This window comes from Chaetodon auriga, unplaced genomic scaffold (genome assembly GCF_051107435.1).
Source record: "Chaetodon auriga isolate fChaAug3 unplaced genomic scaffold, fChaAug3.hap1 Scaffold_132, whole genome shotgun sequence".
In the NCBI taxonomy this organism is placed as follows: domain Eukaryota; kingdom Metazoa; phylum Chordata; class Actinopteri; order Chaetodontiformes; family Chaetodontidae; genus Chaetodon; species Chaetodon auriga.
The window spans coordinates 25,130-97,218 of record NW_027481928.1 but is presented as its reverse complement, the minus strand read 5'-3'; positions in this window follow the sequence as shown (position 1 = coordinate 97,218).

Here is a 72,089-nt window from a genome sequence, read left to right as displayed (position 1 = left end):
AAGCACAAAATGAGACGTGTTGCATTTTTCACAGTAACCAAGTCAAAATAAATCACGTTGTCCTTCAAAAACATGCACAATTGATGTTTCTAAAGTGGGATTGTCATTCTAAGACAGTTTGACACAGAAAAAGAAATGAATCTTAAATATTGACTTTCCTTTGATTTTCCTGGCAAAATGACGCTATATGAGCGAGACAAGCACAAAATGAGACAAGATGAACACTTGTTACATTTTTCACAGTAACTACATACGGTGGTCAAAATAAACAATGTTGTCTTTCACAAACATTCACAATTGACCAGAGCTGACCAGCAGTCCCGCCGTGGTTATCCAACAGTCCCCGAAGACTTTTGTAGCAGCGCCGCGCGGCCAGATGCGCACCGGCTGGTATGACGGAGGACGCCCGCGTGTGACCGCCGGCTCATCATCTAACCAGCGCCCGTACATCATCCGCAATAATGGCTGGAATAACTACCGACCGTGGCGGTATCAGCAGCCCATCCGTAAGTCAAACAACAATCCAAACACACCAGCGCAGAACAGAGTCCAATGCCAGGATCCGGACTTTACACACAAGGTCCGCTCTTTTCTATTCACAATTGATGTGGACAGCCTTTATACTAAGATTGATACACAAGACGACATCCAAGCAATTAAAAACTTGATTTATTTATTTATATTTGAGGAGGAGGAATTTGTAATGTTTTTGTACATCTTAACAGGCATAATCGCTGTATAAAATGTAAATCCATAAGTCATCACAATTTGGTTAATTTCTTGGACACAACCACATTCAACGGACCCATATTCACTCTAAACAAACAATTGGACACAAAAGTTTATTTCAAATGACAATTATCACGGTTCCACAGAATATACACACAGACAGAGGATTTTAAACAAGCCACCAAAGTGCTGTTCTTGGCTTTATCCAGCAGAGGGCACTCCAGGGCCATATTTGGAATTATTTCGAACGACAAGGATTGCTAGACGACTTGCGCGAATAAGAGGGGTTTAAAAGCGCCAGACAGGTGAATATTTCTTTCAAAAATGTGTGTATATGGTGATTTGTAAATAATGTGGCAAAAGATATGTGGGAGAAACAAGCCTGACAATACATGTACAGATTGCATGTCATAAATACAATATTGTAGAACAAAAGAATACTGACCGGCATGTTTTCCAGCATTTGTCTCCCCTGACTGGGATCCAGTACATGCCCTGACCCTGGAGTGTAAACCAAAATGGTCCACGGCCCTGGGGAGGGGAATTGTCATTCGAAGACAGTTTGACACATAACAACAGCTGAGTTTTAAATAGTGACATTCATCTGATTTCACTGTCAATCTCAAACTGTACGAGCGAGACAAGCACAAAATGAGACGTGTTGCATTTTTCACAGTAACTCAACACCAAGTCAAAATAAATCATGTTGTCCTTCAAAAACATGCACAATTGATGTTTCTAAAGTGGGATTGTCATTCTAAGACAGTTTGACACAGAAAAAGAAATGAATCTTAAATATTGACTTTCCTTTGATTTTCCTGGCAAAATGACGCTATATGAGCGAGACAAGCACAAAATGAGACAAGATGAACACTTGTTACATTTTTCACAGTAACTACATACGGTGGTCAAAATAAACAATGTTGTCTTTCACAAACATTCACAATTGACCAGAGCTGACCAGCAGTCCCGCCGTGGTTATCCAACAGTCCCCGAAAACTTTTGTAGCAACGCCGCGCGGCCAGATGCGCACCGGCTGGTATGACGGAGGACGCCCGCGCTTGACCGCCGGCTCATCATCTAATTAGCGCCCGTACATCATCCGCAATAACGGCTGGAATAACTACCGACCGTGGCGGTATCAGCAGCCCATCCGTAAGTCAAACAACAATCCAAACACACCAGCTCAGAACAGAGTCCAATGCCAGGATCCGGACTTTACACACAAGGTCCGCTCTTTTCTATTCACAATTGATGTGGACAGCCTTTATACTAAGATTGATACACAAGACGACATCCAAGCAATTAAAAACTTGATTTATTTATTTATATTTGAGGAGGAGGAATTTGTAATGTTTTTGTACATCTTAACAAGCATAATCGCTGTATAAAATGTAAATCCATAAGTCATCACAATTTGGTTAATTTCTTGGACACAACCACATTCAACGGACCCATATTCACTCTACACAACCAGTTGGACACAAAAGTTTATTTCAAATGACAATTATCACGGTTCCACAGAATATACACACAGACAGAGGATTTTAAACAAGCCACCAAAGTGCTGTTCTCGGCTTTATCCAGCAGAGGGCACTCCAGGGCCATTTTTGGAATTATTTCGAACGACAAGGATTGCTAGACGACTTGCGCGAATAAGAGGGGTTTAAAAGCGCCAGACAGGTGAATATTTCTTTCAAAAATGTGTGTATATGGTGATTTGTAAATAATGTGGCAAAAGATATGTGGGAGAAACAAGCCTGACAATACATGTACAGATTGCATGTCATAAATACAATATTGTAGAACAAAAGAATACTGACCGGCATGTTTTCCAGCATTTGTCTCCCCTGACTGGGATCCAGTACATGCCCTGACCCTGGAGTGTAAACCAAAATGGTCCACGGCCCAGAGAAGAAGAGCTGAGAGAGATTGGGTTAATTAATCAGGAACAGCATATCCACACAGCCTTAATGAAAGTGTCGAGGAGGAGAGCAGAGGGTGGGGAGGGGAATTGTCATTCGAAGACAGTTTGACACATAACAACAGCTGAGTTTTAAATAGTGACATTCATCTGATTTCACTGTCAATCTCAAACTGTACGAGCGAGACAAGCACAAAATGAGACGTGTTGCATTTTTCACAGTAACCAAGTCAAAATAAATCACGTTGTCCTTCAAAAACATGCACAATTGATGTTTCTAAAGTGGGATTGTCATTCTAAGACAGTTTGACACAGAAAAAGAAATGAATCTTAAATATTGACTTTCCTTTGATTTTCCTGGCAAAATGACGCTCTATGAGCGAGACAAGCACAAAATGAGACAAGATGAACACTTGTTACATTTTTCACAGTAACTACATACGGTGGTCAAAATAAACAATGTTGTCTTTCACAAACATTCACAATTGACCAGAGCTGACCAGCAGTCCCGCCGTGGTTATCCAACAGTCCCCGAAGACTTTTGTAGCAGCGCCGCGCGGCCAGATGCGCACCGGCTGGTATGACGGAGGACGCCCGCGTGTGACCGCCGGCTCATCATCTAACCAGCGCCCGTACATCATCCGCAATAATGGCTGGAATAACTACCGACCGTGGCGGTATCAGCAGCCCATCCGTAAGTCAAACAACAATCCAAACACACCAGCGCAGAACAGAGTCCAATGCCAGGATCCGGACTTTACACACAAGGTCCGCTCTTTTCTATTCACAATTGATGTGGACAGCCTTTATACTAAGATTGATACACAAGACGACATCCAAGCAATTAAAAACTTGATTTATTTATTTATATTTGAGGAGGAGGAATTTGTAATGTTTTTGTACATCTTAACAGGCATAATCGCTGTATAAAATGTAAATCCATAAGTCATCACAATTTGGTTAATTTCTTGGACACAACCACATTCAACGGACCCATATTCACTCTAAACAAACAATTGGACACAAAAGTTTATTTCAAATGACAATTATCACGGTTCCACAGAATATACACACAGACAGAGGATTTTAAACAAGCCACCAAAGTGCTGTTCTTGGCTTTATCCAGCAGAGGGCACTCCAGGGCCATATTTGGAATTATTTCGAACGACAAGGATTGCTAGACGACTTGCGCGAATAAGAGGGGTTTAAAAGCGCCAGACAGGGGAATATTTCTTTCAAAAATGTGTGTATATGGTGATTTGTAAATAATGTGGCAAAAAATATGTGGGAGAAACAAGCCTGACAATACATGTACAGATTGCATGTCATAAATACAATATTGTAGAACAAAAGAATACTGACCGGCATGTTTTCCAGCATTTGTCTCCCCTGACTGGGATCCAGTACATGCTCTGACCCTGGAGTGTAAACCAAAATGGTCCACGGCCCTGGGGAGGGGAATTGTCATTCGAAGACAGTTTGACACATAACAACAGCTGAGTTTTAAATAGTGACATTCATCTGATTTCACTGTCAATCTCAAACTGTACGAGCAAGACAAGCACAAAATGAGACGTGTTGCATTTTTCACAGTAACTCAATACCAAGTCAAAATAAATCATGTTGTCCTTCAAAAACATGCACAATTGATGTTTCTAAAGTGGGATTGTCATTCTAAGACAGTTTGACACAGAAAAAGAAATGAATCTTAAATATTGACTTTCCTTTGATTTTCCTGGCAAAATGACGCTATATGAGCGAGACAAGCACAAAATGAGACAAGATGAACACTTGTTACATTTTTCACAGTAACTACATACGGTGGTCAAAATAAACAATGTTGTCTTTCACAAACATTCACAATTGACCAGAGCTGACCAGCAGTCCCGCCGTGGTTATCCAACAGTCCCCGAAGACTTTTGTAGCAGCGCCGCGCGGCCAGATGCGCACCGGCTGGTATGACGGAGGACGCCCGCGTGTGACCGCCGGCTCATCATCTAACCAGCGCCCGTACATCATCCGCAATAATGGCTGGAATAACTACCGACCGTGGCGGTATCAGCAGCCCATCCGTAAGTCAAACAACAATCCAACCACACCAGCGCAGAACAGAGTCCAATGCCAGGATCCGGACTTTACACACAAGGTCCGCTCTTTTCTATTCACAATTGATGTGGACAGCCTTTATACTAAGATTGATACACAAGACGACATCCAAGCAATTAAAAACTTGATTTATTTATTTATATTTGAGGAGGAGGAATTTGTAATGTTTTTGTACATCTTAACAAGCAGAATCGCTGTATAAAATGTAAATCCATAAGTCATCACAATTTGGTTAATTTCTTGGACACAACCACATTCAACGGACCCATATTCACTCTACACAACCAATTGGACACAAAAGTTTATTTCAAATGACAATTATCACGGTTCCACAGAATATACACACAGACAGAGGATTTTAAACAAGCCACCAAAGTGCTGTTCTCGGCTTTATCCAGCAGAGGGCACTCCAGGGCCATATTTGGAATTATTTCGAACGACAAGGATTGCTAGACGACTTGCGCGAATAAGAGGGGTTTAAAAGCGCCAGACAGGGGAATATTTCTTTCAAAAATGTGTGTATATGGTGATTTGTAAATAATGTGGCAAAAGATATGTGGGAGAAACAAGCCTGACAATACATGTACAGATTGCATGTCATAAATACAATATTGTAGAACAAAAGAATACTGACCGGCATGTTTTCCAGCATTTGTCTCCCCTGACTGGGATCCAGTACATGCCCTGACCCTGGAGTGTAAACCAAAATGGTCCACGGCCCTGGGGAGGGGAATTGTCATTCGAAGACAGTTTGACACATAACAACAGCTGAGTTTTAAATAGTGACATTCATCTGATTTCACTGTCAATCTCAAACTGTACGAGCGAGACAAGCACAAAATGAGACGTGTTGCATTTTTCACAGTAACTCAACACCAAGTCAAAATAAATCATGTTGTCCTTCAAAAACATGCACAATTGATGTTTCTAAAGTGGGATTGTCATTCTAAGACAGTTTGACACAGAAAAAGAAATGAATCTTAAATATTGACTTTCCTTTGATTTTCCTGGCAAAATGACGCTATATGAGCGAGACAAGCACAAAATGAGACAAGATGAACACTTGTTACATTTTTCACAGTAACTACATACGGTGGTCAAAATAAACAATGTTGTCTTTCACAAACATTCACAATTGACCAGAGCTGACCAGCAGTCCCGCCGTGGTTATCCAACAGTCCCCGAAGACTTTTGTAGCAGCGCCGCGCGGCCAGATGCGCACCGGCTGGTATGACGGAGGACGCCCGCGTGTGACCGCCGGCTCATCATCTAACCAGCGCCCGTACATCATCCGCAATAAAGGCTGGAATAACTACCGACCGTGGCGGTATCAGCAGCCCATCCGTAAGTCAAACAACAATCCAAACACACCAGCGCAGAACAGAGTCCAATGCCGGGATCCGGACTTTACACACAAGGTCCGCTCTTTTCTATTCACAATTGATGTGGACAGCCTTTATACTAAGATTGATACACAAGACGACATCCAAGCAATTAAAAACTTGATTTATTTATTTATATTTGAGGAGGAGGAATTTGTAATGTTTTTGTACATCTTAACAAGCATAATCGCTGTATAAAATGTAAATCCATAAGTCATCACAATTTGGTTAATTTCTTGGACACAACCACATTCAACGGACCCATATTCACTCTACACAACCAGTTGGACACAAAAGTTTATTTCAAATGACAATTATCACGGTTCCACAGAATATACACACAGACAGAGGATTTTAAACAAGCCACCAAAGTGCTGTTCTCGGCTTTATCCAGCAGAGGGCACTCCAGGGCCATTTTTGGAATTATTTCGAACGACAAGGATTGCTAGACGACTTGCGCGAATAAGAGGGGTTTAAAAGCGCCAGACAGGGGAATATTTCTTTCAAAAATGTGTGTATATGGTGATTTGTAAATAATGTGGCAAAAAATATGTGGGAGAAACAAGCCTGACAATACATGTACAGATTGCATGTCATAAATACAATATTGTAGAACAAAAGAATACTGACCGGCATGTTTTCCAGCATTTGTCTCCCCTGACTGGGATCCAGTACATGCTCTGACCCTGGAGTGTAAACCAAAATGGTCCACGGCCCTGGGGAGGGGAATTGTCATTCGAAGACAGTTTGACACATAACAACAGCTGAGTTTTAAATAGTGACATTCATCTGATTTCACTGTCAATCTCAAACTGTACGAGCAAGACAAGCACAAAATGAGACGTGTTGCATTTTTCACAGTAACTCAATACCAAGTCAAAATAAATCATGTTGTCCTTCAAAAACATGCACAATTGATGTTTCTAAAGTGGGATTGTCATTCTAAGACAGTTTGACACAGAAAAAGAAATGAATCTTAAATATTGACTTTCCTTTGATTTTCCTGGCAAAATGACGCTATATGAGCGAGACAAGCACAAAATGAGACAAGATGAACACTTGTTACATTTTTCACAGTAACTACATACGGTGGTCAAAATAAACAATGTTGTCTTTCACAAACATTCACAATTGACCAGAGCTGACCAGCAGTCCCGCCGTGGTTATCCAACAGTCCCCGAAGACTTTTGTAGCAGCGCCGCGCGGCCACATGCGCACCGGCTGGTATGACGGAGGACGCCCGCGTGTGACCGCCGGCTCATCATCTAACCAGCGCCCGTACATCATCCGCAATAAAGGCTGGAATAACTACCGACCGTGGCGGTATCAGCAGCCCATCCGTAAGTCAAACAACAATCCAAACACACCAGCGCAGAACAGAGTCCAATGCCAGGATCCGGACTTTACACACAAGGTCCGCTCTTTTCTATTCACAATTGATGTGGACAGCCTTTATACTAAGATTGATACACAAGACGACATCCAAGCAATTAAAAACTTGATTTATTTATTTATTTATTTATATTTGAGGAGGAGGAATTTGTAATGTTTTTGTACATCTTAACAAGCATAATCGCTGTATAAAATGTAAATCCATAAGTCATCACAATTTGGTTAATTTCTTGGACACAACCACATTCAACGGACCCATATTCACTCTACACAACCAATTGGACACAAAAGTTTATTTCAAATGACAATTATCACGGTTCCACAGAATATACACACAGACAGAGGATTTTAAACAAGCCACCAAAGTGCTGTTCTCGGCTTTATCCAGCAGAGGGCACTCCAGGGCCATATTTGGAATCATTTCGAACGACAAGGATTGCTAGACGACTTGCGCGAATAAGAGGGGTTTAAAAGCGCCAGACAGGGGAATATTTCTTTCAAAAATGTGTGTATATGGTGATTTGTAAATAATGTGGCAAAAGACATGTGGGAGAAACAAGCCTGACAATACATGTACAGATTGCATGTCATAAATACAATATTGTAGAACAAAAGAATACTGACCGGCATGTTTTCCAGCATTTGTCTCCCCTGACTGGGATCCAGTACATGCCCTGACCCTGGAGTGTAAACCAAAATGGTCCACGGCCCTGGGGAGGGGAATTGTCATTCGAAGACAGCTTGACACATAACAACAGCTGAGTTTTAAATAGTGACATTCATCTGATTTCACTGTCAATCTCAAACTGTACGAGCGAGACAAGCACAAAATGAGACGTGTTGCATTTTTCACAGTAACTCAACACCAAGTCAAAATAAATCATGTTGTCCTTCAAAAACATGCACAATTGATGTTTCTAAAGTGGGATTGTCATTCTAAGACAGTTTGACACAGAAAAAGAAATGAATCTTAAATATTGACTTTCCTTTGATTTTCCTGGCAAAATGACGCTATATGAGCGAGACAAGCACAAAATGAGACAAGATGAACACTTGTTACATTTTTCACAGTAACTACATACGGTGGTCAAAATAAACAATGTTGTCTTTCACAAACATTCACAATTGACCAGAGCTGACCAGCAGTCCCGCCGTGGTTATCCAACAGTCCCCGAAGACTTTTGTAGCAGCGCCGCGAGGCCACATGCGCACCGGCTGGTATGACGGAGGACGCCCGCGTGTGACCGCCGGCTCATCATCTAACCAGCGCCCGTACATCATCCGCAATAATGGCTGGAATAACTACCGACCGTGGCGGTATCAGCAGCCCATCCGTAAGTCAAACAACAATCCAAACACACCAGCGCAGAACAGAGTCCAATGCCAGGATCCGGACTTTACACACAAGGTCCGCTCTTTTCTATTCACAATTGATGTGGACAGCCTTTATACTAAGATTGATACACAAGACGACATCCAAGCAATTAAAAACTTGATTTATTTATTTATTTATTTATATTTGAGGAGGAGGAATTTGTAATGTTTTTGTACATCTTAACAAGCATAATCGCTGTATAAAATGTAAATCCGTAAGTCATCACAATTTGGTTGATTTCTTGGACACAACCACATTCAACGGACCCATATTCACTCTACACAACCAATTGGACACAAAAGTTTATTTCAAATGACAATTATCACGGTTCCACAGAATATACACACAGACAGAGGATTTTAAACAAGCCACCAAAGTGCTGTTCTCGGCTTTATCCAGCAGAGGGCACTCCAGGGCCATATTTGGAATCATTTCGAACGACAAGGATTGCTAGACGACTTGCGCGAATAAGAGGAGTTTAAAAGCGCCAGACAGGGGAATATTTCTTTCAAAAATGTGTGTATATGGTGATTTGTAAATAATGTGGCAAAAGATATGTGGGAGAAACAAGCCTGACAATACATGTACAGATTGCATGTCATAAATACAATATTGTAGAACAAAAGAATACTGACCGGCATGTTTTCCAGCATTTGTCTCCCCTGACTGGGATCCAGTACATGCCCTGACCCTGGAGTGTAAACCAAAATGGTCCACGGCCCAGAGAAGAAGAGCTGAGAGAGATTGGGTTAATTAATCAGGAACAGCATATCCACACGGCCTTAATGAAAGTGTCGAGGAGGAGAGCAGAGGGTGGGGAGGGGAAATGTCATTCGAAGACAGTTTGACACATAACAACAGCTGAGTTTTAAATAGTGACATTCATCTGATTTCACTGTCAATCTCAAACTGTACGAGCGAGACAAGCACAAAATGAGACGTGTTGCATTTTTCACAGTAACCAAGTCAAAATAAATCACGTTGTCCTTCAAAAACATGCACAATTGATGTTTCTAAAGTGGGATTGTCATTCTAAGACAGTTTGACACAGAAAAAGAAATGAATCTTAAATATTGACTTTCCTTTGATTTTCCTGGCAAAATGACGCTATATGAGCGAGACAAGCACAAAATGAGACAAGATGAACACTTGTTACATTTTTCACAGTAACTACATACGGTGGTCAAAATAAACAATGTTGTCTTTCACAAACATTCACAATTGACCAGAGCTGACCAGCAGTCCCGCCGTGGTTATCCAACAGTCCCCGAAGACTTTTGTAGCAGCGCCGCGCGGCCAGATGCGCACCGGCTGGTATGACGGAGGACGCCCGCGTGTGACCGCCGGCTCATCATCTAACCAGCGCCCGTACATCATCCGCAATAATGGCTGGAATAACTACCGACCGTGGCGGTATCAGCAGCCCATCCGTAAGTCAAACAACAATCCAACCACACCAGCGCAGAACAGAGTCCAATGCCAGGATCCGGACTTTACACACAAGGTCCGCTCTTTTCTATTCACAATTGATGTGGACAGCCTTTATACTAAGATTGATACACAAGACGACATCCAAGCAATTAAAAACTTGATTTATTTATTTATATTTGAGGAGGAGGAATTTGTAATGTTTTTGTACATCTTAACAAGAATAATCGCTGTATAAAATGTAAATCCATAAGTCATCACAATTTGGTTAATTTCTTGGACACAACCACATTCAACGGACCCATATTCACTCTACACAACCAATTGGACACAAAAGTTTATTTCAAATGACAATTATCACGGTTCCACAGAATATACACACAGACAGAGGATTTTAAACAAGCCACCAAAGTGCTGTTCTCGGCTTTATCCAGCAGAGGGCACTCCAGGGCCATATTTGGAATCATTTCGAACGACAAGGATTGCTAGACGACTTGCGCGAATAAGAGGGGTTTAAAAGCGCCAGACAGGGGAATATTTCTTTCAAAAATGTGTGTATATGGTGATTTGTAAATAATGTGGCAAAAGATATGTGGGAGAAACAAGCCTGACAATACATGTACAGATTGCATGTCATAAATACAATATTGTAGAACAAAAGAATACTGACCGGCATGTTTTCCAGCATTTGTCTCCCCTGACTGGGATCCAGTACATGCCCTGACCCTGGAGTGTAAACCAAAATGGTCCACGGCCCAGAGAAGAAGAGCTGAGAGAGATTGGGTTAATTAATCAGGAACAGCATATCCACACGGCCTTAATGAAAGTGTCGAGGAGGAGAGCAGAGGGTGGGGAGGGGAAATGTCATTCGAAGACAGTTTGACACATAACAACAGCTGAGTTTTAAATAGTGACATTCATCTGATTTCACTGTCAATCTCAAACTGTACGAGCGAGACAAGCACAAAATGAGACGTGTTGCATTTTTCACAGTAACCAAGTCAAAATAAATCACGTTGTCCTTCAAAAACATGCACAATTGATGTTTCTAAAGTGGGATTGTCATTCTAAGACAGTTTGACACAGAAAAAGAAATGAATCTTAAATATTGACTTTCCTTTGATTTTCCTGGCAAAATGACGCTATATGAGCGAGACAAGCACAAAATGAGACAAGATGAACACTTGTTACATTTTTCACAGTAACTACATACGGTGGTCAAAATAAACAATGTTGTCTTTCACAAACATTCACAATTGACCAGAGCTGACCAGCAGTCCCGCCGTGGTTATCCAACAGTCCCCGAAGACTTTTGTAGCAGCGCCGCGCGGCCAGATGCGCACCGGCTGGTATGACGGAGGACGCCCGCGTGTGACCGCCGGCTCATCATCTAACCAGCGCCCGTACATCATCCGCAATAATGGCTGGAATAACTACCGACCGTGGCGGTATCAGCAGCCCATCCGTAAGTCAAACAACAATCCAACCACACCAGCGCAGAACAGAGTCCAATGCCAGGATCCGGACTTTACACACAAGGTCCGCTCTTTTCTATTCACAATTGATGTGGACAGCCTTTATACTAAGATTGATACACAAGACGACATCCAAGCAATTAAAAACTTGATTTATTTATTTATATTTGAGGAGGAGGAATTTGTAATGTTTTTGTACATCTTAACAAGAATAATCGCTGTATAAAATGTAAATCCATAAGTCATCACAATTTGGTTAATTTCTTGGACACAACCACATTCAACGGACCCATATTCACTCTACACAACCAATTGGACACAAAAGTTTATTTCAAATGACAATTATCACGGTTCCACAGAATATACACACAGACAGAGGATTTTAAACAAGCCACCAAAGTGCTGTTCTCGGCTTTATCCAGCAGAGGGCACTCCAGGGCCATATTTGGAATCATTTCGAACGACAAGGATTGCTAGACGACTTGCGCGAATAAGAGGGGTTTAAAAGCGCCAGACAGGGGAATATTTCTTTCAAAAATGTGTGTATATGGTGATTTGTAAATAATGTGGCAAAAGATATGTGGGAGAAACAAGCCTGACAATACATGTACAGATTGCATGTCATAAATACAATATTGTAGAACAAAAGAATACTGACCGGCATGTTTTCCAGCATTTGTCTCCCCTGACTGGGATCCAGTACATGCCCTGACCCTGGAGTGTAAACCAAAATGGTCCACGGCCCTGGGGAGGGGAATTGTCATTCGAAGACAGTTTGACACATAACAACAGCTGAGTTTTAAATAGTGACATTCATCTGATTTCACTGTCAATCTCAAACTGTACGAGCGAGACAAGCACAAAATGAGACGTGTTGCATTTTTCACAGTAACTCAACACCAAGTCAAAATAAATCATGTTGTCCTTCAAAAACATGCACAATTGATGTTTCTAAAGTGGGATTGTCATTCTAAGACAGTTTGACACAGAAAAAGAAATGAATCTTAAATATTGACTTTCCTTTGATTTTCCTGGCAAAATGACGCTATATGAGCGAGACAAGCACAAAATGAGACAAGATGAACACTTGTTACATTTTTCACAGTAACTACATACGGTGGTCAAAATAAACAATGTTGTCTTTCACAAACATTCACAATTGACCAGAGCTGACCAGCAGTCCCGCCGTGGTTATCCAACAGTCCCCGAAGACTTTTGTAGCAGCGCCGCGCGGCCAGATGCGCACCGGCTGGTATGACGGAGGACGCCCGCGTGTGACCGCCGGCTCATCATCTAACCAGCGCCCGTACATCATCCGCAATAATGGCTGGAATAACTACCGACCGTGGCGGTATCAGCAGCCCATCCGTAAGTCAAACAACAATCCAACCACACCAGCGCAGAACAGAGTCCAATGCCAGGATCCGGACTTTACACACAAGGTCCGCTCTTTTCTATTCACAATTGATGTGGACAGCCTTTATACTAAGATTGATACACAAGACGACATCCAAGCAATTAAAAACTTGATTTATTTATTTATATTTGAGGAGGAGGAATTTGTAATGTTTTTGTACATCTTAACAAGCATAATCGCTGTATAAAATGTAAATCCATAAGTCATCACAATTTGGTTAATTTCTTGGACACAACCACATTCAACGGACCCATATTCACTCTACACAACCAATTGGACACAAAAGTTTATTTCAAATGACAATTATCACGGTTCCACAGAATATACACACAGACAGAGGATTTTAAACAAGCCACCAAAGTGCTGTTCTCGGCTTTATCCAGCAGAGGGCACTCCAGGGCCATATTTGGAATTATTTCGAACGACAAGGATTGCTAGACGACTTGCGCGAATAAGAGGGGTTTAAAAGCGCCAGACAGGGGAATATTTCTTTCAAAAATGTGTGTATATGGTGATTTGTAAATAATGTGGCAAAAGATATGTGGGAGAAACAAGCCTGACAATACATGTACAGATTGCATGTCATAAATACAATATTGTAGAACAAAAGAATACTGACCGGCATGTTTTCCAGCATTTGTCTCCCCTGACTGGGATCCAGTACATGCCCTGACCCTGGAGTGTAAACCAAAATGGTCCACGGCCCTGGGGAGGGGAATTGTCATTCGAAGACAGTTTGACACATAACAACAGCTGAGTTTTAAATAGTGACATTCATCTGATTTCACTGTCAATCTCAAACTGTACGAGCGAGACAAGCACAAAATGAGACGTGTTGCATTTTTCACAGTAACTCAACACCAAGTCAAAATAAATCATGTTGTCCTTCAAAAACATGCACAATTGATGTTTCTAAAGTGGGATTGTCATTCTAAGACAGTTTGACACAGAAAAAGAAATGAATCTTAAATATTGACTTTCCTTTGATTTTCCTGGCAAAATGACGCTATATGAGCGAGACAAGCACAAAATGAGACAAGATGAACACTTGTTACATTTTTCACAGTAACTACATACGGTGGTCAAAATAAACAATGTTGTCTTTCACAAACATTCACAATTGACCAGAGCTGACCAGCAGTCCCGCCGTGGTTATCCAACAGTCCCCGAAGACTTTTGTAGCAGCGCCGCGCGGCCAGATGCGCACCGGCTGGTATGACGGAGGACGCCCGCGTGTGACCGCCGGCTCATCATCTAACCAGCGCCCGTACATCATCCGCAATAAAGGCTGGAATAACTACCGACCGTGGCGGTATCAGCAGCCCATCCGTAAGTCAAACAACAATCCAAACACACCAGCTCAGAACAGAGTCCAATGCCAGGATCCGGACTTTACACACAAGGTCCGCTCTTTTCTATTCACAATTGATGTGGACAGCCTTTATACTAAGATTGATACACAAGACGACATCCAAGCAATTAAAAACTTGATTTATTTATTTATTTATTTATATTTGAGAAGGAGGACTTTGTAATGTTTTTGTACATCTTAACAAGCATAATCGCTGTATAACATGTAAATCCATAAGTCATCACAATTTGGTTAATTTCTTGGACACAACCACATTCAACGGACCCATATTCACTCTACACAACCAATTGGACACAAAAGTTTATTTCAAATGACAATTATCACGGTTCCACAGAATATACACACAGACAGAGGATTTTAAACAAGCCACCAAAGTGCTGTTCTCGGCTTTATCCAGCAGAGGGCACTCCAGGGCCATATTTGGAATTATTTCGAACGACAAGGATTGCTAGACGACTTGCGTGAATAAGAGGGGTTTAAAAGCGCCAGACAGGGGAATATTTCTTTCAAAAATGTGTGTATATGGTGATTTGTAAATAATGTGGCAAAAGATATGTGGGAGAAACAAGCCTGACAATACATGTACAGATTGCATGTCATAAATACAATATTGTAGAACAAAAGAATACTGACCGGCATGTTTTCCAGCATTTGTCTCCCCTGACTGGGATCCAGTACATGCCCTGACCCTGGAGTGTAAACCAAAATGGTCCACGGCCCTGGGGAGGGGAATTGTCATTCGAAGACAGTTTGACACATAACAACAGCTGAGTTTTAAATAGTGACATTCATCTGATTTCACTGTCAATCTCAAACTGTACGAGCGAGACAAGCACAAAATGAGACGTGTTGCATTTTTCACAGTAACTCAACACCAAGTCAAAATAAATCATGTTGTCCTTCAAAAACATGCACAATTGATGTTTCTAAAGTGGGATTGTCATTCTAAGACAGTTTGACACAGAAAAAGAAATGAATCTTAAATATTGACTTTCCTTTGATTTTCCTGGCAAAATGACGCTATATGAGCGAGACAAGCACAAAATGAGACAAGATGAACACTTGTTACATTTTTCACAGTAACTACATACGGTGGTCAAAATAAACAATGTTGTCTTTCACAAACATTCACAATTGACCAGAGCTGACCAGCAGTCCCGCCGTGGTTATCCAACAGTCCCCGAAGACTTTTGTAGCAGCGCCGCGCGGCCAGATGCGCACCGGCTGGTATGACGGAGGACGCCCGCGTGTGACCGCCGGCTCATCATCTAACCAGCGCCCGTACATCATCCGCAATAAAGGCTGGAATAACTACCGACCGTGGCGGTATCAGCAGCCCATCCGTAAGTCAAACAACAATCCAAACACACCAGCTCAGAACAGAGTCCAATGCCAGGATCCGGACTTTACACACAAGGTCCGCTCTTTTCTATTCACAATTGATGTGGACAGCCTTTATACTAAGATTGATACACAAGACGACATCCAAGCAATTAAAAACTTGATTTATTTATTTATTTATTTATATTTGAGAAGGAGGACTTTGTAATGTTTTTGTACATCTTAACAAGCATAATCGCTGTATAACATGTAAATCCATAAGTCATCACAATTTGGTTAATTTCTTGGACACAACCACATTCAACGGACCCATATTCACTCTACACAACCAATTGGACACAAAAGTTTATTTCAAATGACAATTATCACGGTTCCACAGAATATACACACAGACAGAGGATTTTAAACAAGCCACCAAAGTGCTGTTCTCGGCTTTATCCAGCAGAGGGCACTCCAGGGCCATATTTGGAATTATTTCGAACGACAAGGATTGCTAGACGACTTGCGTGAATAAGAGGGGTTTAAAAGCGCCAGACAGGGGAATATTTCTTTCAAAAATGTGTGTATATGGTGATTTGTAAATAATGTGGCAAAAGATATGTGGGAGAAACAAGCCTGACAATACATGTACAGATTGCATGTCATAAATACAATATTGTAGAACAAAAGAATACTGACCGGCATGTTTTCCAGCATTTGTCTCCCCTGACTGGGATCCAGTACATGCCCTGACCCTGGAGTGTAAACCAAAATGGTCCACGGCCCTGGGGAGGGGAATTGTCATTCGAAGACAGTTTGACACATAACAACAGCTGAGTTTTAAATAGTGACATTCATCTGATTTCACTGTCAATCTCAAACTGTACGAGCGAGACAAGCACAAAATGAGACGTGTTGCATTTTTCACAGTAACTCAACACCAAGTCAAAATAAATCATGTTGTCCTTCAAAAACATGCACAATTGATGTTTCTAAAGTGGGATTGTCATTCTAAGACAGTTTGACACAGAAAAAGAAATGAATCTTAAATATTGACTTTCCTTTGATTTTCCTGGCAAAATGACGCTATATGAGCGAGACAAGCACAAAATGAGACAAGATGAACACTTGTTACATTTTTCACAGTAACTACATACGGTGGTCAAAATAAACAATGTTGTCTTTCACAAACATTCACAATTGACCAGAGCTGACCAGCAGTCCCGCCGTGGTTATCCAACAGTCCCCGAAGACTTTTGTAGCAACGCCGCGCGGCCAGATGCGCACCGGCTGGTATGACGGAGGACGCCCGCGCTTGACCGCCGGCTCATCATCTAATTAGCACCTGTACATCATCCGCAATAACGGCTGGAATAACTACCGACCGTGGCGGTATCAGCAGCCCATCCGTAAGTCAAACAACAATCCAAACACACCAGCTCAGAACAGAGTCCAATGCCAGGATCCGGACTTTACACACAAGGTCCGCTCTTTTCTATTCACAATTGATGTGGACAGCCTTTATACTAAGATTGATACACAAGACGACATCCAAGCAATTAAAAACTTGATTTTTTTTTTATATTTGAGGAGGAGGAATTTGTAATGTTTTTGTACATCTTAACAAGCATAATCGCTGTATAAAATGTAAATCCATAAGTCATCACAATTTGGTTAATTTCTTGGACACAACCACATTCAACGGACCCATATTCACTCTACACAACCAGTTGGACACAAAAGTTTATTTCAAATGACAATTATCACGGTTCCACAGAATATACACACAGACAGAGGATTTTAAACAAGCCACCAAAGTGCTGTTCTCGGCTTTATCCAGCAGAGGGCACTCCAGGGCCATTTTTGGAATTATTTCGAACGACAAGGATTGCTAGACGACTTGCGCGAATAAGAGGGGTTTAAAAGCGCCAGACAGGTGAATATTTCTTTCAAAAATGTGTGTATATGGTGATTTGTAAATAATGTGGCAAAAGATATGTGGGAGAAACAAGCCTGACAATACATGTACAGATTGCATGTCATAAATACAATATTGTAGAACAAAAGAATACTGACCGGCATGTTTTCCAGCATTTGTCTCCCCTGACTGGGATCCAGTACATGCCCTGACCCTGGAGTGTAAACCAAAATGGTCCACGGCCCTGGGGAGGGGAATTGTCATTCGAAGACAGTTTGACACATAACAACAGCTGAGTTTTAAATAGTGACATTCATCTGATTTCACTGTCAATCTCAAACTGTACGAGCGAGACAAGCACAAAATGAGACGTGTTGCATTTTTCACAGTAACTCAACACCAAGTCAAAATAAATCATGTTGTCCTTCAAAAACATGCACAATTGATGTTTCTAAAGTGGGATTGTCATTCTAAGACAGTTTGACACAGAAAAAGAAATGAATCTTAAATATTGACTTTCCTTTGATTTTCCTGGCAAAATGACGCTATATGAGCGAGACAAGCACAAAATGAGACAAGATGAACACTTGTTACATTTTTCACAGTAACTACATACGGTGGTCAAAATAAACAATGTTGTCTTTCACAAACATTCACAATTGACCAGAGCTGACCAGCAGTCCCGCCGTGGTTATCCAACAGTCCCCGAAGACTTTTGTAGCAGCGCCGCGCGGCCAGATGCGCACCGGCTGGTATGACGGAGGACGCCCGCGTGTGACCGCCGGCTCATCATCTAACCAGCGCCCGTACATCATCCGCAATAATGGCTGGAATAACTACCGACCGTGGCGGTATCAGCAGCCCATCCGTAAGTCAAACAACAATCCAACCACACCAGCGCAGAACAGAGTCCAATGCCAGGATCCGGACTTTACACACAAGGTCCGCTCTTTTCTATTCACAATTGATGTGGACAGCCTTTATACTAAGATTGATACACAAGACGACATCCAAGCAATTAAAAACTTGATTTATTTATTTATATTTGAGGAGGAGGAATTTGTAATGTTTTTGTACATCTTAACAAGCATAATCGCTGTATAAAATGTAAATCCATAAGTCATCACAATTTGGTTAATTTCTTGGACACAACCACATTCAACGGACCCATATTCACTCTACACAACCAATTGGACACAAAAGTTTATTTCAAATGACAATTATCACGGTTCCACAGAATATACACACAGACAGAGGATTTTAAACAAGCCACCAAAGTGCTGTTCTCGGCTTTATCCAGCAGAGGGCACTCCAGGGCCATATTTGGAATTATTTCGAACGACAAGGATTGCTAGACGACTTGCGCGAATAAGAGGGGTTTAAAAGCGCCAGACAGGGGAATATTTCTTTCAAAAATGTGTGTATATGGTGATTTGTAAATAATGTGGCAAAAGATATGTGGGAGAAACAAGCCTGACAATACATGTACAGATTGCATGTCATAAATACAATATTGTAGAACAAAAGAATACTGACCGGCATGTTTTCCAGCATTTGTCTCCCCTGACTGGGATCCAGTACATGCCCTGACCCTGGAGTGTAAACCAAAATGGTCCACGGCCCTGGGGAGGGGAATTGTCATTCGAAGACAGTTTGACACATAACAACAGCTGAGTTTTAAATAGTGACATTCATCTGATTTCACTGTCAATCTCAAACTGTACGAGCGAGACAAGCACAAAATGAGACGTGTTGCATTTTTCACAGTAACTCAACACCAAGTCAAAATAAATCATGTTGTCCTTCAAAAACATGCACAATTGATGTTTCTAAAGTGGGATTGTCATTCTAAGACAGTTTGACACAGAAAAAGAAATGAATCTTAAATATTGACTTTCCTTTGATTTTCCTGGCAAAATGACGCTATATGAGCGAGACAAGCACAAAATGAGACAAGATGAACACTTGTTACATTTTTCACAGTAACTACATACGGTGGTCAAAATAAACAATGTTGTCTTTCACAAACATTCACAATTGACCAGAGCTGACCAGCAGTCCCGCCGTGGTTATCCAACAGTCCCCGAAGACTTTTGTAGCAGCGCCGCGCGGCCAGATGCGCACCGGCTGGTATGACGGAGGACGCCCGCGTGTGACCGCCGGCTCATCATCTAACCAGCGCCCGTACATCATCCGCAATAATGGCTGGAATAACTACCGACCGTGGCGGTATCAGCAGCCCATCCGTAAGTCAAACAACAATCCAACCACACCAGCGCAGAACAGAGTCCAATGCCAGGATCCGGACTTTACACACAAGGTCCGCTCTTTTCTATTCACAATTGATGTGGACAGCCTTTATACTAAGATTGATACACAAGACGACATCCAAGCAATTAAAAACTTGATTTATTTATTTATATTTGAGGAGGAGGAATTTGTAATGTTTTTGTACATCTTAACAAGCATAATCGCTGTATAAAATGTAAATCCATAAGTCATCACAATTTGGTTAATTTCTTGGACACAACCACATTCAACGGACCCATATTCACTCTACACAACCAATTGGACACAAAAGTTTATTTCAAATGACAATTATCACGGTTCCACAGAATATACACACAGACAGAGGATTTTAAACAAGCCACCAAAGTGCTGTTCTCGGCTTTATCCAGCAGAGGGCACTCCAGGGCCATATTTGGAATTATTTCGAACGACAAGGATTGCTAGACGACTTGCGCGAATAAGAGGGGTTTAAAAGCGCCAGACAGGGGAATATTTCTTTCAAAAATGTGTGTATATGGTGATTTGTAAATAATGTGGCAAAAGATATGTGGGAGAAACAAGCCTGACAATACATGTACAGATTGCATGTCATAAATACAATATTGTAGAACAAAAGAATACTGACCGGCATGTTTTCCAGCATTTGTCTCCCCTGACTGGGATCCAGTACATGCCCTGACCCTGGAGTGTAAACCAAAATGGTCCACGGCCCTGGGGAGGGGAATTGTCATTCGAAGACAGTTTGACACATAACAACAGCTGAGTTTTAAATAGTGACATTCATCTGATTTCACTGTCAATCTCAAACTGTACGAGCGAGACAAGCACAAAATGAGACGTGTTGCATTTTTCACAGTAACTCAACACCAAGTCAAAATAAATCATGTTGTCCTTCAAAAACATGCACAATTGATGTTTCTAAAGTGGGATTGTCATTCTAAGACAGTTTGACACAGAAAAAGAAATGAATCTTAAATATTGACTTTCCTTTGATTTTCCTGGCAAAATGACGCTATATGAGCGAGACAAGCACAAAATGAGACAAGATGAACACTTGTTACATTTTTCACAGTAACTACATACGGTGGTCAAAATAAACAATGTTGTCTTTCACAAACATTCACAATTGACCAGAGCTGACCAGCAGTCCCGCCGTGGTTATCCAACAGTCCCCGAAGACTTTTGTAGCAGCGCCGCGCGGCCAGATGCGCACCGGCTGGTATGACGGAGGACGCCCGCGTGTGACCGCCGGCTCATCATCTAACCAGCGCCCGTACATCATCCGCAATAAAGGCTGGAATAACTACCGACCGTGGCGGTATCAGCAGCCCATCCGTAAGTCAAACAACAATCCAAACACACCAGCTCAGAACAGAGTCCAATGCCAGGATCCGGACTTTACACACAAGGTCCGCTCTTTTCTATTCACAATTGATGTGGACAGCCTTTATACTAAGATTGATACACAAGACGACATCCAAGCAATTAAAAACTTGATTTATTTATTTATATTTGAGGAGGAGGAATTTGTAATGTTTTTGTACATCTTAACAAGCATAATCGCTGTATAAAATGTAAATCCATAAGTCATCACAATTTGGTTAATTTCTTGGACACAACCACATTCAACGGACCCATATTCACTCTACACAACCAGTTGGACACAAAAGTTTATTTCAAATGACAATTATCACGGTTCCACAGAATATACACACAGACAGAGGATTCTAAACAAGCCACCAAAGTGCTGTTCTCGGCTTTATCCAGCAGAGGGCACTCCAGGGCCATTTTTGGAATTATTTCGAACGACAAGGATTGCTAGACGACTTGCGCGAATAAGAGGGGTTTAAAAGCGCCAGACAGGTGAATATTTCTTTCAAAAATGTGTGTATATGGTGATTTGTAAATAATGTGGCAAAAGATATGTGGGAGAAACAAGCCTGACAATACATGTACAGATTGCATGTCATAAATACAATATTGTAGAACAAAAGAATACTGACCGGCATGTTTTCCAGCATTTGTCTCCCCTGACTGGGATCCAGTACATGCCCTGACCCTGGAGTGTAAACCAAAATGGTCCACGGCCCTGGGGAGGGGAATTGTCATTCGAAGACAGTTTGACACATAACAACAGCTGAGTTTTAAATAGTGACATTCATCTGATTTCACTGTCAATCTCAAACTGTACGAGCGAGACAAGCACAAAATGAGACGTGTTGCATTTTTCACAGTAACTCAACACCAAGTCAAAATAAATCATGTTGTCCTTCAAAAACATGCACAATTGATGTTTCTAAAGTGGGATTGTCATTCTAAGACAGTTTGACACAGAAAAAGAAATGAATCTTAAATATTGACTTTCCTTTGATTTTCCTGGCAAAATGACGCTATATGAGCGAGACAAGCACAAAATGAGACAAGATGAACACTTGTTACATTTTTCACAGTAACTACATACGGTGGTCAAAATAAACAATGTTGTCTTTCACAAACATTCACAATTGACCAGAGCTGACCAGCAGTCCCGCCGTGGTTATCCAACAGTCCCCGAAGACTTTTGTAGCAGCGCCGCGCGGCCAGATGCGCACCGGCTGGTATGACGGAGGACGCCCGCGTGTGACCGCCGGCTCATCATCTAACCAGCGCCCGTACATCATCCGCAATAAAGGCTGGAATAACTACCGACCGTGGCGGTATCAGCAGCCCATCCGTAAGTCAAACAACAATCCAAACACACCAGCGCAGAACAGAGTCCAATGCCAGGATCCGGACTTTACACACAAGGTCCGCTCTTTTCTATTCACAATTGATGTGGACAGCCTTTATACTAAGATTGATACACAAGACGACATCCAAGCAATTAAAAACTTGATTTATTTATTTATATTTGAGGAGGAGGAATTTGTAATGTTTTTGTACATCTTAACAAGCATAATCGCTGTATAAAATGTAAATCCATAAGTCATCACAATTTGGTTAATTTCTTGGACACAACCACATTCAACGGACCCATATTCACTCTACACAACCAATTGGACACAAAAGTTTATTTCAAATGACAATTATCACGGTTCCACAGAATATACACACAGACAGAGGATTTTAAACAAGCCACCAAAGTGCTGTTCTCGGCTTTATCCAGCAGAGGGCACTCCAGGGCCATATTTGGAATTATTTCGAACGACAAGGATTGCTAGACGACTTGCGCGAATAAGAGGGGTTTAAAAGCGCCAGACAGGTGAATATTTCTTTCAAAAATGTGTGTATATGGTGATTTGTAAATAATGTGGCAAAAGATATGTGGGAGAAACAAGCCTGACAATACATGTACAGATTGCATGTCATAAATACAATATTGTAGAACAAAAGAATACTGACCGGCATGTTTTCCAGCATTTGTCTCCCCTGACTGGGATCCAGTACATGCCCTGACCCTGGAGTGTAAACCAAAATGGTCCACGGCCCTGGGGAGGGGAATTGTCATTCGAAGACAGTTTGACACATAACAACAGCTGAGTTTTAAATAGTGACATTCATCTGATTTCACTGTCAATCTCAAACTGTACGAGCGAGACAAGCACAAAATGAGACGTGTTGCATTTTTCACAGTAACTCAACACCAAGTCAAAATAAATCATGTTGTCCTTCAAAAACATGCACAATTGATGTTTCTAAAGTGGGATTGTCATTCTAAGACAGTTTGACACAGAAAAAGAAATGAATCTTAAATATTGACTTTCCTTTGATTTTCCTGGCAAAATGACGCTATATGAGCGAGACAAGCACAAAATGAGACAAGATGAACACTTGTTACATTTTTCACAGTAACTACATACGGTGGTCAAAATAAACAATGTTGTCTTTCACAAACATTCACAATTGACCAGAGCTGACCAGCAGTCCCGCCGTGGTTATCCAACAGTCCCCGAAGACTTTTGTAGCAGCGCCGCGCGGCCAGATGCGCACCGGCTGGTATGACGGAGGACGCCCGCGTGTGACCGCCGGCTCATCATCTAACCAGCGCCCGTACATCATCCGCAATAAAGGCTGGAATAACTACCGACCGTGGCGGTATCAGCAGCCCATCCGTAAGTCAAACAACAATCCAAACACACCAGCTCAGAACAGAGTCCAATGCCAGGATCCGGACTTTACACACAAGGTCCGCTCTTTTCTATTCACAATTGATGTGGACAGCCTTTATACTAAGATTGATACACAAGACGACATCCAAGCAATTAAAAACTTGATTTATTTATTTATTTATTTATATTTGAGAAGGAGGACTTTGTAATGTTTTTGTACATCTTAACAAGCATAATCGCTGTATAACATGTAAATCCATAAGTCATCACAATTTGGTTAATTTCTTGGACACAACCACATTCAACGGACCCATATTCACTCTACACAACCAATTGGACACAAAAGTTTATTTCAAATGACAATTATCACGGTTCCACAGAATATACACACAGACAGAGGATTTTAAACAAGCCACCAAAGTGCTGTTCTCGGCTTTATCCAGCAGAGGGCACTCCAGGGCCATATTTGGAATTATTTCGAACGACAAGGATTGCTAGACGACTTGCGTGAATAAGAGGGGTTTAAAAGCGCCAGACAGGGGAATATTTCTTTCAAAAATGTGTGTATATGGTGATTTGTAAATAATGTGGCAAAAGATATGTGGGAGAAACAAGCCTGACAATACATGTACAGATTGCATCTCATAAATACAATATTGTAGAACAAAAGAATACTGACCGGCATGTTTTCCAGCATTTGTCTCCCCTGACTGGGATCCAGTACATGCCCTGACCCTGGAGTGTAAACCAAAATGGTCCACGGCCCTGGGGAGGGGAATTGTCATTCGAAGACAGTTTGACACATAACAACAGCTGAGTTTTAAATAGTGACATTCATCTGATTTCACTGTCAATCTCAAACTGTACGAGCGAGACAAGCACAAAATGAGACGTGTTGCATTTTTCACAGTAACTCAACACCAAGTCAAAATAAATCATGTTGTCCTTCAAAAACATGCACAATTGATGTTTCTAAAGTGGGATTGTCATTCTAAGACAGTTTGACACAGAAAAAGAAATGAATCTTAAATATTGACTTTCCTTTGATTTTCCTGGCAAAATGACGCTATATGAGCGAGACAAGCACAAAATGAGACAAGATGAACACTTGTTACATTTTTCACAGTAACTACATACGGTGGTCAAAATAAACAATGTTGTCTTTCACAAACATTCACAATTGACCAGAGCTGACCAGCAGTCCCGCCGTGGTTATCCAACAGTCCCCGAAGACTTTTGTAGCAACGCCGCGCGGCCAGATGCGCACCGGCTGGTATGACGGAGGACGCCCGCGCTTGACCGCCGGCTCATCATCTAATTAGCACCTGTACATCATCCGCAATAACGGCTGGAATAACTACCGACCGTGGCGGTATCAGCAGCCCATCCGTAAGTCAAACAACAATCCAAACACACCAGCTCAGAACAGAGTCCAATGCCAGGATCCGGACTTTACACACAAGGTCCGCTCTTTTCTATTCACAATTGATGTGGACAGCCTTTATACTAAGATTGATACACAAGACGACATCCAAGCAATTAAAAACTTGATTTTTTTTTTATATTTGAGGAGGAGGAATTTGTAATGTTTTTGTACATCTTAACAAGCATAATCGCTGTATAAAATGTAAATCCATAAGTCATCACAATTTGGTTAATTTCTTGGACACAACCACATTCAACGGACCCATATTCACTCTACACAACCAGTTGGACACAAAAGTTTATTTCAAATGACAATTATCACGGTTCCACAGAATATACACACAGACAGAGGATTTTAAACAAGCCACCAAAGTGCTGTTCTCGGCTTTATCCAGCAGAGGGCACTCCAGGGCCATTTTTGGAATTATTTCGAACGACAAGGATTGCTAGACGACTTGCGCGAATAAGAGGGGTTTAAAAGCGCCAGACAGGTGAATATTTCTTTCAAAAATGTGTGTATATGGTGATTTGTAAATAATGTGGCAAAAGATATGTGGGAGAAACAAGCCTGACAATACATGTACAGATTGCATGTCATAAATACAATATTGTAGAACAAAAGAATACTGACCGGCATGTTTTCCAGCATTTGTCTCCCCTGACTGGGATCCAGTACATGCCCTGACCCTGGAGTGTAAACCAAAATGGTCCACGGCCCTGGGGAGGGGAATTGTCATTCGAAGACAGTTTGACACATAACAACAGCTGAGTTTTAAATAGTGACATTCATCTGATTTCACTGTCAATCTCAAACTGTACGAGCGAGACAAGCACAAAATGAGACGTGTTGCATTTTTCACAGTAACTCAACACCAAGTCAAAATAAATCATGTTGTCCTTCAAAAACATGCACAATTGATGTTTCTAAAGTGGGATTGTCATTCTAAGACAGTTTGACACAGAAAAAGAAATGAATCTTAAATATTGACTTTCCTTTGATTTTCCTGGCAAAATGACGCTATATGAGCGAGACAAGCACAAAATGAGACAAGATGAACACTTGTTACATTTTTCACAGTAACTACATACGGTGGTCAAAATAAACAATGTTGTCTTTCACAAACATTCACAATTGACCAGAGCTGACCAGCAGTCCCGCCGTGGTTATCCAACAGTCCCCGAAGACTTTTGTAGCAGCGCCGCGCGGCCAGATGCGCACCGGCTGGTATGACGGAGGACGCCCGCGTGTGACCGCCGGCTCATCATCTAACCAGCGCCCGTACATCATCCGCAATAAAGGCTGGAATAACTACCGACCGTGGCGGTATCAGCAGCCCATCCGTAAGTCAAACAACAATCCAAACACACCAGCTCAGAACAGAGTCCAATGCCAGGATCCGGACTTTACACACAAGGTCCGCTCTTTTCTATTCACAATTGATGTGGACAGCCTTTATACTAAGATTGATACACAAGACGACATCCAAGCAATTAAAAACTTGATTTATTTATTTATATTTGAGGAGGAGGAATTTGTAATGTTTTTGTACATCTTAACAAGCATAATCGCTGTATAAAATGTAAATCCATAAGTCATCACAATTTGGTTAATTTCTTGGACACAACCACATTCAACGGACCCATATTCACTCTACACAACCAGTTGGACACAAAAGTTTATTTCAAATGACAATTATCACGGTTCCACAGAATATACACACAGACAGAGGATTCTAAACAAGCCACCAAAGTGCTGTTCTCGGCTTTATCCAGCAGAGGGCACTCCAGGGCCATTTTTGGAATTATTTCGAACGACAAGGATTGCTAGACGACTTGCGCGAATAAGAGGGGTTTAAAAGCGCCAGACAGGTGAATATTTCTTTCAAAAATGTGTGTATATGGTGATTTGTAAATAATGTGGCAAAAGATATGTGGGAGAAACAAGCCTGACAATACATGTACAGATTGCATGTCATAAATACAATATTGTAGAACAAAAGAATACTGACCGGCATGTTTTCCAGCATTTGTCTCCCCTGACTGGGATCCAGTACATGCCCTGACCCTGGAGTGTAAACCAAAATGGTCCACGGCCCTGGGGAGGGGAATTGTCATTCGAAGACAGTTTGACACATAACAACAGCTGAGTTTTAAATAGTGACATTCATCTGATTTCACTGTCAATCTCAAACTGTACGAGCGAGACAAGCACAAAATGAGACGTGTTGCATTTTTCACAGTAACTCAACACCAAGTCAAAATAAATCATGTTGTCCTTCAAAAACATGCACAATTGATGTTTCTAAAGTGGGATTGTCATTCTAAGACAGTTTGACACAGAAAAAGAAATGAATCTTAAATATTGACTTTCCTTTGATTTTCCTGGCAAAATGACGCTATATGAGCGAGACAAGCACAAAATGAGACAAGATGAACACTTGTTACATTTTTCACAGTAACTACATACGGTGGTCAAAATAAACAATGTTGTCTTTCACAAACATTCACAATTGACCAGAGCTGACCAGCAGTCCCGCCGTGGTTATCCAACAGTCCCCGAAGACTTTTGTAGCAACGCCGCGCGGCCAGATGCGCACCGGCTGGTATGACGGAGGACGCCCGCGCTTGACCGCCGGCTCATCATCTAATTAGCGCCTGTACATCATCCGCAATAACGGCTGGAATAACTACCGACCGTGGCGGTATCAGCAGCCCATCCGTAAGTCAAACAACAATCCAAACACACCAGCTCAGAACAGAGTCCAATGCCAGGATCCGGACTTTACACACAAGGTCCGCTCTTTTCTATTCACAATTGATGTGGACAGCCTTTATACTAAGATTGATACACAAGACGACATCCAAGCAATTAAAAACTTGATTTTTTTTTTATATTTGAGGAGGAGGAATTTGTAATGTTTTTGTACATCTTAACAAGCATAATCGCTGTATAAAATGTAAATCCATAAGTCATCACAATTTGGTTAATTTCTTGGACACAACCACATTCAACGGACCCATATTCACTCTACACAACCAGTTGGACACAAAAGTTTATTTCAAATGACAATTATCACGGTTCCACAGAATATACACACAGACAGAGGATTTTAAACAAGCCACCAAAGTGCTGTTCTCGGCTTTATCCAGCAGAGGGCACTCCAGGGCCATTTTTGGAATTATTTCGAACGACAAGGATTGCTAGACGACTTGCGCGAATAAGAGGGGTTTAAAAGCGCCAGACAGGTGAATATTTCTTTCAAAAATGTGTGTATATGGTGATTTGTAAATAATGTGGCAAAAGATATGTGGGAGAAACAAGCCTGACAATACATGTACAGATTGCATGTCATAAATACAATATTGTAGAACAAAAGAATACTGACCGGCATGTTTTCCAGCATTTGTCTCCCCTGACTGGGATCCAGTACATGCCCTGACCCTGGAGTGTAAACCAAAATGGTCCACGGCCCAGAGAAGAAGAGCTGAGAGAGATTGGGTTAATTAATCAGGAACAGCATATCCACACGGCCTTAATGAAAGTGTCGAGGAGGAGAGCAGAGGGTGGGGAGGGGAATTGTCATTCGAAGACAGTTTGACACATAACAACAGCTGAGTTTTAAATAGTGACATTCATCTGATTTCACTGTCAATCTCAAACTGTACGAGCGAGACAAGCACAAAATGAGACGTGTTGCATTTTTCACAGTAACCAAGTCAAAATAAATCACGTTGTCCTTCAAAAACATGCACAATTGATGTTTCTAAAGTGGGATTGTCATTCTAAGACAGTTTGACACAGAAAAAGAAATGAATCTTAAATATTGACTTTCCTTTGATTTTCCTGGCAAAATGACGCTATATGAGCGAGACAAGCACAAAATGAGACAAGATGAACACTTGTTACATTTTTCACAGTAACTACATACGGTGGTCAAAATAAACAATGTTGTCTTTCACAAACATTCACAATTGACCAGAGCTGACCAGCAGTCCCGCCGTGGTTATCCAACAGTCCCCGAAGACTTTTGTAGCAGCGTCGCGCGGCCAGATGCGCACCGGCTGGTATGACGGAGGACGCCCGCGTGTGACCGCCGGCTCATCATCTAACCAGCGCCCGTACATCATCCGCAATAATGGCTGGAATAACTACCGACCGTGGCGGTATCAGCAGCCCATCCGTAAGTCAAACAACAATCCAAACACACCAGCGCAGAACAGAGTCCAATGCCAGGATCCGGACTTTACACACAAGGTCCGCTCTTTTCTATTCACAATTGATGTGGACAGCCTTTATACTAAGATTGATACACAAGACGACATCCAAGCAATTAAAAACTTGATTTTTTTTTTATATTTGAGGAGGAGGAATTTGTAATGTTTTTGTACATCTTAACAAGCATAATCGCTGTATAAAATGTAAATCCATAAGTCATCACAATTTGGTTAATTTCTTGGACACAACCACATTCAACGGACCCATATTCACTCTACACAACCAGTTGGACACAAAAGTTTATTTCAAATGACAATTATCACGGTTCCACAGAATATACACACAGACAGAGGATTTTAAACAAGCCACCAAAGTGCTGTTCTCGGCTTTATCCAGCAGAGGGCACTCCAGGGCCATTTTTGGAATTATTTCGAACGACAAGGATTGCTAGACGACTTGCGCGAATAAGAGGGGTTTAAAAGCGCCAGACAGGTGAATATTTCTTTCAAAAATGTGTGTATATGGTGATTTGTAAATAATGTGGCAAAAGATATGTGGGAGAAACAAGCCTGACAATACATGTACAGATTGCATGTCATAAATACAATATTGTAGAACAAAAGAATACTGACCGGCATGTTTTCCAGCATTTGTCTCCCCTGACTGGGATCCAGTACATGCCCTGACCCTGGAGTGTAAACCAAAATGGTCCACGGCCCTGGGGAGGGGAATTGTCATTCGAAGACAGTTTGACACATAACAACAGCTGAGTTTTAAATAGTGACATTCATCTGATTTCACTGTCAATCTCAAACTGTACGAGCGAGACAAGCACAAAATGAGACGTGTTGCATTTTTCACAGTAACTCAACACCAAGTCAAAATAAATCATGTTGTCCTTCAAAAACATGCACAATTGATGTTTCTAAAGTGGGATTGTCATTCTAAGACAGTTTGACACAGAAAAAGAAATGAATCTTAAATATTGACTTTCCTTTGATTTTCCTGGCAAAATGACGCTATATGAGCGAGACAAGCACAAAATGAGACAAGATGAACACTTGTTACATTTTTCACAGTAACTACATACGGTGGTCAAAATAAACAATGTTGTCTTTCACAAACATTCACAATTGACCAGAGCTGACCAGCAGTCCCGCCGTGGTTATCCAACAGTCCCCGAAGACTTTTGTAGCAGCGCCGCGCGGCCAGATGCGCACCGGCTGGTATGACGGAGGACGCCCGCGTGTGACCGCCGGCTCATCATCTAACCAGCGCCCGTACATCATCCGCAATAAAGGCTGGAATAACTACCGACCGTGGCGGTATCAGCAGCCCATCCGTAAGTCAAACAACAATCCAAACACACCAGCTCAGAACAGAGTCCAATGCCAGGATCCGGACTTTACACACAAGGTCCGCTCTTTTCTATTCACAATTGATGTGGACAGCCTTTATACTAAGATTGATACACAAGACGACATCCAAGCAATTAAAAACTTGATTTATTTATTTATATTTGAGGAGGAGGAATTTGTAATGTTTTTGTACATCTTAACAAGCATAATCGCTGTATAAAATGTAAATCCATAAGTCATCACAATTTGGTTAATTTCTTGGACACAACCACATTCAACGGACCCATATTCACTCTACACAACCAGTTGGACACAAAAGTTTATTTCAAATGACAATTATCACGGTTCCACAGAATGTACACACAGACAGAGGATTCTAAACAAGCCACCAAAGTGCTGTTCTCGGCTTTATCCAGCAGAGGGCACTCCAGGGCCATTTTTGGAATTATTTCGAACGACAAGGATTGCTAGACGACTTGCGCGAATAAGAGGGGTTTAAAAGCGCCAGACAGGTGAATATTTCTTTCAAAAATGTGTGTATATGGTGATTTGTAAATAATGTGGCAAAAGATATGTGGGAGAAACAAGCCTGACAATACATGTACAGATTGCATGTCATAAATACAATATTGTAGAACAAAAGAATACTGACCGGCATGTTTTCCAGCATTTGTCTCCCCTGACTGGGATCCAGTACATGCCCTGACCCTGGAGTGTAAACCAAAATGGTCCACGGCCCTGGGGAGGGGAATTGTCATTCGAAGACAGTTTGACACATAACAACAGCTGAGTTTTAAATAGTGACATTCATCTGATTTCACTGTCAATCTCAAACTGTACGAGCGAGACAAGCACAAAATGAGACGTGTTGCATTTTTCACAGTAACTCAACACCAAGTCAAAATAAATCATGTTGTCCTTCAAAAACATGCACAATTGATGTTTCTAAAGTGGGATTGTCATTCTAAGACAGTTTGACACAGAAAAAGAAATGAATCTTAAATATTGACTTTCCTTTGATTTTCCTGGCAAAATGACGCTATATGAGCGAGACAAGCACAAAATGAGACAAGATGAACACTTGTTACATTTTTCACAGTAACTACATACGGTGGTCAAAATAAACAATGTTGTCTTTCACAAACATTCACAATTGACCAGAGCTGACCAGCAGTCCCGCCGTGGTTATCCAACAGTCCCCGAAGACTTTTGTAGCAGCGCCGCGCGGCCAGATGCGCACCGGCTGGTATGACGGAGGACGCCCGCGTGTGACCGCCGGCTCATCATCTAACCAGCGCCCGTACATCATCCGCAATAAAGGCTGGAATAACTACCGACCGTGGCGGTATCAGCAGCCCATCCGTAAGTCAAACAACAATCCAAACACACCAGCTCAGAACAGAGTCCAATGCCAGGATCCGGACTTTACACACAAGGTCCGCTCTTTTCTATTCACAATTGATGTGGACAGCCTTTATACTAAGATTGATACACAAGACGACATCCAAGCAATTAAAAACTTGATTTATTTATTTATATTTGAGGAGGAGGAATTTGTAATGTTTTTGTACATCTTAACAAGCATAATCGCTGTATAAAATGTAAATCCATAAGTCATCACAATTTGGTTAATTTCTTGGACACAACCACATTCAACGGACCCATATTCACTCTACACAACCAGTTGGACACAAAAGTTTATTTCAAATGACAATTATCACGGTTCCACAGAATATACACACAGACAGAGGATTCTAAACAAGCCACCAAAGTGCTGTTCTCGGCTTTATCCAGCAGAGGGCACTCCAGGGCCATTTTTGGAATTATTTCGAACGACAAGGATTGCTAGACGACTTGCGCGAATAAGAGGGGTTTAAAAGCGCCAGACAGGTGAATATTTCTTTCAAAAATGTGTGTATATGGTGATTTGTAAATAATGTGGCAAAAGATATGTGGGAGAAACAAGCCTGACAATACATGTACAGATTGCATGTCATAAATACAATATTGTAGAACAAAAGAATACTGACCGGCATGTTTTCCAGCATTTGTCTCCCCTGACTGGGATCCAGTACATGCCCTGACCCTGGAGTGTAAACCAAAATGGTCCACGGCCCTGGGGAGGGGAATTGTCATTCGAAGACAGTTTGACACATAACAACAGCTGAGTTTTAAATAGTGACATTCATCTGATTTCACTGTCAATCTCAAACTGTACGAGCGAGACAAGCACAAAATGAGACGTGTTGCATTTTTCACAGTAACTCAACACCAAGTCAAAATAAATCATGTTGTCCTTCAAAAACATGCACAATTGATGTTTCTAAAGTGGGATTGTCATTCTAAGACAGTTTGACACAGAAAAAGAAATGAATCTTAAATATTGACTTTCCTTTGATTTTCCTGGCAAAATGACGCTATATGAGCGAGACAAGCACAAAATGAGACAAGATGAACACTTGTTACATTTTTCACAGTAACTACATACGGTGGTCAAAATAAACAATGTTGTCTTTCACAAACATTCACAATTGACCAGAGCTGACCAGCAGTCCCGCCGTGGTTATCCAACAGTCCCCGAAGACTTTTGTAGCAGCGCCGCGCGGCCAGATGCGCACCGGCTGGTATGACGGAGGACGCCCGCGTGTGACCGCCGGCTCATCATCTAACCAGCGCCCGTACATCATCCGCAATAAAGGCTGGAATAACTACCGACCGTGGCGGTATCAGCAGCCCATCCGTAAGTCAAACAACAATCCAAACACACCAGCTCAGAACAGAGTCCAATGCCAGGATCCGGACTTTACACACAAGGTCCGCTCTTTTCTATTCACAATTGATGTGGACAGCCTTTATACTAAGATTGATACACAAGACGACATCCAAGCAATTAAAAACTTGATTTATTTATTTATATTTGAGGAGGAGGAATTTGTAATGTTTTTGTACATCTTAACAAGCATAATCGCTGTATAAAATGTAAATCCATAAGTCATCACAATTTGGTTAATTTCTTGGACACAACCACATTCAACGGACCCATATTCACTCTACACAACCAGTTGGACACAAAAGTTTATTTCAAATGACAATTATCACGGTTCCACAGAATATACACACAGACAGAGGATTCTAAACAAGCCACCAAAGTGCTGTTCTCGGCTTTATCCAGCAGAGGGCACTCCAGGGCCATTTTTGGAATTATTTCGAACGACAAGGATTGCTAGACGACTTGCGCGAATAAGAGGGGTTTAAAAGCGCCAGACAGGTGAATATTTCTTTCAAAAATGTGTGTATATGGTGATTTGTAAATAATGTGGCAAAAGATATGTGGGAGAAACAAGCCTGACAATACATGTACAGATTGCATGTCATAAATACAATATTGTAGAACAAAAGAATACTGACCGGCATGTTTTCCAGCATTTGTCTCCCCTGACTGGGATCCAGTACATGCCCTGACCCTGGAGTGTAAACCAAAATGGTCCACGGCCCTGGGGAGGGGAATTGTCATTCGAAGACAGTTTGACACATAACAACAGCTGAGTTTTAAATAGTGACATTCATCTGATTTCACTGTCAATCTCAAACTGTACGAGCGAGACAAGCACAAAATGAGACGTGTTGCATTTTTCACAGTAACTCAACACCAAGTCAAAATAAATCATGTTGTCCTTCAAAAACATGCACAATTGATGTTTCTAAAGTGGGATTGTCATTCTAAGACAGTTTGACACAGAAAAAGAAATGAATCTTAAATATTGACTTTCCTTTGATTTTCCTGGCAAAATGACGCTATATGAGCGAGACAAGCACAAAATGAGACAAGATGAACACTTGTTACATTTTTCACAGTAACTACATACGGTGGTCAAAATAAACAATGTTGTCTTTCACAAACATTCACAATTGACCAGAGCTGACCAGCAGTCCCGCCGTGGTTATCCAACAGTCCCCGAAGACTTTTGTAGCAACGCCGCGCGGCCAGATGCGCACCGGCTGGTATGACGGAGGACGCCCGCGCTTGACCGCCGGCTCATCATCTAATTAGCGCCTGTACATCATCCGCAATAACGGCTGGAATAACTACCGACCGTGGCGGTATCAGCAGCCCATCCGTAAGTCAAACAACAATCCAAACACACCAGCTCAGAACAGAGTCCAATGCCAGGATCCGGACTTTACACACAAGGTCCGCTCTTTTCTATTCACAATTGATGTGGACAGCCTTTATACTAAGATTGATACACAAGACGACATCCAAGCAATTAAAAACTTGATTTTTTTTTTATATTTGAGGAGGAGGAATTTGTAATGTTTTTGTACATCTTAACAAGCATAATCGCTGTATAAAATGTAAATCCATAAGTCATCACAATTTGGTTAATTTCTTGGACACAACCACATTCAACGGACCCATATTCACTCTACACAACCAGTTGGACACAAAAGTTTATTTCAAATGACAATTATCACGGTTCCACAGAATATACACACAGACAGAGGATTTTAAACAAGCCACCAAAGTGCTGTTCTCGGCTTTATCCAGCAGAGGGCACTCCAGGGCCATTTTTGGAATTATTTCGAACGACAAGGATTGCTAGACGACTTGCGCGAATAAGAGGGGTTTAAAAGCGCCAGACAGGTGAATATTTCTTTCAAAAATGTGTGTATATGGTGATTTGTAAATAATGTGGCAAAAGATATGTGGGAGAAACAAGCCTGACAATACATGTACAGATTGCATGTCATAAATACAATATTGTAGAACAAAAGAATACTGACCGGCATGTTTTCCAGCATTTGTCTCCCCTGACTGGGATCCAGTACATGCCCTGACCCTGGAGTGTAAACCAAAATGGTCCACGGCCCAGAGAAGAAGAGCTGAGAGAGATTGGGTTAATTAATCAGGAACAGCATATCCACACGGCCTTAATGAAAGTGTCGAGGAGGAGAGCAGAGGGTGGGGAGGGGAATTGTCATTCGAAGACAGTTTGACACATAACAACAGCTGAGTTTTAAATAGTGACATTCATCTGATTTCACTGTCAATCTCAAACTGTACGAGCGAGACAAGCACAAAATGAGACGTGTTGCATTTTTCACAGTAACCAAGTCAAAATAAATCACGTTGTCCTTCAAAAACATGCACAATTGATGTTTCTAAAGTGGGATTGTCATTCTAAGACAGTTTGACACAGAAAAAGAAATGAATCTTAAATATTGACTTTCCTTTGATTTTCCTGGCAAAATGACGCTATATGAGCGAGACAAGCACAAAATGAGACAAGATGAACACTTGTTACATTTTTCACAGTAACTACATACGGTGGTCAAAATAAACAATGTTGTCTTTCACAAACATTCACAATTGACCAGAGCTGACCAGCAGTCCCGCCGTGGTTATCCAACAGTCCCCGAAGACTTTTGTAGCAGCGTCGCGCGGCCAGATGCGCACCGGCTGGTATGACGGAGGACGCCCGCGTGTGACCGCCGGCTCATCATCTAACCAGCGCCCGTACATCATCCGCAATAATGGCTGGAATAACTACCGACCGTGGCGGTATCAGCAGCCCATCCGTAAGTCAAACAACAATCCAAACACACCAGCGCAGAACAGAGTCCAATGCCAGGATCCGGACTTTACACACAAGGTCCGCTCTTTTCTATTCACAATTGATGTGGACAGCCTTTATACTAAGATTGATACACAAGACGACATCCAAGCAATTAAAAACTTGATTTTTTTTTTATATTTGAGGAGGAGGAATTTGTAATGTTTTTGTACATCTTAACAAGCATAATCGCTGTATAAAATGTAAATCCATAAGTCATCACAATTTGGTTAATTTCTTGGACACAACCACATTCAACGGACCCATATTCACTCTACACAACCAGTTGGACACAAAAGTTTATTTCAAATGACAATTATCACGGTTCCACAGAATATACACACAGACAGAGGATTTTAAACAAGCCACCAAAGTGCTGTTCTCGGCTTTATCCAGCAGAGGGCACTCCAGGGCCATTTTTGGAATCATTTCGAACGACAAGGATTGCTAGACGACTTGCGCGAATAAGAGGGGTTTAAAAGCGCCAGACAGGTGAATATTTCTTTCAAAAATGTGTGTATATGGTGATTTGTAAATAATGTGGCAAAAGATATGTGGGAGAAACAAGCCTGACAATACATGTACAGATTGCATGTCATAAATACAATATTGTAGAACAAAAGAATACTGACCGGCATGTTTTCCAGCATTTGTCTCCCCTGACTGGGATCCAGTACATGCCCTGACCCTGGAGTGTAAACCAAAATGGTCCACGGCCCTGGGGAGGGGAATTGTCATTCGAAGACAGTTTGACACATAACAACAGCTGAGTTTTAAATAGTGACATTCATCTGATTTCACTGTCAATCTCAAACTGTACGAGCGAGACAAGCACAAAATGAGACGTGTTGCATTTTTCACAGTAACTCAACACCAAGTCAAAATAAATCATGTTGTCCTTCAAAAACATGCACAATTGATGTTTCTAAAGTGGGATTGTCATTCTAAGACAGTTTGACACAGAAAAAGAAATGAATCTTAAATATTGACTTTCCTTTGATTTTCCTGGCAAAATGACGCTATATGAGCGAGACAAGCACAAAATGAGACAAGATGAACACTTGTTACATTTTTCACAGTAACTACATACGGTGGTCAAAATAAACAATGTTGTCTTTCACAAACATTCACAATTGACCAGAGCTGACCAGCAGTCCCGCCGTGGTTATCCAACAGTCCCCGAAGACTTTTGTAGCAGCGCCGCGCGGCCAGATGCGCACCGGCTGGTATGACGGAGGACGCCCGCGTGTGACCGCCGGCTCATCATCTAACCAGCGCCCGTACATCATCCGCAATAAAGGCTGGAATAACTACCGACCGTGGCGGTATCAGCAGCCCATCCGTAAGTCAAACAACAATCCAAACACACCAGCTCAGAACAGAGTCCAATGCCAGGATCCGGACTTTACACACAAGGTCCGCTCTTTTCTATTCACAATTGATGTGGACAGCCTTTATACTAAGATTGATACACAAGACGACATCCAAGCAATTAAAAACTTGATTTATTTATTTATATTTGAGGAGGAGGAATTTGTAATGTTTTTGTACATCTTAACAAGCATAATCGCTGTATAAAATGTAAATCCATAAGTCATCACAATTTGGTTAATTTCTTGGACACAACCACATTCAACGGACCCATATTCACTCTACACAACCAGTTGGACACAAAAGTTTATTTCAAATGACAATTATCACGGTTCCACAGAATGTACACACAGACAGAGGATTCTAAACAAGCCACCAAAGTGCTGTTCTCGGCTTTATCCAGCAGAGGGCACTCCAGGGCCATTTTTGGAATTATTTCGAACGACAAGGATTGCTAGACGACTTGCGCGAATAAGAGGGGTTTAAAAGCGCCAGACAGGTGAATATTTCTTTCAAAAATGTGTGTATATGGTGATTTGTAAATAATGTGGCAAAAGATATGTGGGAGAAACAAGCCTGACAATACATGTACAGATTGCATGTCATAAATACAATATTGTAGAACAAAAGAATACTGACCGGCATGTTTTCCAGCATTTGTCTCCCCTGACTGGGATCCAGTACATGCCCTGACCCTGGAGTGTAAACCAAAATGGTCCACGGCCCTGGGGAGGGGAATTGTCATTCGAAGACAGTTTGACACATAACAACAGCTGAGTTTTAAATAGTGACATTCATCTGATTTCACTGTCAATCTCAAACTGTACGAGCGAGACAAGCACAAAATGAGACGTGTTGCATTTTTCACAGTAACTCAACACCAAGTCAAAATAAATCATGTTGTCCTTCAAAAACATGCACAATTGATGTTTCTAAAGTGGGATTGTCATTCTAAGACAGTTTGACACAGAAAAAGAAATGAATCTTAAATATTGACTTTCCTTTGATTTTCCTGGCAAAATGACGCTATATGAGCGAGACAAGCACAAAATGAGACAAGATGAACACTTGTTACATTTTTCACAGTAACTACATACGGTGGTCAAAATAAACAATGTTGTCTTTCACAAACATTCACAATTGACCAGAGCTGACCAGCAGTCCCGCCGTGGTTATCCAACAGTCCCCGAAGACTTTTGTAGCAGCGCCGCGCGGCCAGATGCGCACCGGCTGGTATGACGGAGGACGCCCGCGTGTGACCGCCGGCTCATCATCTAACCAGCGCCCGTACATCATCCGCAATAAAGGCTGGAATAACTACCGACCGTGGCGGTATCAGCAGCCCATCCGTAAGTCAAACAACAATCCAAACACACCAGCTCAGAACAGAGTCCAATGCCAGGATCCGGACTTTACACACAAGGTCCGCTCTTTTCTATTCACAATTGATGTGGACAGCCTTTATACTAAGATTGATACACAAGACGACATCCAAGCAATTAAAAACTTGATTTATTTATTTATATTTGAGGAGGAGGAATTTGTAATGTTTTTGTACATCTTAACAAGCATAATCGCTGTATAAAATGTAAATCCATAAGTCATCACAATTTGGTTAATTTCTTGGACACAACCACATTCAACGGACCCATATTCACTCTACACAACCAGTTGGACACAAAAGTTTATTTCAAATGACAATTATCACGGTTCCACAGAATATACACACAGACAGAGGATTCTAAACAAGCCACCAAAGTGCTGTTCTCGGCTTTATCCAGCAGAGGGCACTCCAGGGCCATTTTTGGAATTATTTCGAACGACAAGGATTGCTAGACGACTTGCGCGAATAAGAGGGGTTTAAAAGCGCCAGACAGGTGAATATTTCTTTCAAAAATGTGTGTATATGGTGATTTGTAAATAATGTGGCAAAAGATATGTGGGAGAAACAAGCCTGACAATACATGTACAGATTGCATGTCATAAATACAATATTGTAGAACAAAAGAATACTGACCGGCATGTTTTCCAGCATTTGTCTCCCCTGACTGGGATCCAGTACATGCCCTGACCCTGGAGTGTAAACCAAAATGGTCCACGGCCCTGGGGAGGGGAATTGTCATTCGAAGACAGTTTGACACATAACAACAGCTGAGTTTTAAATAGTGACATTCATCTGATTTCACTGTAAATCTCAAACTGTACGAGCGAGACAAGCACAAAATGAGACGTGTTGCATTTTTCACAGTAACTCAACACCAAGTCAAAATAAATCATGTTGTCCTTCAAAAACATGCACAATTGATGTTTCTAAAGTGGGATTGTCATTCTAAGACAGTTTGACACAGAAAAAGAAATGAATCTTAAATATTGACTTTCCTTTGATTTTCCTGGCAAAATGACGCTATATGAGCGAGACAAGCACAAAATGAGACAAGATGAACACTTGTTACATTTTTCACAGTAACTACATACGGTGGTCAAAATAAACAATGTTGTCTTTCACAAACATTCACAATTGACCAGAGCTGACCAGCAGTCCCGCCGTGGTTATCCAACAGTCCCCGAAGACTTTTGTAGCAGCGCCGCGCGGCCAGATGCGCACCGGCTGGTATGACGGAGGACGCCCGCGTGTGACCGCCGGCTCATCATCTAACCAGCGCCCGTACATCATCCGCAATAAAGGCTGGAATAACTACCGACCGTGGCGGTATCAGCAGCCCATCCGTAAGTCAAACAACAATCCAAACACACCAGCTCAGAACAGAGTCCAATGCCAGGATCCGGACTTTACACACAAGGTCCGCTCTTTTCTATTCACAATTGATGTGGACAGCCTTTATACTAAGATTGATACACAAGACGACATCCAAGCAATTAAAAACTTGATTTATTTATTTATATTTGAGGAGGAGGAATTTGTAATGTTTTTGTACATCTTAACAAGCATAATCGCTGTATAAAATGTAAATCCATAAGTCATCACAATTTGGTTAATTTCTTGGACACAACCACATTCAACGGACCCATATTCACTCTACACAACCAGTTGGACACAAAAGTTTATTTCAAATGACAATTATCACGGTTCCACAGAATATACACACAGACAGAGGATTCTAAACAAGCCACCAAAGTGCTGTTCTCGGCTTTATCCAGCAGAGGGCACTCCAGGGCCATTTTTGGAATTATTTCGAACGACAAGGATTGCTAGACGACTTGCGCGAATAAGAGGGGTTTAAAAGCGCCAGACAGGTGAATATTTCTTTCAAAAATGTGTGTATATGGTGATTTGTAAATAATGTGGCAAAAGATATGTGGGAGAAACAAGCCTGACAATACATGTACAGATTGCATGTCATAAATACAATATTGTAGAACAAAAGAATACTGACCGGCATGTTTTCCAGCATTTGTCTCCCCTGACTGGGATCCAGTACATGCCCTGACCCTGGAGTGTAAACCAAAATGGTCCACGGCCCAGAGAAGAAGAGCTGAGAGAGATTGGGTTAATTAATCAGGAACAGCATATCCACACGGCCTTAATGAAAGTGTCGAGGAGGAGAGCAGAGGGTGGGGAGGGGAATTGTCATTCGAAGACAGTTTGACACATAACAACAGCTGAGTTTTAAATAGTGACATTCATCTGATTTCACTGTCAATCTCAAACTGTACGAGCGAGACAAGCACAAAATGAGACGTGTTGCATTTTTCACAGTAACCAAGTCAAAATAAATCACGTTGTCCTTCAAAAACATGCACAATTGATGTTTCTAAAGTGGGATTGTCATTCTAAGACAGTTTGACACAGAAAAAGAAATGAATCTTAAATATTGACTTTCCTTTGATTTTCCTGGCAAAATGACGCTATATGAGCGAGACAAGCACAAAATGAGACAAGATGAACACTTGTTACATTTTTCACAGTAACTACATACGGTGGTCAAAATAAACAATGTTGTCTTTCACAAACATTCACAATTGACCAGAGCTGACCAGCAGTCCCGCCGTGGTTATCCAACAGTCCCCGAAGACTTTTGTAGCAGCGTCGCGCGGCCAGATGCGCACCGGCTGGTATGACGGAGGACGCCCGCGTGTGACCGCCGGCTCATCATCTAACCAGCGCCCGTACATCATCCGCAATAATGGCTGGAATAACTACCGACCGTGGCGGTATCAGCAGCCCATCCGTAAGTCAAACAACAATCCAAACACACCAGCGCAGAACAGAGTCCAATGCCAGGATCCGGACTTTACACACAAGGTCCGCTCTTTTCTATTCACAATTGATGTGGACAGCCTTTATACTAAGATTGATACACAAGACGACATCCAAGCAATTAAAAACTTGATTTATTTATTTATATTTGAGGAGGAGGAATTTGTAATGTTTTTGTACATCTTAACAAGCATAATCGCTGTATAAAATGTAAATCCGTAGGTCATCACAATTTGGTTAATTTCTTGGACACAACCACATTCAACGGACCCATATTCACTCTACACAACCAATTGGACACAAAAGTTTATTTCAAATGACAATTATCACGGTTCCACAGAATATACACACAGACAGAGGATTTTAAACAAGCCACCAAAGTGCTGTTCTCAGCTTTATCCAGCAGAGGGCACTCCAGGGCCATATTTGGAATCATTTCGAACGACAAGGATTGCTAGACGACTTGCGCGAATAAGAGGGGTTTAAAAGCGCCAGACAGGGGAATATTTCTTTCAAAAATGTGTGTATATGGTGATTTGTAAATAATGTGGCAAAAGATATGTGGGAGAAACAAGCCTGACAATACATGTACAGATTGCATGTCATAAATACAATATTGTAGAACAAAAGAATACTGACCGGCATGTTTTCCAGCATTTGTCTCCCCTGACTGGGATCCAGTACATGCCCTGACCCTGGAGTGTAAACCAAAATGGTCCACGGCCCTGGGGAGGGGAATTGTCATTCGAAGACAGTTTGACACATAACAACAGCTGAGTTTTAAATAGTGACATTCATCTGATTTCACTGTCAATCTCAAACTGTACGAGCGAGACAAGCACAAAATGAGACGTGTTGCATTTTTCACAGTAACTCAACACCAAGTCAAAATAAATCATGTTGTCCTTCAAAAACATGCACAATTGATGTTTCTAAAGTGGGATTGTCATTCTAAGACAGTTTGACACAGAAAAAGAAATGAATCTTAAATATTGACTTTCCTTTGATTTTCCTGGCAAAATGACGCTATATGAGCGAGACAAGCACAAAATGAGACAAGATGAACACTTGTTACATTTTTCACAGTAACTACATACGGTGGTCAAAATAAACAATGTTGTCTTTCACAAACATTCACAATTGACCAGAGCTGACCAGCAGTCCCGCCGTGGTTATCCAACAGTCCCCGAAGACTTTTGTAGCAGCGCCGCGCGGCCAGATGCGCACCGGCTGGTATGACGGAGGACGCCCGCGTGTGACCGCCGGCTCATCATCTAACCAGCGCCCGTACATCATCCGCAATAAAGGCTGGAATAACTACCGACCGTGGCGGTATCAGCAGCCCATCCGTAAGTCAAACAACAATCCAAACACACCAGCTCAGAACAGAGTCCAATGCCAGGATCCGGACTTTACACACAAGGTCCGCTCTTTTCTATTCACAATTGATGTGGACAGCCTTTATACTAAGATTGATACACAAGACGACATCCAAGCAATTAAAAACTTGATTTATTTATTTATATTTGAGGAGGAGGAATTTGTAATGTTTTTGTACATCTTAACAAGCATAATCGCTGTATAAAATGTAAATCCATAAGTCATCACAATTTGGTTAATTTCTTGGACACAACCACATTCAACGGACCCATATTCACTCTACACAACCAGTTGGACACAAAAGTTTATTTCAAATGACAATTATCACGGTTCCACAGAATATACACACAGACAGAGGATTCTAAACAAGCCACCAAAGTGCTGTTCTCGGCTTTATCCAGCAGAGGGCACTCCAGGGCCATTTTTGGAATTATTTCGAACGACAAGGATTGCTAGACGACTTGCGCGAATAAGAGGGGTTTAAAAGCGCCAGACAGGTGAATATTTCTTTCAAAAATGTGTGTATATGGTGATTTGTAAATAATGTGGCAAAAGATATGTGGGAGAAACAAGCCTGACAATACATGTACAGATTGCATGTCATAAATACAATATTGTAGAACAAAAGAATACTGACCGGCATGTTTTCCAGCATTTGTCTCCCCTGACTGGGATCCAGTACATGCCCTGACCCTGGAGTGTAAACCAAAATGGTCCACGGCCCAGAGAAGAAGAGCTGAGAGAGATTGGGTTAATTAATCAGGAACAGCATATCCACACGGCCTTAATGAAAGTGTCGAGGAGGAGAGCAGAGGGTGGGGAGGGGAATTGTCATTCGAAGACAGTTTGACACATAACAACAGCTGAGTTTTAAATAGTGACATTCATCTGATTTCACTGTCAATCTCAAACTGTACGAGCGAGACAAGCACAAAATGAGACGTGTTGCATTTTTCACAGTAACCAAGTCAAAATAAATCACGTTGTCCTTCAAAAACATGCACAATTGATGTTTCTAAAGTGGGATTGTCATTCTAAGACAGTTTGACACAGAAAAAGAAATGAATCTTAAATATTGACTTTCCTTTGATTTTCCTGGCAAAATGACGCTATATGAGCGAGACAAGCACAAAATGAGACAAGATGAACACTTGTTACATTTTTCACAGTAACTACATACGGTGGTCAAAATAAACAATGTTGTCTTTCACAAACATTCACAATTGACCAGAGCTGACCAGCAGTCCCGCCGTGGTTATCCAACAGTCCCCGAAGACTTTTGTAGCAGCGTCGCGCGGCCAGATGCGCACCGGCTGGTATGACGGAGGACGCCCGCGTGTGACCGCCGGCTCATCATCTAACCAGCGCCCGTACATCATCCGCAATAATGGCTGGAATAACTACCGACCGTGGCGGTATCAGCAGCCCATCCGTAAGTCAAACAACAATCCAAACACACCAGCGCAGAACAGAGTCCAATGCCAGGATCCGGACTTTACACACAAGGTCCGCTCTTTTCTATTCACAATTGATGTGGACAGCCTTTATACTAAGATTGATACACAAGACGACATCCAAGCAATTAAAAACTTGATTTATTTATTTATATTTGAGGAGGAGGAATTTGTAATGTTTTTGTACATCTTAACAAGCATAATCGCTGTATAAAATGTAAATCCGTAGGTCATCACAATTTGGTTAATTTCTTGGACACAACCACATTCAACGGACCCATATTCACTCTACACAACCAATTGGACACAAAAGTTTATTTCAAATGACAATTATCACGGTTCCACAGAATATACACACAGACAGAGGATTTTAAACAAGCCACCAAAGTGCTGTTCTCGGCTTTATCCAGCAGAGGGCACTCCAGGGCCATTTTTGGAATTATTTCGAACGACAAGGATTGCTAGACGACTTGCGCGAATAAGAGGGGTTTAAAAGCGCCAGACAGGGGAATATTTCTTTCAAAAATGTGTGTATATGGTGATTTGTAAATAATGTGGCAAAAGATATGTGGGAGAAACAAGCCTGACAATACATGTACAGATTGCATGTCATAAATACAATATTGTAGAACAAAAGAATACTGACCGGCATGTTTTCCAGCATTTGTCTCCCCTGACTGGGATCCAGTACATGCCCTGACCCTGGAGTGTAAACCAAAATGGTCCACGGCCCTGGGGAGGGGAATTGTCATTCGAAGACAGTTTGACACATAACAACAGCTGAGTTTTAAATAGTGACATTCATCTGATTTCACTGTCAATCTCAAACTGTACGAGCGAGACAAGCACAAAATGAGACGTGTTGCATTTTTCACAGTAACTCAACACCAAGTCAAAATAAATCATGTTGTCCTTCAAAAACATGCACAATTGATGTTTCTAAAGTGGGATTGTCATTCTAAGACAGTTTGACACAGAAAAAGAAATGAATCTTAAATATTGACTTTCCTTTGATTTTCCTGGCAAAATGACGCTATATGAGCGAGACAAGCACAAAATGAGACAAGATGAACACTTGTTACATTTTTCACAGTAACTACATACGGTGGTCAAAATAAACAATGTTGTCTTTCACAAACATTCACAATTGACCAGAGCTGACCAGCAGTCCCGCCGTGGTTATCCAACAGTCCCCGAAGACTTTTGTAGCAGCGCCGCGCGGCCAGATGCGCACCGGCTGGTATGACGGAGGACGCCCGCGTGTGACCGCCGGCTCATCATCTAACCAGCGCCCGTACATCATCCGCAATAAAGGCTGGAATAACTACCGACCGTGGCGGTATCAGCAGCCCATCCGTAAGTCAAACAACAATCCAAACACACCAGCTCAGAACAGAGTCCAATGCCAGGATCCGGACTTTACACACAAGGTCCGCTCTTTTCTATTCACAATTGATGTGGACAGCCTTTATACTAAGATTGATACACAAGACGACATCCAAGCAATTAAAAACTTGATTTATTTATTTATATTTGAGGAGGAGGAATTTGTAATGTTTTTGTACATCTTAACAAGCATAATCGCTGTATAAAATGTAAATCCATAAGTCATCACAATTTGGTTAATTTCTTGGACACAACCACATTCAACGGACCCATATTCACTCTACACAACCAGTTGGACACAAAAGTTTATTTCAAATGACAATTATCACGGTTCCACAGAATATACACACAGACAGAGGATTCTAAACAAGCCACCAAAGTGCTGTTCTCGGCTTTATCCAGCAGAGGGCACTCCAGGGCCATTTTTGGAATTATTTCGAACGACAAGGATTGCTAGACGACTTGCGCGAATAAGAGGGGTTTAAAAGCGCCAGACAGGGGAATATTTCTTTCAAAAATGTGTGTATATGGTGATTTGTAAACAATGTGGCAAAAGATATGTGGGAGAAACAAGCCTGACAATACATGTACAGATTGCATCTCATAAATACAATATTGTAGAACAAAAGAATACTGACCGGCATGTTTTCCAGCATTTGTCTCCCCTGACTGGGATCCAGTACATGCCCTGACCCTGGAGTGTAAACCAAAATGGTCCACGGCCCAGAGAAGAAGAGCTGAGAGAGATTGGGTTAATTAATCAGGAACAGCATATCCACACGGCCTTAATGAAAGTGTCGAGGAGGAGAGCAGAGGGTGGGGAGGGGAATTGTCATTCGAAGACAGTTTGACACATAACAACAGCTGAGTTTTAAATAGTGACATTCATCTGATTTCACTGTCAATCTCAAACTGTACGAGCGAGACAAGCACAAAATGAGACGTGTTGCATTTTTCACAGTAACTCAACACCAAGTCAAAATAAATCATGTTGTCCTTCAAAAACATGCACAATTGATGTTTCTAAAGTGGGATTGTCATTCTAAGACAGTTTGACACAGAAAAAGAAATGAATCTTAAATATTGACTTTCCTTTGATTTTCCTGGCAAAATGACGCTATATGAGCGAGACAAGCACAAAATGAGACAAGATGAACACTTGTTACATTTTTCACAGTAACTACATACGGTGGTCAAAATAAACAATGTTGTCTTTCACAAACATTCACAATTGACCAGAGCTGACCAGCAGTCCCGCCGTGGTTATCCAACAGTCCCCGAAGACTTTTGTAGCAGCGCCGCGCGGCCACATGCGCACCGGCTGGTATGACGGAGGACGCCCGCGTGTGACCGCCGGCTCATCATCTAACCAGCGCCCGTACATCATCCGCAATAAAGGCTGGAATAACTACCGACCGTGGCGGTATCAGCAGCCCATCCGTAAGTCAAACAACAATCCAAACACACCAGCGCAGAACAGAGTCCAATGCCAAGGTCCGGACTTTACACACAAGGTCCGCTCTTTTCTATTCACAATTGATGTGGACAGCCTTTATACTAAGATTGATACACAAGACGACATCCAAGCAATTAAAAACTTGATTTATTTATTTATTTATTTATATTTGAGGAGGAGGAATTTGTAATGTTTTTGTACATCTTAACAAGCATAATCGCTGTATAAAATGTAAATCCGTAGGTCATCACAATTTGGTTAATTTCTTGGACACAACCACATTCAACGGACCCATATTCACTCTACACAACCAATTGGACACAAAAGTTTATTTCAAATGACAATTATCACGGTTCCACAGAATATACACACAGACAGAGGATTTTAAACAAGCCACCAAAGTGCTGTTCTCGGCTTTATCCAGCAGAGGGCACTCCAGGGCCATATTTGGAATCATTTCGAACGACAAGGATTGCTAGACGACTTGCGCGAATAAGAGGGGTTTAAAAGCACCAGACAGGGGAATATTTCTTTCAAAAATGTGTGTATATGGTGATTTGTAAATAATGTGGCAAAAGATATGTGGGAGAAACAAGCCTGACAATACATGTACAGATTGCATGTCATAAATACAATATTGTAGAACAAAAGAATACTGACCGGCATGTTTTCCAGCATTTGTCTCCCCTGACTGGGATCCAGTACATGCCCTGACCCTGGAGTGTAAACCAAAATGGTCCACGGCCCAGAGAAGAAGAGCTGAGAGAGATTGGGTTAATTAATCAGGAACAGCATATCCACACGGCCTTAATGAAAGTGTCGAGGAGGAGAGCAGAGGGTGGGGAGGGGAAATGTCATTCGAAGACAGTTTGACACATAACAACAGCTGAGTTTTAAATAGTGACATTCATCTGATTTCACTGTCAATCTCAAACTGTACGAGCGAGACAAGCACAAAATGAGACGTGTTGCATTTTTCACAGTAACCAAGTCAAAATAAATCACGTTGTCCTTCAAAAACATGCACAATTGATGTTTCTAAAGTGGGATTGTCATTCTAAGACAGTTTGACACAGAAAAAGAAATGAATCTTAAATATTGACTTTCCTTTGATTTTCCTGGCAAAATGACGCTATATGAGCGAGACAAGCACAAAATGAGACAAGATGAACACTTGTTACATTTTTCACAGTAACTACATACGGTGGTCAAAATAAACAATGTTGTCTTTCACAAACATTCACAATTGACCAGAGCTGACCAGCAGTCCCGCCGTGGTTATCCAACAGTCCCCGAAGACTTTTGTAGCAGCGTCGCGCGGCCAGATGCGCACCGGCTGGTATGACGGAGGACGCCCGCGTGTGACCGCCGGCTCATCATCTAACCAGCGCCCGTACATCATCCGCAATAATGGCTGGAATAACTACCGACCGTGGCGGTATCAGCAGCCCATCCGTAAGTCAAACAACAATCCAAACACACCAGCGCAGAACAGAGTCCAATGCCAGGATCCGGACTTTACACACAAGGTCCGCTCTTTTCTATTCACAATTGATGTGGACAGCCTTTATACTAAGATTGATACACAAGACGACATCCAAGCAATTAAAAACTTGATTTATTTATTTATATTTGAGGAGGAGGAATTTGTAATGTTTTTGTACATCTTAACAAGCATAATCGCTGTATAAAATGTAAATCCGTAGGTCATCACAATTTGGTTAATTTCTTGGACACAACCACATTCAACGGACCCATATTCACTCTACACAACCAATTGGACACAAAAGTTTATTTCAAATGACAATTATCACGGTTCCACAGAATATACACACAGACAGAGGATTTTAAACAAGCCACCAAAGTGCTGTTCTCGGCTTTATCCAGCAGAGGGCACTCCAGGGCCATTTTTGGAATTATTTCGAACGACAAGGATTGCTAGACGACTTGCGCGAATAAGAGGGGTTTAAAAGCGCCAGACAGGGGAATATTTCTTTCAAAAATGTGTGTATATGGTGATTTGTAAATAATGTGGCAAAAGATATGTGGGAGAAACAAGCCTGACAATACATGTACAGATTGCATGTCATAAATACAATATTGTAGAACAAAAGAATACTGACCGGCATGTTTTCCAGCATTTGTCTCCCCTGACTGGGATCCAGTACATGCCCTGACCCTGGAGTGTAAACCAAAATGGTCCACGGCCCTGGGGAGGGGAATTGTCATTCGAAGACAGTTTGACACATAACAACAGCTGAGTTTTAAATAGTGACATTCATCTGATTTCACTGTCAATCTCAAACTGTACGAGCGAGACAAGCACAAAATGAGACGTGTTGCATTTTTCACAGTAACTCAACACCAAGTCAAAATAAATCATGTTGTCCTTCAAAAACATGCACAATTGATGTTTCTAAAGTGGGATTGTCATTCTAAGACAGTTTGACACAGAAAAAGAAATGAATCTTAAATATTGACTTTCCTTTGATTTTCCTGGCAAAATGACGCTATATGAGCGAGACAAGCACAAAATGAGACAAGATGAACACTTGTTACATTTTTCACAGTAACTACATACGGTGGTCAAAATAAACAATGTTGTCTTTCACAAACATTCACAATTGACCAGAGCTGACCAGCAGTCCCGCCGTGGTTATCCAACAGTCCCCGAAGACTTTTGTAGCAGCGCCGCGCGGCCACATGCGCACCGGCTGGTATGACGGAGGACGCCCGCGTGTGACCGCCGGCTCATCATCTAACCAGCGCCCGTACATCATCCGCAATAAAGGCTGGAATAACTACCGACCGTGGCGGTATCAGCAGCCCATCCGTAAGTCAAACAACAATCCAAACACACCAGCGCAGAACAGAGTCCAATGCCAGGATCCGGACTTTACACACAAGGTCCGCTCTTTTCTATTCACAATTGATGTGGACAGCCTTTATACTAAGATTGATACACAAGACGACATCCAAGCAATTAAAAACTTGATTTATTTATTTATATTTGAGGAGGAGGAATTTGTAATGTTTTTGTACATCTTAACAAGCATAATCGCTGTATAAAATGTAAATCCGTAGGTCATCACAATTTGGTTAATTTCTTGGACACAACCACATTCAACGGACCCATATTCACTCTACACAACCAATTGGACACAAAAGTTTATTTCAAATGACAATTATCACGGTTCCACAGAATATACACACAGACAGAGGATTTTAAACAAGCCACCAAAGTGCTGTTCTCGGCTTTATCCAGCAGAGGGCACTCCAGGGCCATATTTGGAATCATTTCGAACGACAAGGATTGCTAGACGACTTGCGCGAATAAGAGGGGTTTAAAAGCGCCAGACAGGGGAATATTTCTTTCAAAAATGTGTGTATATGGTGATTTGTAAATAATGTGGCAAAAGATATGTGGGAGAAACAAGCCTGACAATACATGTACAGATTGCATGTCATAAATACAATATTGTAGAACAAAAGAATACTGACCGGCATGTTTTCCAGCATTTGTCTCCCCTGACTGGGATCCAGTACATGCCCTGACCCTGGAGTGTAAACCAAAATGGTCCACGGCCCTGGGGAGGGGAATTGTCATTCGAAGACAGTTTGACACATAACAACAGCTGAGTTTTAAATAGTGACATTCATCTGATTTCACTGTCAATCTCAAACTGTACGAGCGAGACAAGCACAAAATGAGACGTGTTGCATTTTTCACAGTAACTCAACACCAAGTCAAAATAAATCATGTTGTCCTTCAAAAACATGCACAATTGATGTTTCTAAAGTGGGATTGTCATTCTAAGACAGTTTGACACAGAAAAAGAAATGAATCTTAAATATTGACTTTCCTTTGATTTTCCTGGCAAAATGACGCTATATGAGCGAGACAAGCACAAAATGAGACAAGATGAACACTTGTTACATTTTTCACAGTAACTACATACGGTGGTCAAAATAAACAATGTTGTCTTTCACAAACATTCACAATTGACCAGAGCTGACCAGCAGTCCCGCCGTGGTTATCCAACAGTCCCCGAAGACTTTTGTAGCAGCGCCGCGCGGCCACATGCGCACCGGCTGGTATGACGGAGGACGCCCGCGTGTGACCGCCGGCTCATCATCTAACCAGCGCCCGTACATCATCCGCAATAAAGGCTGGAATAACTACCGACCGTGGCGGTATCAGCAGCCCATCCGTAAGTCAAACAACAATCCAAACACACCAGCGCAGAACAGAGTCCAATGCCAGGATCCGGACTTTACACACAAGGTCCGCTCTTTTCTATTCACAATTGATGTGGACAGCCTTTATACTAAGATTGATACACAAGACGACATCCAAGCAATTAAAAACTTGATTTATTTATTTATTTATTCATATTTGAGGAGGAGGAATTTGTAATGTTTTTGTACATCTTAACAAGCATAATCGCTGTATAAAATGTAAATCCGTAGGTCATCACAATTTGGTTAATTTCTTGGACACAACCACATTCAACGGACCCATATTCACTCTACACAACCAATTGGACACAAAAGTTTATTTCAAATGACAATTATCACGGTTCCACAGAATATACACACAGACAGAGGATTTTAAACAAGCCACCAAAGTGCTGTTCTCGGCTTTATCCAGCAGAGGGCACTCCAGGGCCATATTTGGAATCATTTCGAACGACAAGGATTGCTAGACGACTTGCGCGAATAAGAGGGGTTTAAAAGCGCCAGACAGGGGAATATTTCTTTCAAAAATGTGTGTATATGGTGATTTGTAAATAATGTGGCAAAAGATATGTGGGAGAAACAAGCCTGACAATACATGTACAGATTGCATGTCATAAATACAATATTGTAGAACAAAAGAATACTGACCGGCATGTTTTCCAGCATTTGTCTCCCCTGACTGGGATTCAGTACATGCCCTGACCCTGGAGTGTAAACCAAAATGGTCCACGGCCCTGGGGAGGGGAATTGTCATTCGAAGACAGTTTGACACATAACAACAGCTGAGTTTTAAATAGTGACATTCATCTGATTTCACTGTCAATCTCAAACTGTACGAGCGAGACAAGCACAAAATGAGACGTGTTGCATTTTTCACAGTAACCAAGTCAAAATAAATCACGTTGTCCTTCAAAAACATGCACAATTGATGTTTCTAAAGTGGGATTGTCATTCTAAGACAGTTTGACACAGAAAAAGAAATGAATCTTAAATATTGACTTTCCTTTGATTTTCCTGGCAAAATGACGCTATATGAGCGAGACAAGCACAAAATGAGACAAGATGAACACTTGTTACATTTTTCACAGTAACTACATACGGTGGTCAAAATAAACAATGTTGTCTTTCACAAACATTCACAATTGACCAGAGCTGACCAGCAGTCCCGCCGTGGTTATCCAACAGTCCCCGAAGACTTTTGTAGCAGCGCCGCGCGGCCAGATGCGCACCGGCTGGTATGACGGAGGACGCCCGCGTGTGACCGCCGGCTCATCATCTAACCAGCGCCCGTACATCATCCGCAATAAAGGCTGGAATAACTACCGACCGTGGCGGTATCAGCAGCCCATCCGTAAGTCAAACAACAATCCAAACACACCAGCGCAGAACAGAGTCCAATGCCAGGATCCGGACTTTACACACAAGGTCCGCTCTTTTCTATTCACAATTGATGTGGACAGCCTTTATACTAAGATTGATACACAAGACGACATCCAAGCAATTAAAAACTTGATTTATTTATTTATTTATTCATATTTGAGGAGGAGGAATTTGTAATGTTTTTGTACATCTTAACAAGCATAATCGCTGTATAAAATGTAAATCCGTAGGTCATCACAATTTGGTTAATTTCTTGGACACAACCACATTCAACGGACCCATATTCACTCTACACAACCAATTGGACACAAAAGTTTATTTCAAATGACAATTATCACGGTTCCACAGAATATACACACAGACAGAGGATTTTAAACAAGCCACCAAAGTGCTGTTCTCGGCTTTATCCAGCAGAGGGCACTCCAGGGCCATATTTGGAATCATTTCGAACGACAAGGATTGCTAGACGACTTGCGCGAATAAGAGGGGTTTAAAAGCGCCAGACAGGGGAATATTTCTTTCAAAAATGTGTGTATATGGTGATTTGTAAATAATGTGGCAAAAGATATGTGGGAGAAACAAGCCTGACAATACATGTACAGATTGCATGTCATAAATACAATATTGTAGAACAAAAGAATACTGACCGGCATGTTTTCCAGCATTTGTCTCCCCTGACTGGGATTCAGTACATGCCCTGACCCTGGAGTGTAAACCAAAATGGTCCACGGCCCTGGGGAGGGGAATTGTCATTCGAAGACAGTTTGACACATAACAACAGCTGAGTTTTAAATAGTGACATTCATCTGATTTCACTGTCAATCTCAAACTGTACGAGCGAGACAAGCACAAAATGAGACGTGTTGCATTTTTCACAGTAACCAAGTCAAAATAAATCACGTTGTCCTTCAAAAACATGCACAATTGATGTTTCTAAAGTGGGATTGTCATTCTAAGACAGTTTGACACAGAAAAAGAAATGAATCTTAAATATTGACTTTCCTTTGATTTTCCTGGCAAAATGACGCTATATGAGCGAGACAAGCACAAAATGAGACAAGATGAACACTTGTTACATTTTTCACAGTAACTACATACGGTGGTCAAAATAAACAATGTTGTCTTTCACAAACATTCACAATTGACCAGAGCTGACCAGCAGTCCCGCCGTGGTTATCCAACAGTCCCCGAAGACTTTTGTAGCAGCGCCGCGCGGCCAGATGCGCACCGGCTGGTATGACGGAGGACGCCCGCGTGTGACCGCCGGCTCATCATCTAACCAGCGCCCGTACATCATCCGCAATAAAGGCTGGAATAACTACCGACCGTGGCGGTATCAGCAGCCCATCCGTAAGTCAAACAACAATCCAAACACACCAGCGCAGAACAGAGTCCAATGCCAGGATCCGGACTTTACACACAAGGTCCGCTCTTTTCTATTCACAATTGATGTGGACAGCCTTTATACTAAGATTGATACACAAGACGACATCCAAGCAATTAAAAACTTGATTTATTTATTTATATTTGAGGAGGAGGAATTTGTAATGTTTTTGTACATCTTAACAAGCATAATCGCTGTATAAAATGTAAATCCATAAGTCATCACAATTTGGTTAATTTCTTGGACACAACCACATTCAACGGACCCATATTCACTCTACACAACCAATTGGACACAAAAGTTTATTTCAAATGACAATTATCACGGTTCCACAGAATATACACACAGACAGAGGATTTTAAACAAGCCACCAAAGTGCTGTTCTCGGCTTTATCCAGCAGAGGGCACTCCAGGGCCATATTTGGAATCATTTCGAACGACAAGGATTGCTAGACGACTTGCGCGAATAAGAGGGGTTTAAAAGCGCCAGACAGGGGAATATTTCTTTCAAAAATGTGTGTATATGGTGATTTGTAAATAATGTGGCAAAAGATATGTGGGAGAAACAAGCCTGACAATACATGTACAGATTGCATGTCATAAATACAATATTGTAGAACAAAAGAATACTGACCGGCATGTTTTCCAGCATTTGTCTCCCCTGACTGGGATTCAGTACATGCCCTGACCCTGGAGTGTAAACCAAAATGGTCCACGGCCCTGGGGAGGGGAATTGTCATTCGAAGACAGTTTGACACATAACAACAGCTGAGTTTTAAATAGTGACATTCATCTGATTTCACTGTCAATCTCAAACTGTACGAGCGAGACAAGCACAAAATGAGACGTGTTGCATTTTTCACAGTAACCAAGTCAAAATAAATCACGTTGTCCTTCAAAAACATGCACAATTGATGTTTCTAAAGTGGGATTGTCATTCTAAGACAGTTTGACACAGAAAAAGAAATGAATCTTAAATATTGACTTTCCTTTGATTTTCCTGGCAAAATGACGCTATATGAGCGAGACAAGCACAAAATGAGACAAGATGAACACTTGTTACATTTTTCACAGTAACTACATACGGTGGTCAAAATAAACAATGTTGTCTTTCACAAACATTCACAATTGACCAGAGCTGACCAGCAGTCCCGCCGTGGTTATCCAACAGTCCCCGAAGACTTTTGTAGCAGCGCCGCGCGGCCAGATGCGCACCGGCTGGTATGACGGAGGACGCCCGCGTGTGACCGCCGGCTCATCATCTAACCAGCGCCCGTACATCATCCGCAATAAAGGCTGGAATAACTACCGACCGTGGCGGTATCAGCAGCCCATCCGTAAGTCAAACAACAATCCAAACACACCAGCGCAGAACAGAGTCCAATGCCAGGATCCGGACTTTACACACAAGGTCCGCTCTTTTCTATTCACAATTGATGTGGACAGCCTTTATACTAAGATTGATACACAAGACGACATCCAAGCAATTAAAAACTTGATTTATTTATTTATTTATTCATATTTGAGGAGGAGGAATTTGTAATGTTTTTGTACATCTTAACAAGCATAATCGCTGTATAAAATGTAAATCCGTAGGTCATCACAATTTGGTTAATTTCTTGGACACAACCACATTCAACGGACCCATATTCACTCTACACAACCAATTGGACACAAAAGTTTATTTCAAATGACAATTATCACGGTTCCACAGAATATACACACAGACAGAGGATTTTAAACAAGCCACCAAAGTGCTGTTCTCGGCTTTATCCAGCAGAGGGCACTCCAGGGCCATATTTGGAATCATTTCGAACGACAAGGATTGCTAGACGACTTGCGCGAATAAGAGGGGTTTAAAAGCGCCAGACAGGGGAATATTTCTTTCAAAAATGTGTGTATATGGTGATTTGTAAATAATGTGGCAAAAGATATGTGGGAGAAACAAGCCTGACAATACATGTACAGATTGCATGTCATAAATACAATATTGTAGAACAAAAGAATACTGACCGGCATGTTTTCCAGCATTTGTCTCCCCTGACTGGGATTCAGTACATGCCCTGACCCTGGAGTGTAAACCAAAATGGTCCACGGCCCTGGGGAGGGGAATTGTCATTCGAAGACAGTTTGACACATAACAACAGCTGAGTTTTAAATAGTGACATTCATCTGATTTCACTGTCAATCTCAAACTGTACGAGCGAGACAAGCACAAAATGAGACGTGTTGCATTTTTCACAGTAACCAAGTCAAAATAAATCACGTTGTCCTTCAAAAACATGCACAATTGATGTTTCTAAAGTGGGATTGTCATTCTAAGACAGTTTGACACAGAAAAAGAAATGAATCTTAAATATTGACTTTCCTTTGATTTTCCTGGCAAAATGACGCTATATGAGCGAGACAAGCACAAAATGAGACAAGATGAACACTTGTTACATTTTTCACAGTAACTACATACGGTGGTCAAAATAAACAATGTTGTCTTTCACAAACATTCACAATTGACCAGAGCTGACCAGCAGTCCCGCCGTGGTTATCCAACAGTCCCCGAAGACTTTTGTAGCAGCGCCGCGCGGCCAGATGCGCACCGGCTGGTATGACGGAGGACGCCCGCGTGTGACCGCCGGCTCATCATCTAACCAGCGCCCGTACATCATCCGCAATAAAGGCTGGAATAACTACCGACCGTGGCGGTATCAGCAGCCCATCCGTAAGTCAAACAACAATCCAAACACACCAGCGCAGAACAGAGTCCAATGCCAGGATCCGGACTTTACACACAAGGTCCGCTCTTTTCTATTCACAATTGATGTGGACAGCCTTTATACTAAGATTGATACACAAGACGACATCCAAGCAATTAAAAACTTGATTTATTTATTTATATTTGAGGAGGAGGAATTTGTAATGTTTTTGTACATCTTAACAAGCATAATCGCTGTATAAAATGTAAATCCATAAGTCATCACAATTTGGTTAATTTCTTGGACACAACCACATTCAACGGACCCATATTCACTCTACACAACCAATTGGACACAAAAGTTTATTTCAAATGACAATTATCACGGTTCCACAGAATATACACACAGACAGAGGATTTTAAACAAGCCACCAAAGTGCTGTTCTCGGCTTTATCCAGCAGAGGGCACTCCAGGGCCATATTTGGAATTATTTCGAACGACAAGGATTGCTAGACGACTTGCGCGAATAAGAGGGGTTTAAAAGCGCCAGACAGGGGAATATTTCTTTCAAAAATGTGTGTATATGGTGATTTGTAAATAATGTGGCAAAAGATATGTGGGAGAAACAAGCCTGACAATACATGTACAGATTGCATGTCATAAATACAATATTGTAGAACAAAAGAATACTGACCGGCATGTTTTCCAGCATTTGTCTCCCCTGACTGGGATCCAGTACATGCCCTGACCCTGGAGTGTAAACCAAAATGGTCCACGGCCCTGGGGAGGGGAATTGTCATTCGAAGACAGTTTCACACATAACAACAGCTGAGTTTTAAATAGTGACATTCATCTGATTTCACTGTCAATCTCAAACTGTACGAGCGAGACAAGCACAAAATGAGACGTGTTGCATTTTTCACAGTAACTCAACACCAAGTCAAAATAAATCATGTTGTCCTTCAAAAACATGCACAATTGATGTTTCTAAAGTGGGATTGTCATTCTAAGACAGTTTGACACAGAAAAAGAAATGAATCTTAAATATTGACTTTCCTTTGATTTTCCTGGCAAAATGACGCTATATGAGCGAGACAAGCACAAAATGAGACAAGATGAACACTTGTTACATTTTTCACAGTAACTACATACGGTGGTCAAAATAAACAATGTTGTCTTTCACAAACATTCACAATTGACCAGAGCTGACCAGCAGTCCCGCCGTGGTTATCCAACAGTCCCCGAAGACTTTTGTAGCAGCGCCGCGCGGCCAGATGCGCACCGGCTGGTATGACGGAGGACGCCCGCGTGTGACCGCCAGCTCATCATCTAACCAGCGCCCGTACATCATCCGCAATAAAGGCTGGAATAACTACCGACCGTGGCGGTATCAGCAGCCCATCCGTAAGTCAAACAACAATCCAAACACACCAGCGCAGAACAGAGTCCAATGCCAGGATCCGGACTTTACACACAAGGTCCGCTCTTTTCTATTCACAATTGATGTGGACAGCCTTTATACTAAGATTGATACACAAGACGACATCCAAGCAATTAAAAACTTGATTTATTTATTCATCTATTTATATTTGAGGAGGAGGAATTTGTAATGTTTTTGTACATCTTAACAAGCATAATCGCTGTATAAAATGTAAATCCGTAGGTCATCACAATTTGGTTAATTTCTTGGACACAACCACATTCAACGGACCCATATTCACTCTACACAACCAATTGGACACAAAAGTTTATTTCAAATGACAATTATCACGGTTCCACAGAATATACACACAGACAGAGGATTTTAAACAAGCCACCAAAGTGCTGTTCTCGGCTTTATCCAGCAGAAGGCACTCCAGGGCCATTTTTGGAATCATTTCGAACGACAAGGATTGCTAGACGACTTGCGCGAATAAGAGGGGTTTAAAAGCGCCAGACAGGGGAATATTTCTTTCAAAAATGTGTGTATATGGTGATTTGTAAATAATGTGGCAAAAGATATGTGGGAGAAACAAGCCTGACAATACATGTACAGATTGCATGTCATAAATACAATATTGTAGAACAAAAGAATACTGACCGGCATGTTTTCCAGCATTTGTCTCCCCTGACTGGGATCCAGTACATGCCCTGACCCTGGAGTGTAAACCAAAATGGTCCACGGCCCTGGGGAGGGGAATTGTCATTCGAAGACAGTTTGACACATAACAACAGCTGAGTTTTAAATAGTGACATTCATCTGATTTCACTGTCAATCTCAAACTGTACGAGCGAGACAAGCACAAAATGAGACGTGTTGCATTTTTCACAGTAACTCAACACCAAGTCAAAATAAATCATGTTGTCCTTCAAAAACATGCACAATTGATGTTTCTAAAGTGGGATTGTCATTCTAAGACAGTTTGACACAGAAAAAGAAATGAATCTTAAATATTGACTTTCCTTTGATTTTCCTGGCAAAATGACGCTATATGAGCGAGACAAGCACAAAATGAGACAAGATGAACACTTGTTACATTTTTCACAGTAACTACATACGGTGGTCAAAATAAACAATGTTGTCTTTCACAAACATTCACAATTGACCAGAGCTGACCAGCAGTCCCGCCGTGGTTATCCAACAGTCCCCGAAGACTTTTGTAGCAGCGCCGCGCGGCCAGATGCGCACCGGCTGGTATGACGGAGGACGCCCGCGTGTGACCGCCAGCTCATCATCTAACCAGCGCCCGTACATCATCCGCAATAAAGGCTGGAATAACTACCGACCGTGGCGGTATCAGCAGCCCATCCGTAAGTCAAACAACAATCCAAACACACCAGCGCAGAACAGAGTCCAATGCCAGGATCCGGACTTTACACACAAGGTCCGCTCTTTTCTATTCACAATTGATGTGGACAGCCTTTATACTAAGATTGATACACAAGACGACATCCAAGCAATTAAAAACTTGATTTATTTATTCATCTATTTATATTTGAGGAGGAGGAATTTGTAATGTTTTTGTACATCTTAACAAACATAATCGCTGTATAAAATGTAAATCCGTAGGTCATCACAATTTGGTTAATTTCTTGGACACAACCACATTCAACGGACCCATATTCACTCTACACAACCAATTGGACACAAAAGTTTATTTCAAATGACAATTATCACGGTTCCACAGAATATACACACAGACAGAGGATTTTAAACAAGCCACCAAAGTGCTGTTCTCGGCTTTATCCAGCAGAAGGCACTCCAGGGCCATTTTTGGAATCATTTCGAACGACAAGGATTGCTAGACGACTTGCGCGAATAAGAGGGGTTTAAAAGCGCCAGACAGGGGAATATTTCTTTCAAAAATGTGTGTATATGGTGATTTGTAAATAATGTGGCAAAAGATATGTGGGAGAAACAAGCCTGACAATACATGTACAGATTGCATGTCATAAATACAATATTGTAGAACAAAAGAATACTGACCGGCATGTTTTCCAGCATTTGTCTCCCCTGACTGGGATCCAGTACATGCCCTGACCCTGGAGTGTAAACCAAAATGGTCCACGGCCCAGAGAAGAAGAGCTGAGAGAGATTGGGTTAATTAATCAGGAACAGCATATCCACACGGCCTTAATGAAAGTGTCGAGGAGGAGAGCAGAGGGTGGGGAGGGGAATTGTCATTCGAAGACAGTTTGACACATAACAACAGCTGAGTTTTAAATAGTGACATTCATCTGATTTCACTGTCAATCTCAAACTGTACGAGCGAGACAAGCACAAAATGAGACGTGTTGCATTTTTCACAGTAACCAAGTCAAAATAAATCACGTTGTCCTTCAAAAACATGCACAATTGATGTTTCTAAAGTGGGATTGTCATTCTAAGACAGTTTGACACAGAAAAAGAAATGAATCTTAAATATTGACTTTCCTTTGATTTTCCTGGCAAAATGACGCTATATGAGCGAGACAAGCACAAAATGAGACAAGATGAACACTTGTTACATTTTTCACAGTAACTACATACGGTGGTCAAAATAAACAATGTTGTCTTTCACAAACATTCACAATTGACCAGAGCTGACCAGCAGTCCCGCCGTGGTTATCCAACAGTCCCCGAAGACTTTTGTAGCAGCGCCGCGCGGCCAAATGCGCACCGGCTGGTATGACGGAGGACGCCCGCGTGTGACCGCCGGCTCATCATCTAACCAGCGCCCGTACATCATCCGCAATAAAGGCTGGAATAACTACCGACCGTGGCGGTATCAGCAGCCCATCCGTAAGTCAAACAACAATCCAAACACACCAGCGCAGAACAGAGTCCAATGCCAGGATCCGGACTTTACACACAAGGTCCGCTCTTTTCTATTCACAATTGATGTGGACAGCCTTTATACTAAGATTGATACACAAGACGACATCCAAGCAATTAAAAACTTGATTTATTTATTTATATTTGAGGAGGAGGAATTTGTAATGTTTTTGTACATCTTAACAAGCATAATCGCTGTATAAAATGTAAATCCATAAGTCATCACAATTTGGTTAATTTCTTGGACACAACCACATTCAACGGACCCATATTCACTCTACACAACCAATTGGACACAAAAGTTTATTTCAAATGACAATTATCCCGGTTCCACAGAATATACACACAGACAGAGGATTTTAAACAAGCCACCAAAGTGCTGTTCTCGGCTTTATCCAGCAGAGGGCACTCCAGGGCCATATTTGGAATCATTTCGAACGACAAGGATTGCTAGACGACTTGCGCGAATAAGAGGGGTTTAAAAGCGCCAGACAGGGGAATATTTCTTTCAAAAATGTGTGTATATGGTGATTTGTAAATAATGTGGCAAAAGATATGTGGGAGAAACAAGCCTGACAATACATGTACAGATTGCATGTCATAAATACAATATTGTAGAACAAAAGAATACTGACCGGCATGTTTTCCAGCATTTGTCTCCCCTGATTGGGATCCAGTACATGCCCTGACCCTGGAGTGTAAACCAAAATGGTCCACGGCCCTGGGGAGGGGAATTGTCATTCCAAGACAGTTTGACACATAACAACAGCTGAGTTTTAAATAGTGACATTCATCTGATTTCACTGTCAATCTCAAACTGTACGAGCGAGACAAGCACAAAATGAGACGTGTTGCATTTTTCACAGTAACCAAGTCAAAATAAATCACGTTGTCCTTCAAAAACATGCACAATTGATGTTTCTAAAGTGGGATTGTCATTCTAAGACAGTTTGACACAGAAAAAGAAATGAATCTTAAATATTGACTTTCTTTTGATTTTCCTGGCAAAATGACGCTATATGAGCGAGACAAGCACAAAATGAGACAAGATGAACACTTGTTACATTTTTCACAGTAACTACATACGGTGGTCAAAATAAACAATGTTGTCTTTCACAAACATTCACAATTGACCAGAGCTGACCAGCAGTCCCGCCGTGGTTATCCAACAGTCCCCGAAGACTTTTGTAGCAGCGCCGCGCGGCCAGATGCGCACCGGCTGGTATGACGGAGGACGCCCGGGTGTGACCGCCGGCTCATCATCTAACCAGCGCCCGTACATCATCCGCAATAAAGGCTGGAATAACTACCGACCGTGGCGGTATCAGCAGCCCATCCGTAAGTCAAACAACAATCCAAACACACCAGCGCAGAACAGAGTCCAATGCCAGGATCCGGACTTTACACACAAGGTCCGCTCTTTTCTATTCACAATTGATGTGGACAGCCTTTATACTAAGATTGATACACAAGACGACATCCAAGCAATTAAAAACTTGATTTATTTATTTATATTTGAGGAGGAGGAATTTGTAATGTTTTTGTACATCTTAACAAGCATAATCGCTGTATAAAATGTAAATCCATAAGTCATCACAATTTGGTTAATTTCTTGGACACAACCACATTCAACGGACCCATATTCACTCTACACAACCAATTGGACACAAAAGTTTATTTCAAATGACAATTATCCCGGTTCCACAGAATATACACACAGACAGAGGATTTTAAACAAGCCACCAAAGTGCTGTTCTCGGCTTTATCCAGCAGAGGGCACTCCAGGGCCATATTTGGAATCATTTCGAACGACAAGGATTGCTAGACGACTTGCGCGAATAAGAGGGGTTTAAAAGCGCCAGACAGGGGAATATTTCTTTCAAAAATGTGTGTATATGGTGATTTGTAAATAATGTGGCAAAAGATATGTGGGAGAAACAAGCCTGACAATACATGTACAGATTGCATGTCATAAATACAATATTGTAGAACAAAAGAATACTGACCGGCATGTTTTCCAGCATTTGTCTCCCCTGATTGGGATCCAGTACATGCCCTGACCCTGGAGTGTAAACCAAAATGGTCCACGGCCCTGGGGAGGGGAATTGTCATTCCAAGACAGTTTGACACATAACAACAGCTGAGTTTTAAATAGTGACATTCATCTGATTTCACTGTCAATCTCAAACTGTACGAGCGAGACAAGCACAAAATGAGACGTGTTGCATTTTTCACAGTAACCAAGTCAAAATAAATCACGTTGTCCTTCAAAAACATGCACAATTGATGTTTCTAAAGTGGGATTGTCATTCTAAGACAGTTTGACACAGAAAAAGAAATGAATCTTAAATATTGACTTTCTTTTGATTTTCCTGGCAAAATGACGCTATATGAGCGAGACAAGCACAAAATGAGACAAGATGAACACTTGTTACATTTTTCACAGTAACTACATACGGTGGTCAAAATAAACAATGTTGTCTTTCACAAACATTCACAATTGACCAGAGCTGACCAGCAGTCCCGCCGTGGTTATCCAACAGTCCCCGAAGACTTTTGTAGCAGCGCCGCGCGGCCAGATGCGCACCGGCTGGTATGACGGAGGACGCCCGCGTGTGACCGCCGGCTCATCATCTAACCAGCGCCCGTACATCATCCGCAATAATGGCTGGAATAACTACCGACCGTGGCGGTATCAGCAGCCCATCCGTAAGTCAAACAACAATCCAAACACACCAGCGCAGAACAGAGTCCAATGCCAGGATCCGGACTTTACACACAAGGTCCGCTCTTTTCTATTCACAATTGATGTGGACAGCCTTTATACTAAGATTGATACACAAGACGACATCCAAGCAATTAAAAACTTGATTTATTTATTTATATTTGAGGAGGAGGAATTTGTAATGTTTTTGTACATCTTAACAAGCATAATCGCTGTATAAAATGTAAATCCATAAGTCATCACAATTTGGTTAATTTCTTGGACACAACCACATTCAACGGACCCATATTCACTCTACACAACCAATTGGACACAAAAGTTTATTTCAAATGACAATTATCACGGTTCCACAGAATATACACACAGACAGAGGATTTTAAACAAGCCACCAAAGTGCTGTTCTCGGCTTTATCCAGCAGAGGGCACTCCAGGGCCATATTTGGAATCATTTCGAACGACAAGGATTGCTAGACGACTTGCGCGAATAAGAGGGGTTTAAAAGCGCCAGACAGGGGAATATTTCTTTCAAAAATGTGTGTATATGGTGATTTGTAAATAATGTGGCAAAAGATATGTGGGAGAAACAAGCCTGACAATACATGTACAGATTGCATCTCATAAATACAATATTGTAGAACAAAAGAATACTGACCGGCATGTTTTCCAGCATTTGTCTCCCCTGACTGGGATCCAGTACATGCCCTGACCCTGGAGTGTAAACCAAAATGGTCCACGGCCCTGGGGAGGGGAATTGTCATTCCAAGACAGTTTGACACATAACAACAGCTGAGTTTTAAATAGTGACATTCATCTGATTTCACTGTCAATCTCAAACTGTACGAGCGAGACAAGCACAAAATGAGACGTGTTGCATTTTTCACAGTAACCAAGTCAAAATAAATCACGTTGTCCTTCAAAAACATGCACAATTGATGTTTCTAAAGTGGGATTGTCATTCTAAGACAGTTTGACACAGAAAAAGAAATGAATCTTAAATATTGACTTTCTTTTGATTTTCCTGGCAAAATGACGCTATATGAGCGAGACAAGCACAAAATGAGACAAGATGAACACTTGTTACATTTTTCACAGTAACTACATACGGTGGTCAAAATAAACAATGTTGTCTTTCACAAACATTCACAATTGACCAGAGCTGACCAGCAGTCCCGCCGTGGTTATCCAACAGTCCCCGAAGACTTTTGTAGCAGCGCCGCGCGGCCAGATGCGCACCGGCTGGTATGACGGAGGACGCCCGCGTGTGACCGCCGGCTCATCATCTAACCAGCGCCCGTACATCATCCGCAATAATGGCTGGAATAACTACCGACCGTGGCGGTATCAGCAGCCCATCCGTAAGTCAAACAACAATCCAAACACACCAGCGCAGAACAGAGTCCAATGCCAGGATCCGGACTTTACACACAAGGTCCGCTCTTTTCTATTCACAATTGATGTGGACAGCCTTTATACTAAGATTGATACACAAGACGACATCCAAGCAATTAAAAACTTGATTTATTTATTTATATTTGAGGAGGAGGAATTTGTAATGTTTTTGTACATCTTAACAAGCATAATCGCTGTATAAAATGTAAATCCATAAGTCATCACAATTTGGTTAATTTCTTGGACACAACCACATTCAACGGACCCATATTCACTCTACACAACCAATTGGACACAAAAGTTTATTTCAAATGACAATTATCACGGTTCCACAGAATATACACACAGACAGAGGATTTTAAACAAGCCACCAAAGTGCTGTTCTCGGCTTTATCCAGCAGAGGGCACTCCAGGGCCATATTTGGAATCATTTCGAACGACAAGGATTGCTAGACGACTTGCGCGAATAAGAGGGGTTTAAAAGCGCCAGACAGGGGAATATTTCTTTCAAAAATGTGTGTATATGGTGATTTGTAAATAATGTGGCAAAAGATATGTGGGAGAAACAAGCCTGACAATACATGTACAGATTGCATCTCATAAATACAATATTGTAGAACAAAAGAATACTGACCGGCATGTTTTCCAGCATTTGTCTCCCCTGACTGGGATCCAGTACATGCCCTGACCCTGGAGTGTAAACCAAAATGGTCCACGGCCCTGGGGAGGGGAATTGTCATTCCAAGACAGTTTGACACATAACAACAGCTGAGTTTTAAATAGTGACATTCATCTGATTTCACTGTCAATCTCAAACTGTACGAGCGAGACAAGCACAAAATGAGACGTGTTGCATTTTTCACAGTAACCAAGTCAAAATAAATCACGTTGTCCTTCAAAAACATGCACAATTGATGTTTCTAAAGTGGGATTGTCATTCTAAGACAGTTTGACACAGAAAAAGAAATGAATCTTAAATATTGACTTTCTTTTGATTTTCCTGGCAAAATGACGCTATATGAGCGAGACAAGCACAAAATGAGACAAGATGAACACTTGTTACATTTTTCACAGTAACTACATACGGTGGTCAAAATAAACAATGTTGTCTTTCACAAACATTCACAATTGACCAGAGCTGACCAGCAGTCCCGCCGTGGTTATCCAACAGTCCCCGAAGACTTTTGTAGCAGCGCCGCGCGGCCAGATGCGCACCGGCTGGTATGACGGAGGACGCCCGCGTGTGACCGCCGGCTCATCATCTAACCAGCGCCCGTACATCATCCGCAATAATGGCTGGAATAACTACCGACCGTGGCGGTATCAGCAGCCCATCCGTAAGTCAAACAACAATCCAAACACACCAGCGCAGAACAGAGTCCAATGCCAGGATCCGGACTTTACACACAAGGTCCGCTCTTTTCTATTCACAATTGATGTGGACAGCCTTTATACTAAGATTGATACACAAGACGACATCCAAGCAATTAAAAACTTGATTTATTTATTTATATTTGAGGAGGAGGAATTTGTAATGTTTTTGTACATCTTAACAAGCATAATCGCTGTATAAAATGTAAATCCATAAGTCATCACAATTTGGTTAATTTCTTGGACACAACCACATTCAACGGACCCATATTCACTCTACACAACCAATTGGACACAAAAGTTTATTTCAAATGACAATTATCACGGTTCCACAGAATATACACACAGACAGAGGATTTTAAACAAGCCACCAAAGTGCTGTTCTCGGCTTTATCCAGCAGAGGGCACTCCAGGGCCATATTTGGAATCATTTCGAACGACAAGGATTGCTAGACGACTTGCGCGAATAAGAGGGGTTTAAAAGCGCCAGACAGGGGAATATTTCTTTCAAAAATGTGTGTATATGGTGATTTGTAAATAATGTGGCAAAAGATATGTGGGAGAAACAAGCCTGACAATACATGTACAGATTGCATCTCATAAATACAATATTGTAGAACAAAAGAATACTGACCGGCATGTTTTCCAGCATTTGTCTCCCCTGACTGGGATCCAGTACATGCCCTGACCCTGGAGTGTAAACCAAAATGGTCCACGGCCCTGGGGAGGGGAATTGTCATTCCAAGACAGTTTGACACATAACAACAGCTGAGTTTTAAATAGTGACATTCATCTGATTTCACTGTCAATCTCAAACTGTACGAGCGAGACAAGCACAAAATGAGACGTGTTGCATTTTTCACAGTAACCAAGTCAAAATAAATCACGTTGTCCTTCAAAAACATGCACAATTGATGTTTCTAAAGTGGGATTGTCATTCTAAGACAGTTTGACACAGAAAAAGAAATGAATCTTAAATATTGACTTTCTTTTGATTTTCCTGGCAAAATGACGCTATATGAGCGAGACAAGCACAAAATGAGACAAGATGAACACTTGTTACATTTTTCACAGTAACTACATACGGTGGTCAAAATAAACAATGTTGTCTTTCACAAACATTCACAATTGACCAGAGCTGACCAGCAGTCCCGCCGTGGTTATCCAACAGTCCCCGAAGACTTTTGTAGCAGCGCCGCGCGGCCAGATGCGCACCGGCTGGTATGACGGAGGACGCCCGCGTGTGACCGCCGGCTCATCATCTAACCAGCGCCCGTACATCATCCGCAATAATGGCTGGAATAACTACCGACCGTGGCGGTATCAGCAGCCCATCCGTAAGTCAAACAACAATCCAAACACACCAGCGCAGAACAGAGTCCAATGCCAGGATCCGGACTTTACACACAAGGTCCGCTCTTTTCTATTCACAATTGATGTGGACAGCCTTTATACTAAGATTGATACACAAGACGACATCCAAGCAATTAAAAACTTGATTTATTTATTTATATTTGAGGAGGAGGAATTTGTAATGTTTTTGTACATCTTAACAAGCATAATCGCTGTATAAAATGTAAATCCATAAGTCATCACAATTTGGTTAATTTCTTGGACACAACCACATTCAACGGACCCATATTCACTCTACACAACCAATTGGACACAAAAGTTTATTTCAAATGACAATTATCACGGTTCCACAGAATATACACACAGACAGAGGATTTTAAACAAGCCACCAAAGTGCTGTTCTCGGCTTTATCCAGCAGAGGGCACTCCAGGGCCATATTTGGAATCATTTCGAACGACAAGGATTGCTAGACGACTTGCGCGAATAAGAGGGGTTTAAAAGCGCCAGACAGGGGAATATTTCTTTCAAAAATGTGTGTATATGGTGATTTGTAAATAATGTGGCAAAAGATATGTGGGAGAAACAAGCCTGACAATACATGTACAGATTGCATCTCATAAATACAATATTGTAGAACAAAAGAATACTGACCGGCATGTTTTCCAGCATTTGTCTCCCCTGACTGGGATCCAGTACATGCCCTGACCCTGGAGTGTAAACCAAAATGGTCCACGGCCCTGGGGAGGGGAATTGTCATTCCAAGACAGTTTGACACATAACAACAGCTGAGTTTTAAATAGTGACATTCATCTGATTTCACTGTCAATCTCAAACTGTACGAGCGAGACAAGCACAAAATGAGACGTGTTGCATTTTTCACAGTAACCAAGTCAAAATAAATCACGTTGTCCTTCAAAAACATGCACAATTGATGTTTCTAAAGTGGGATTGTCATTCTAAGACAGTTTGACACAGAAAAAGAAATGAATCTTAAATATTGACTTTCTTTTGATTTTCCTGGCAAAATGACGCTATATGAGCGAGACAAGCACAAAATGAGACAAGATGAACACTTGTTACATTTTTCACAGTAACTACATACGGTGGTCAAAATAAACAATGTTGTCTTTCACAAACATTCACAATTGACCAGAGCTGACCAGCAGTCCCGCCGTGGTTATCCAACAGTCCCCGAAGACTTTTGTAGCAGCGCCGCGCGGCCAGATGCGCACCGGCTGGTATGACGGAGGACGCCCGCGTGTGACCGCCGGCTCATCATCTAACCAGCGCCCGTACATCATCCGCAATAATGGCTGGAATAACTACCGACCGTGGCGGTATCAGCAGCCCATCCGTAAGTCAAACAACAATCCAAACACACCAGCGCAGAACAGAGTCCAATGCCAGGATCCGGACTTTACACACAAGGTCCGCTCTTTTCTATTCACAATTGATGTGGACAGCCTTTATACTAAGATTGATACACAAGACGACATCCAAGCAATTAAAAACTTGATTTATTTATTTATATTTGAGGAGGAGGAATTTGTAATGTTTTTGTACATCTTAACAAGCATAATCGCTGTATAAAATGTAAATCCATAAGTCATCACAATTTGGTTAATTTCTTGGACACAACCACATTCAACGGACCCATATTCACTCTACACAACCAATTGGACACAAAAGTTTATTTCAAATGACAATTATCACGGTTCCACAGAATATACACACAGACAGAGGATTTTAAACAAGCCACCAAAGTGCTGTTCTCGGCTTTATCCAGCAGAGGGCACTCCAGGGCCATATTTGGAATCATTTCGAACGACAAGGATTGCTAGACGACTTGCGCGAATAAGAGGGGTTTAAAAGCGCCAGACAGGGGAATATTTCTTTCAAAAATGTGTGTATATGGTGATTTGTAAATAATGTGGCAAAAGATATGTGGGAGAAACAAGCCTGACAATACATGTACAGATTGCATCTCATAAATACAATATTGTAGAACAAAAGAATACTGACCGGCATGTTTTCCAGCATTTGTCTCCCCTGACTGGGATCCAGTACATGCCCTGACCCTGGAGTGTAAACCAAAATGGTCCACGGCCCAGAGAAGAAGAGCTGAGAGAGATTGGGTTAATTAATCAGGAACAGCATATCCACACGGCCTTAATGAAAGTGTCGAGGAGGAGAGCAGAGGGTGGGGAGGGGAAATGTCATTCGAAGACAGTTTGACACATAACAACAGCTGAGTTTTAAATAGTGACATTCATCTGATTTCACTGTCAATCTCAAACTGTACGAGCGAGACAAGCACAAAATGAGACGTGTTGCATTTTTCACAGTAACCAAGTCAAAATAAATCACGTTGTCCTTCAAAAACATGCACAATTGATGTTTCTAAAGTGGGATTGTCATTCTAAGACAGTTTGACACAGAAAAAGAAATGAATCTTAAATATTGACTTTCCTTTGATTTTCCTGGCAAAATGACGCTATATGAGCGAGACAAGCACAAAATGAGACAAGATGAACACTTGTTACATTTTTCACAGTAACTACATACGGTGGTCAAAATAAACAATGTTGTCTTTCACAAACATTCACAATTGACCAGAGCTGACCAGCAGTCCCGCCGTGGTTATCCAACAGTCCCCGAAGACTTTTGTAGCAGCGCCGCGCGGCCAGATGCGCACCGGCTGGTATGACGGAGGACGCCCGCGTGTGACCGCCGGCTCATCATCTAACCAGCGCCCGTACATCATCCGCAATAAAGGCTGGAATAACTACCGACCGTGGCGGTATCAGCAGCCCATCCGTAAGTCAAACAACAATCCAAACACACCAGCTCAGAACAGAGTCCAATGCCAGGATCCGGACTTTACACACAAGGTCCGCTCTTTTCTATTCACAATTGATGTGGACAGCCTTTATACTAAAATTGGTACACAAGACGACATCCAAGCAATTAAAAACTTGATTTATTTATTTATATTTGAGGAGGAGGAATTTGTAATGTTTTTGTACATCTTAACAAGCATAATCGCCGTATAAAATGTAAATCCATAAGTCATCACAATTTGGTTAATTTCTTGGACACAACCACATTCAACGGACCCATATTCACTCTACACAACCAATTGGACACAAAAGTTTATTTCAAATGACA